This window comes from Oratosquilla oratoria, chromosome 15, assembly GCF_046742065.1.
Source record: "Oratosquilla oratoria isolate Oo_2021 chromosome 15, ASM4674206v1, whole genome shotgun sequence".
Taxonomy (NCBI): domain Eukaryota; kingdom Metazoa; phylum Arthropoda; class Malacostraca; order Stomatopoda; family Squillidae; genus Oratosquilla; species Oratosquilla oratoria.
Window position 1 is genome coordinate 31,239,242 of NC_134791.1, and position 70,330 is coordinate 31,309,571.

Consider the following 70,330-nt stretch of genomic DNA (forward strand, 5'->3'; position numbering starts at 1 on the left):
ATTAGAGAATTTTTTATTCGTTTCCTTTTTTTATAGAAATTTCTTTGCTCTTATGGTGCTCTTCGGTAGACTCTTTCTAGCGGCGTTGGCAGACAGGCCAGGGCTAGTTAGTACCCGGGACTTCGGGGCAACTTTCAGGTGAGACGCTTAACCAAAGCAACTCAGTCTTCGAAGCTTTCGAAGAAAACGGCGCAAATAACTCGTTTTCTTTGCTTCATTTTTCGTAATTTTGACCTTACGACCACTTTGACCTGTGACCCATGGGTGCTCGTTGAGGTCTTTAAGATTGGTGCCTTCTTTCTTGAGACACCTCTTGATAAGGTCTCGGCAGGTCCTTCCGACTTGTTCGGGGAAACATCGCCTTTTGGACTTGGCGCCGAAGGGGAACTTGTGGTAGACCAGGTAATACAGGAATTCTCCAAGTTGTTTAACGGACGCTCTTTCATGGTCCTTTGGAGAGAGTGGGTCTTCTTCTTGGATGAACTTCCCCATGCCGAAGTCCAGAAGCTTGAGTCTCAGACTTCCTGTCTCTGAGTCTCTGAAGACGAGTACGTTCCCCAGCTGGATATCTCCATGGGCCACGCCAGCTGCGTAGCATTCAGAAACAGCTTTCACCAGCTGTCGGAACACAATCCTGGCGTCTTCGCTGTCCAGGTTACCGACCTTGGACGTATAACTCCAGAGGTCGACTGCACCTGGAATAAGCTCCATCACCATGTACAGGGAGCTTCTGTCGAAGAAGTACTCGTCGAGGTGGACGACTTCCTGCACGTGCTGTACCTTTTGCAGCAGTGCTACTTCCAAGGGCACCCTCCTCTCGGGGTCTGCCCAGCGACGTATCAGAGCCTTCGGGACCACTTTGATGGCCACCGTGGCTTTGTCCTCGATCCTTTCGGCGGAGAAGACGTGGCCGAATGCGCCCTGGCCGAGCGAACTCTTGAAGACGAACCGATCAGTCATCGAAGTGCAATGAAAACCTCACGGTCAAAAGACGGAGGCACAAGAGAGAAAGGGAAGCTGTAAACAGACCGACGAGGACATCTGGGAGTTTGGTGACGAGGGTCTTCGTATCTCACCGCTCGCCGATAATAAACCAGCGCTTCTGTCCTTAATGTATGTTTTGCTCGGTAATGATCGTTCATGCATCATTGTTGGCCGTCAAACGGTTGTCTAGAGCACTAATTCTATCTTTTTTAAAGAGTACGAGGCTGATTATTTCAACCAAACCTACCAACGCGTTTACCAAAATATTGTAATTTTATTCGCATCCAACCTAGTTATGGACCAGAAGGTCTCCTGTCAGCATATTCTTCCTTTGTAATCCTTTGTAATCCTTTATAAATGCAGGACAGGGTCAAAGCAGTAGAAATGTAGATTTGGAAAAGGATGCTGAAAATTTCATGGACAGAATTTAAGACAAAAGGATAAATACTGCAGCTAATAGGAACACAGGGAAATATAGAAACTATCAGGAAAAGAGTTACACTTTGTAGGACACGTCATGAGAAAACAACAATTAGAACATACGTGCCAAACAGGAAAAATAGAGGGAGAGAGGGCAAGAGGAAGACCACGCCTTCGAAGTGGCCGAGACATACGGGCAGGAGACTGAGAGCATTCTTCAGACGGCCAGGCTCTGGAACGCCAACATCTCCGCATACATCGGGCCCCAAGAAACGTGTGTTCATGAGGCCCGGATGGCAGCATCCTTCAATTTGCCCATGATCTCTTACGTAAGTGTGCTGTTTCTATTCCATCATAATAGTTTTGTCATTCATGTCAAAATAATTAATATTCTTTTCGTGGTGCGAGAGATATCATCGTTGTTTACGATTCGTACATTGAAAACAAGGAAAAGATTTGTAGAATATTACATTTGGTCAGTATTATCATATGGATGTGAAATTTGGACAATTAGTAAACAAATGTATGTATAATATACAACAACAGCAAATGTACAATGCTACAAGTACACCATTACATGGTATTTACAGTGCCTTTTTTTCTTTTCTTGTCTCTTGTGTAATGTTGAAACTTTCATTTCAATTCGAACCTCACTCTCTCGGTGTTGTATCGCTAATGGGATCAATGATGTGAGGAGTCCACGACAGGAGACGCTGAGTAGCAGCGGCCGAAGCCGTCACCTTTACCCCATTATGCACTTTGGGGACTGTTGGGGCAGGTAACAAGTAGTCACTGCTGAGAATCGGAGAGGAGTGCGGGATTCGAACCCAAAACTAAGGGTAGGATTCGCAGTAATGGATTTAACCTTGACAAATTTAGATTTAAGAAGGAAATAGGCATGTATTGGTTTACTAATAGGGTGGTCAACGAATGGAATAGACTTAGTATCCATGTAGTGAGCGTTGAAATTATCAGATGTTTTAAGAAACTATTAGACAACTTTATGGATGGAGATGACAGGTGGTAATGGACATGGAACTGCCTAGTGTAGGCCTTATGGTCTCTTGTAGTCTCCTTCATTCCTGTGTTCTTATGTTCTTATGAATGCGAGACCAGCACGCTTCCGATGACGCTACCAGCATACAGGGGCTGAAGTGGAATGTTCTAATAAGTATTGTTGATGGACAGTTCGAACCCTCAAGATTCTATTAGAGAATTTTTTATTCGTTTCCTTTTTTTATAGAAATTTCTTTGCTCTTATGGTGCTCTTCGGTAGACTCTTTCTAGCGGCGTTGGCAGACAGGCCAGGGCTAGTTAGTACCCGGGACTTCGGGGCAACTTCCAGGTGAGACGCTTAACCAAAGCAACTCAGTCTTCGAAGCTTTCGAAGAAAACGGCGCAAATAACTCGTTTTCTTTGCTTCATTTTTCGTAATTTTGACCTTACGACCACTTTGACCTGTGACCCATGGGTGCTCGTTGAGGTCTTTAAGATTGGTGCCTTCTTTCTTGAGACACCTCTTGATAAGGTCTCGGCAGGTCCTTCCGACTTGTTCGGGGAAACATCGCCTTTTGGACTTGGCGCCGAAGGGGAACTTGTGGTAGACCAGGTAATACAGGAATTCTCCAAGTTGTTTAACGGACGCTCTTTCATGGTCCTTTGGAGAGAGTGGGTCTTCTTCTTGGATGAACTTCCCCATGCCGAAGTCCAGAAGCTTGAGTCTCAGACTTCCTGTCTCTGAGTCTCTGAAGACGAGTACGTTCCCCAGCTGGATATCTCCATGGGCCACGCCAGCTGCGTAGCATTCAGAAACAGCTTTCACCAGCTGTCGGAACACAATCCTGGCGTCTTCGCTGTCCAGGTTACCGACCTTGGACGTATAACTCCAGAGGTCGACTGCACCTGGAATAAGCTCCATCACCATGTACAGGGAGCTTCTGTCGAAGAAGTACTCGTCGAGGTGGACGACTTCCTGCACGTGCTGTACCTTTTGCAGCAGTGCTACTTCCAAGGGCACCCTCCTCTCGGGGTCTGCCCAGCGACGTACCAGAGCCTTCGGGACCACTTTGATGGCCACCGTGGCTTTGTCCTCGATCCTTTCGGCGGAGAAGACGTGGCCGAATGCGCCCTGGCCGAGCGAACTCTTGAAGACGAACCGATCAGTCATCGAAGTGCAATGAAAACCTCACGGTCAAAAGACGGAGGCACAAGAGAGAAAGGGAAGCTGTAAACAGACCGACGAGGACATCTGGGAGTTTGGTGACGAGGGTCTTCGTATCTCACCGCTCGCCGATAATAAACCAGCGCTTCTGTCCTTAATGTATGTTTTGCTCGGTAATGATCGTTCATGCATCATTGTTGGCCGTCAAGCGGTTGTCTAGAGCACTAATTCTATCTTTTTTAAAGAGTACGAGGCTGATTATTTCAACCAAACCTACCAACGCGTTTACCAAAATATTGTAATTTTATTCGCATCCAACCTAGTTATGGACCAGAAGGTCTCCTGTCAGCATATTCTTCCTTTGTAATCCTTTGTAATCCTTTTATAAATGCAGGACAGGGTCAAAGCAGTAGAAATGTAGATTTGGAAAAGGATGCTGAAAATTTCATGGACAGAATTTAAGACAAATGGATAAATACTGCAGCTAATAGGAACACAGGGAAATATAGAAACTATCAGGAAAAGAGTTACACTTTGTAGGACACGTCATGAGAAAACAACAATTAGAACATACGTGCCAAACAGGAAAAATAGAGGGAGAGAGGGCAAGAGGAAGACCACGCCTTCGAAGTGGCCGAGACATACGGGCAGGAGACTGAGAGCATTCTTCAGACGGCCAGGCTCTGGAACGCCAACATCTCCGCATACATCGGGCCCCAAGAAACGTGTGTTCATGAGGCCCGGATGGCAGCATCCTTCAATTTGCCCATGATCTCTTACGTAAGTGTGCTGTTTCTATTCCATCATAATAGTTTTGTCATTCATGTCAAAATAATTAATATTCTTTTCGTGGTGCGAGAGATATCATCGTTGTTTACGATTCGTACATTGAAAACAAGGAAAAGATTTGTAGAATATTACATTTGGTCAGTATTATCATATGGATGTGAAATTTGGACAATTAGTAAACAAATGTATGTATAATATACAACAACAGCAAATGTACAATGCTACAAGTACACCATTACATGGTATTTACAGTGCCTTTTTTTCTTTTCTTGTCTCTTGTGTAATGTTGAAACTTTCATTTCAATTCGAACCTCACTCTCTCGGTGTTGTATCGCTAATGGGATCAATGATGTGAGGAGTCCACGCCAGGAGACGCTGAGTAGCTGCGGACGAAGCCGTCACCTTTACCCCATTATGCACTTTGGGGACTGTTGGGGCAGGTAACAAGTAGTCACTGCTGAGAATCGGAGAGGAGTGCGGGATTCGAACCCAAAACTAAGGACAGGACTCGCAGTAATGGATCTAAACTTGACAAATTTAGATTTAAGAAGGAAATAGGCAAGAATTGGTTTACTAATAGGGTGGTCAACGAATGGAATAGACTTAGTATCCATGTAGTGAGCGTTGAAATTATCAGATGTTTTAAGAAACTATTAGACAACTTTATGGATGGAGATGACAGGTGGTAATGGACATGGAACTGCCTAGTGTAGGCCTTATGGTCTCTTGTAGTCTCCTTCATTCCTGTGTTCTTATGTTCTTATGAATGCGAGACCAGCACGCTTCCGATGACGCTACCAGCATACAGGGGCTGAAGTGGAATGTTCTAATAAGTATTGTTGATGGACGGTTCGAACCCTCAAGATTCTATTAGAGAATTTTTTATTCATTTCCTTTTTTTATAGAAATTTCTTTGCTCTTATGGTGCTCTTCGGGAGACTCTTTCTAGCGGCGTTGGCAGACAGGCCAGGGCCAGTTAGTACCCGGGACTTCGGGGCAACTTCCAGGTGAGACGCTTAACCAAAGCAACACAATCTTCGAACCTTTCGAAGAAAACGGCGCAAATGACTCGTTTTCTTTGCTTCATTTTTCGTAATTTTGACCTTACGACCACTTTGACCTGTGACCCATGGGTGCTCGTTGAGGTCTTTAAGATTGGTGCCTTCTTTCTTGAGACACCTCTTGATAAGGTCTCGGCAGGTCCTTCCGACTTGTTCGGGGAAACATCGCCTTTTGGACTTGGCGCCGAAGGGGAACTTGTGGTAGACCAGGTAATACAGGAATTCTCCAAGTTGTTTAACGGACGCTCTTTCATGGTCCTTTGGAGAGAGTGGGTCTTCTTCTTGGATGAACTTCCCCATGCCGAAGTCCAGAAGCTTGAGTCTCAGACTTCCTGTCTCTGAGTCTCTGAAGACGAGTACGTTCCCCAGCTGGATATCTCCATGGGCCACGCCAGCTGCGTAGCATTCAGAAACAGCTTTCACCAGCTGTCGGAACACAATCCTGGCGTCTTCACTGTCCAGGTTACCGACCTTGGACGTATAGCTCCATAGGTCGACTGCACCTGGAATAAGCTCCATCACCATGTACAGGGAGCTTCTGTCGAAGAAGTACTCCGTCGAGGTGGACGACTTCCTGCACGTGCTGTACCTTTTGCAGCAGTGCTACTTCCAAGGGCACCCTCCTCTCGGGGTCTGCCCAGCGACGTACCAGAGCCTTCGGGACCACTTTGATGGCCACCGTGGCTTTGTCCTCGATCCTTTCGGCGGAGAAGACGTGGCCGAATGCGCCCTGGCCGAGCGAACTCTTGAAGACGAACCGATCAGTCATCGAAGTGCAATGAAAACCTCACGGTCAAAAGACGGAGGCACAAGAGAGAAAGGGAAGCTGTAAACAGACCGACGAGGACATCTGGGAGTTTGGTGACGAGGGTCTTCGTATCTCACCGCTCGCCGATAATAAACCAGCGCTTCTGTCCTTAATGTATGTTTTGCTCGGTAATGATCGTTCATGCATCATTGTTGGCCGTCAAACGGTTGTCTAGAGCACTAATTCTATCTTTTTTAAAGAGTACGAGGCTGATTATTTTAACCAAACCTACCAACGCGTTTACCAAAATATTGTAATTTTGTTCGCATCCAACCTAGTTATGGACCAGAAGGTCTCCTGTCAGCATATTCTTCCTTTGTAATCCTTTGTAATCCTTTTATAAATGCAGGACAGGGTCAAAGCAGTAGAAATGTAGATTTGGAAAAGGATGCTGAAAATTTCATGGACAGAATTTAAGACAAATGGATAAATACTGCAGCTAATAGGAACACAGGGAAATATAGAAACTATCAGGAAAAGAGTTACACTTTGTAGGACACGTCATGAGAAAACAACAATTAGAACATACGTGCCAAACAGGAAAAATAGAGGGAAAGAGGGCAAGAGGAAGACCACGCCTTCGAAGTGGCCGAGACATACGGGCAGGAGACTGAGAGCATTCTTCAGACGGCCAGGCTCTGGAACGCCAACATCTCCGCATACATCGGGCCCCAAGAAACGTGTGTTCATGAGGCCCGGATGGCAGCATCCTTCAATTTGCCCATGATCTCTTACGTAAGTGTGCTGTTTCTATTCCATCATAATAGTTTTGTCATTCATGTCAAAATAATTAATATTCTTTTCGTGGTGCGAGAGATATCATCGTTGTTTACGATTCGTACATTGAAAACAAGGAAAAGATTTGTAGAATAATACATTTGGTCAGTATTATCATATGGGTGTGAAATTTGGACAATTAGTAAACAAATGTATGTATGATATACAAAAACAAATGTACAATGCTACAAGTACACCATTACATGGTGTTGACAGTGCCTATTTTCTTTTCTTGTCTCTTGTGTAATGTTGAAACTTTCATTTCAATTCGAACCTCACTCTCTCGGTGTTGTATCGCTAATGGGATCAATGATGTGAGGAGTCCACGACAGGAGACGCTGAGTAGCTGCGGCCGAAGCCATCACCTTTACCCCATTATGCACTTTGGGGACTGTTGGGGCAGGTAACAAGTAGTCACTGCTGAGAATCGGAGAGGAGTGCGGGATTCGAACCCAAAACTAAGGGTAGGATTAGCAGTAATGGATTTAACCTTGACAAATTTAGATTTAAGAAGGAAATAGGCATGTATTGGTTTACTAATAGGGTGGTCAACGAATGGAATAGACTTAGTATCCATGTAGTGAGCGTTGAAATTATCAGATGTTTTAAGAAACGATTAGACAACTTTATGGATGGAGATGACAGGTGGTAATGGACATGGAACTGCCTAGTGTAGGCCTTATGGTCTCTTGTAGTCTCCTTCATTCCTGTGTTCTTATGTTCTTATGAATGCGAGACCAGCACGCTTCCGATGACGCTACCAGCATACAGGGGCTGAAGTGGAATGTTCTAATAAGTATTGTTGATGGACAGTTCGAACCCTCAAGATTCTAATAGAGAATGTTTTATTCATTTCCTTTAGAAATTTCTTTGCTCTTATGGTGCTCTTCGGTAGGCCCTTCCTAGCGGCGTTGGCAGACAGGCCAGGGCTAGTTAGTACCCGGGACTTCGGGGCAACTTCCAGGTGAGACGCTTAACCAAAGCAACACAATCTTCGAACCTTTCGAAGAAAACGGCGCATATAACTCGTTTTCTTTGCTTCATTTTTCGTAATTTTGACCTTACGACCACTATGACCTGTGACCCATGGGTGCTCGTTGAGGTCTTTAAGATTGGTGCCTTCTTTCTTGAGACACCTCTTGATAAGGTCTCGGCAGGTCCTTCCGACTTGTTCGGGGAAACATCGCCTTTTGGACTTGGCGCCGAAGGGGAACTTGTGGTAGACCAGGTAATACAGGAATTCTCCAAGTTGTTTAACGGACGCTCTTTCATGGTCCTTTGGAGAGAGTGGGTCTTCTTCTTGGATGAACTTCCCCATGCCGAAGTCCAGAAGCTTGAGTCTCAGACTTCCTGTCTCTGAGTCTCTGAAGACGAGTACGTTCCCCAGCTGGATATCTCCATGGGCCACGCCAGCTGCGTAGCATTCAGAAACAGCTTTCACCAGCTGTCGGAACACAATCCTGGCGTCTTCGCTGTCCAGGTTACCGACCTTGGACGTGTAGTCCCAGAGGTCGACTGCACCTGGAATAAGCTCCATCACCATGTACAGGGAGCTTCTGTCGAAGAAGTACTCGTCGAGCTGGACGACTTCTTGCACGTGCTGTACCTTTTGCAGCAGTGCTACTTCCAAGGGCACCCTCCTCTCGGGGTCTGCCCAGCGACGTATCAGAGCCTTCGGGACCACTTTGATAGCCACCGTGGCTTTGTCCTCGATCCTTTCGGCGGAGAAGACGTGGCCGAATGCGCCCTGGCCGAGCGAACTCTTGAAGACGAACCGATCAGTCATCGAAGTGCAATGAAAACCTCACGGTCAAAAGACGGAGGCACAAGAGAGAAAGGGAAGCTGTAAACAGACCGACGAGGACATCTGGGAGTTTGGTGACGAGGGTCTTCGTATCTCACCGCTCGCCGATAATAAACCAGCGCTTCTGTCCTTAATGTATGTTTTGCTCGGTAATGATCGTTCATGCATCATTGTTGGCCGTCAAACGGTTGTCTAGAGCACTAATTCTATCTTTTTTAAAGAGTACGAGGCTGATTATTTCAACCAAACCTACCAACGCGTTTACCAAAATATTGTAATTTTGTTCGCATCCAACCTAGTTATGGACCAGAAGGTCTCCTGTCAGCATATTCTTCCTTTGTAATCCTTTGTAATCCTTTTATAAATGCAGGACAGGGTCAAAGCAGTAGAAATGTAGATTTGGAAAAGGATGCTGAAAATTTCATGGACAGAATTTAAGACAAATGGATAAATACTGCAGCTAATAGGAACACAGGGAAATATAGAAACTATCAGGAAAAGAGTTACACTTTGTAGGACACGTCATGAGAAAACAACAATTAGAACATACGTGCCAAACAGGAAAAATAGAGGGAAAGAGGGCAAGAGGAAGACCACGCCTTCGAAGTGGCCGAGACCTACGGTCAGGAGACTGAGAGCATTCTTCAGACGGCCAGGCTCTGGAACGCCAACATCTCCGCATACATCGGGCCCCAAGAAACGTGTCTTCATGAGGCCCGGATGGCAGCATCCTTCAATTTGCCCATGATCTCTTACGTAAGTGTGCTGTTTCTATTCCATCATAATAGTTTTGTCATTCATGTCAAAATAATTAATATTCTTTTCGTGGTGCGAGAGATATCATCGTTGTTTACGATTCGTACATTGAAAACAAGGAAAAGATTTGTAGAATATTACATTTGGTCAGTATTATCATATGGATGTGAAATTTGGACAATTAGTAAACAAATGTATGTATAATATACAACAACAGCAAATGTACAATGCTACAAGTACACCATTACATGGTATTTACAGTGCCTTTTTTTCTTTTCTTGTCTCTTGTGTAATGTTGAAACTTTCATTTCAATTCGAACCTCACTCTCTCGGTGTTGTATCGCTAATGGGATCAATGATGTGAGGAGTCCACGACAGGAGACGCTGAGTAGCAGCGGCCGAAGCCGTCACCTTTACCCCATTATGCACTTTGGGGACTGTTGGGGCAGGTAACAAGTAGTCACTGCTGAGAATCGGAGAGGAGTGCGGGATTCGAACCCAAAACTAAGGGTAGGATTCGCAGTAATGGATTTAACCTTGACAAATTTAGATTTAAGAAGGAAATAGGCATGTATTGGTTTACTAATAGGGTGGTCAACGAATGGAATAGACTTAGTATCCATGTAGTGAGCGTTGAAATTATCAGATGTTTTAAGAAACTATTAGACAACTTTATGGATGGAGATGACAGGTGGTAATGGACATGGAACTGCCTAGTGTAGGCCTTATGGTCTCTTGTAGTCTCCTTCATTCCTGTGTTCTTATGTTCTTATGAATGCGAGACCAGCACGCTTCCGATGACGCTACCAGCATACAGGGGCTGAAGTGGAATGTTCTAATAAGTATTGTTGATGGACAGTTCGAACCCTCAAGATTCTATTAGAGAATTTTTTATTCGTTTCCTTTTTTTATAGAAATTTCTTTGTTCTTATGGTGCTCTTTGGTAGACTCTTTCTAGCGGCGTTGGCAGACAGGCCAGGGCTAGTTAGTACCCGGGACTTCGGGGCAACTTCCAGGTGAGACGCTTAACCAAAGCAACTCAGTCTTCGAAGCTTTCGAAGAAAACGGCGCAAATAACTCGTTTTCTTTGCTTCATTTTTCGTAATTTTGACCTTACGACCACTATGACCTGTGACCCATGGGTGCTCGTTGAGGTCTTTAAGATTGGTGCCTTCTTTCTTGAGACACCTCTTGATAAGGTCTCGGCAGGTCCTTCCGACTTGTTCGGGGAAACATCGCCTTTTGGACTTGGCGCCGAAGGGGAACTTGTGGTAGACCAGGTAATACAGGAATTCTCCAAGTTGTTTAACGGACGCTCTTTCATGGTCCTTTGGAGAGAGTGGGTCTTCTTCTTGGATGAACTTCCCCATGCCGAAGTCCAGAAGCTTGAGTCTCAGACTTCCTGTCTCTGAGTCTCTGAAGACGAGTACGTTCCCCAGCTGGATATCTCCATGGGCCACGCCAGCTGCGTAGCATTCAGAAACAGCTTTCACCAGCTGTCTGAACACAATCCTGGCGTCTTCGCTGTCCAGGTTACCGACCTTGGACGTATAACTCCAGAGGTCGACTGCACCTGGAATAAGTTCCATCACCATGTACAGGGAGCTTCTGTCGAAGAAGTACTCGTCGAGGTGGACGACTTCCTGCACGTGCTGTACCTTTTGCAGCAGTGCTACTTCCAAGGGCACCCTCCTCTCGGGGTCTGCCCAGCGACGTACCAGAGCCTTCGGGACCACTTTGATAGCCACCGTGGCTTTGTCCTCGATCCTTTCGGCGGAGAAGACGTTGCCGAATGCGCCCTGGCCGAGCGAACTCTTGAAGACGAACCGATCAGTCATCGAAGTGCAATGAAAACCTCACGGTCAAAAGACAGAGGCACAAGAGAGAAAGGGAAGCTGTAAACAGACCGACGAGGACATCTGGGAGTTTGGTGACGAGGGTCTTCGTATCTCACCGCTCGCCGATAATAAACCAGCGCTTCTGTCCTTAATGTATGTTTTGCTCGGTAATGATCGTTCATGCATCATTGTTGGCCGTCAAACGGTTGTCTAGAGCACTAAATCTATCTTTTTTAAAGAGTACGAGGCTGATTATTTTAACCAAACCTACCAACGCGTTTACCAAAATATTGTAATTTTGTTCGCATCCGACCTAGTTATAGACCAGAAGGTCTCCTGTCAGCATATTCTTCCTTTGTAATCCTTTGTAATCCTTTATAAATGCAGGACAGGGTCAAAGCAGTAGAAATGTAGATTTGGGAAAGGATGCTGAAAATTTCATGGACAGAATTTAAGACAAATGGATAAATACTGCAGCTAATAGGAACACAGGGAAATATAGAAACTATCAGGAAAAGACAGTTACACTTTGTAGGACACGTCATGAGAAAACAACAATTAGAACATACGTGCCAAACAGGAAAAATAGAGGGAAAGAGGGCAAGAGGAAGACCACGCAGAAAATAAAGTAGACGGGCTAAGGACATCTGTAGGAAAAGAAATAACAAATGTCATCTTGTTAAGAGGAGCCAACGTCCAAGCGGATACGGCACCCCGGTGAAGTGACACTGAAAACATCTCATTTTAATGCGGAGGTTGTAGATGTAGTTAAGTTCCTTTGACATGTCGGCAAACTAGTTATTTTTCTATCGTCTGCGCTGCCCAAGTCTTGCATTTAGTGTCCTTAAAGAAACATTATCCCCCATCATCGTCATCGTTGTCGTCGTCATCATCGATATCTTAGTAATAGAATTCTTCTCATTACCGTCGGTCATCGTCATCACCACCAATGACATCAACATCACAGCTATCATCACCGTCTCCATCATCGTCGTCATTACCACCACCTTTACTATCACCATCATAATCATCGATGTCGTCGTCATTACCATATTCACTATCGTTCTCTTTTTCTTCTAGTTTTGCACTCATCCAGCGACTTCGGACAAAACTAAGTTCCCCACCTTCGCACGAACTCGTCCACCGGACACGCAGATCAGTAAATCGGTGGCAGCTGTGCTCAACAAATTCAAATGGAAAAAGGTACGTGGAAGGCACCGTTGTAAGCAAAAGTAGAAGTTGGTACTTGGTAGAAGGATTGGGCTTCTATGTGTGCTGATATGAGATGATCGAGAGGTACTGTGTCTGGACCACATGAACACTTTTTAAATTTTGAAGTTATGATTTTAATTCTTGGAAAAGAAATTAGTTCAGATACTAGATAATCCTAAAAGTCCCCGTTTTCTAAATAGACATAGGGCATAGTTAGCTGAAATCTAAGACTTCGATAAACCATGTTAATCTAGTGATTAATCAGTAATCTCTCTCCCTACAGGTGACTTTCCTGTACAATAGTTCACCCGATGAGGATTTTAGTAGGGTGGCTGAGACAATCCACGAGGTGTTTGAGACCAACAACATCACAATTTTGTTTGCGCGTTCTTGGGCAGCCACATACCACCATGGCTATGCTACAAACCCTTTCGTTTCGCTTCTGCAAGACACCTACACAGATTCTCGAGGTAAGGAAGATAAAAAAATCGGTGTAAACTTGCTCTATGTTCTTTGGTACTTTTTAAAAGTGATATTGGCCTGTGATGATAGTGAAACGAAATATGGTGCTATAGCAATATAATTTGCTTTTGGCAAGAAGCCTAGCTGCGTAGTGATAATAATACTCTCTGCATAAATGAAAATATTCATAACAGTTATTGCGAATAAATGTAATGTATTTTGTCGCCAAAAAACAGCGTTTCTATCATTGGGAACTAGTTCTGCCGCTCTGAAAAGATGGAATTATAGGTAATAGGCAAAGGAAATTGGAAGGGTAACAAAAAGATATGGCGAACTTAGCTGGATCGTTATTATTCACCTAAAAATGCATGTTAAGAAGGTCTCTTCCCCTTTCCTAACTTTACAATAATTTCACTCGAAGTCGAAAGAAAAAGAAAAGAAAAGGGAGGAAAGAACAAGTAGTAGAAAGCCGTGGGTGGCTAGGAATACGCCAAGTATTTTTTCTCTCTCGTTTCTTTTCCTTTCCTTTTTCTTTTCATTTCTATGTTGAGCGCCATAATTTTAAGCATCGAGACTGTATCATGAACAAGCTCTAAATTGAATTATTTATCAAAACTTGTAATGAACCTTGAAAGCCAAGCCATGGAGAGTGTGGAAGAGGGTGGGAAATTGAAACCCGTTCCGATATGCATATGATATTACGAAAATTATTATGCAATGTGAAGATCAACAGCATCTGGGTACTAAGCGTGGCTGGTTATATCCTCTGGTTAGGGTTAAATGACATAGTAAGATTTCGTTATAAAATTTACTCGGATCTTGTTAAGATGTCTGGATATATGTGGTACACTGGCACATAAGACTATGGCTCTCTCAAAACTCATATTATTTATACAACACTGAATGGCTCCCAGTGAACAGATTTACATTTATCAACCACAATTCACTTTAATTCTGAGCCATCGACATCGAGAAAGTCAAGGAGACCAACATGCAGAAATTGAAATGTGGTCTTGATGCCGCAATCGATTAAATCACTATCATTTGCCACGTGCTACACAGGTTCGAGTCCTTGGCTGTACCACATTTCAATTTCTGTATGTTGGCCTCCTCGAGTTACTCAATGCTGATAGCTTAGAATTAAAGTGAATTGTGGTTGATAAATGTAAATCATATTATTTATGTTTGATTTCTCCATTTAATCACATATTTCGTGGATTCAGTGATACATTTTTTTTTTTGTGTGCAAGATTGTTAGTGCCATTAACACTCCATGGGTTTTTTTTTTCAGTTTATGTTGTACTGGGGCATTATTACGAATTTCTTGGACTCATGACAGCAATGGAGGAAAAGGGTCTCTTTGACAAAGGTAAGTGGAACACTTGTCCTTTCTTCTTGTAGTCAACCTTTTTTTAATATGTACATCAGCCTGTAGCCTTGGGTCTCTTTCTTACACTGGACTTATGACCTCTATGAGATAGCGGATCATTCTGAGGAGAAATTGTACTATATGTTGCCAGCTCTCTTTCTTTCTTCATACAGTCAGCCGTTCCCCACAAAGGTGACTAGGCATGGGAGAGGAACAACTCCACCCCTTTCGCTTGCTTCCGTTCCACCCGTCCCTTTCATTCATTCCCGCTTAAACCATGGGAAGATTGCACTACCTCGTTTCTCCCTCACTAATACTGTCAGTTTACCCATAGTGCACCTTGCTCACAACACTGGTCATCGCATTGTTCTCTTCATGTAATTTATCAAGTTGTAATATACATATAAGGATTTACACTCGTGAGTTTCCGTTTCCTTTATCTTCTTTGTTTATCACGTTTGATTTTAAGGACATTTGTTTTGTATCTCCTCTGTCACTCATTCATTCATTTATTTATATATTTTTTTCAAGGTGAGTATTTTGTGGTAGGCGTCTCGCTTCGTCAGTACGACAGAAACTACCCAGGTCGTTACCTGCGTGACCTCCTCAATGAAGCAACCAACGCTACTATTCAAGCAGCCTACCAAAACTTTGTTGGTAAGTGCAGGCCAACAGGCCTCTAAGTGAACGAGTGTATACAGAAACATAGATTTGAAATTAGAGATAGTGTACATATAGTTTAAAATTATCACAGAAAAGTATGGATACCAAAGGTTAGTTTAACAAATTGTTATTGTTATATTGAAGATTATTCGAATCCTGCATTGTTAGAGGGTTTAGTTAGGTAGGACATTTCAGTATGGCATGAGGCCTGAAGGCATTCGACCTAGCATGACTACAGTAAGACACTCCTCAACTTACGAACTAGTTACGCTCCTAACGGCCGCTCGTAACCCGAAATGTTTGTAAGTCGTTATTCAACATCATTTCATAGGAACTCAAATCTACACGCATAATTATAAGTCAATACATGCTTTCTAATCCTAAAACATATTACTAATGATACATAAAACAAAAATCAATTGTATTTACTAATACTTTAATGTTGGATTTTTTTATCTTTGAAACTGATAAAGTTGGCTTGAAGCTTCGTTCTTATGTATGAAAGATCGTAAGACGAATGTTCGTAAGTGAAGGAGTGTCTGTATCCAGTCTAGGATGAGCACAATGTTTCTGTCTGGGCTAATTCTTTTAATGTAGGAGAGCTGATGTGTTTTATTAAAAAAGGAGGTTGCGAGTACTAAAGTCTGGCATTCAAGGGAGAAATGGAGTGTTTATATACTCTTGTGTGTCATTTTTGACAAATGGAAATTAGCTCCACCGCAAGGACTCGAACCTTTGTCTTAGCGACTGCTATCGTCTTTGCTTCATAATAAGCAGTCGCTAAGGCAAAGGTTCGAGCCCTTGCGGTTGAGCTTATTTATATATTCTTCCTCATCTTCTATTCATAGGTGTCGTGCCATCACCTCCTGTTGGATTTGAGGAGTTCACGGCTAAAGTGAATGCGTTTCTCGAGCTTCCGCCTTTCAACCACCCCAATGCTGTGATGCAATTTGGTGGACTGAAGAGAGTAAGTGAGAACACCCTTTCAGTTATGATTACCTTTCAGAGCAAAATAAACCACAAGGCTACAAAGTAAATACACGTGTAACTCATATTCATAAATGATGACATATGAAAGTGTACCCTTTAGGTAAATATTTCTATCAGCAGCTCGGGAGGCCATCTTTTCAAAAGTACAACGTGACACAAATGAATTAAGGCTTAGGATTACTGTCACCATTTCAGTGTCACAAGTACCTGGTCCCGTGTCCTCTGCAACATTCAAATGTTGCTGTGTTCTATCCCATGCCATCTGACTGTCTTGAACACATGATCAGATATCAAAGGATTACAAAGGAGGAGCATGCCGACAGGAAACCTTTTGGTCCATAACTAGGTTGGATGCAAAAAAAATATATATAAATAAATAAATAAATTAATTAATTGATTAATTAATTGATCAAATAAGTAAATAAATAAATAGGTAAAGCTAAGTAATAAACAAACATGTAAATAGTAAATAATAATTAATTGACAGATGAATGATAATAAATGATGATCAAGGAAATTATAATAAACAGACAATAACAAACAAGTAAACAAATATAAAATAAATGGTAGGCATTACAGCATCTTAGGTGTTTAACCAAACGAATCTTAAAGCTTCGAACTGATCTATATTGCACTGCCTCTGCAGGAAGTTTATTCCATTCATTAACTACACGTTTAGCGAAGTTGTTTCTATCCAATTCCAAATTAAATATATTTCCTGACAGTTTGAGACCATTATTTCTTGTCGGATTTTCATTCATTGTGAAAATTGTCACTTTTGATGTTGTCAATTCCCTTTAGAATCTTAACCCATTCAACTCCGATGACAAGATGTCTTGTCATTTGGTCAAATAAAACAAAAAATCATAAAACACCAAAATGTTTGATCAAACACCAGAAAAATATGACGTCCGTCCTCGCTTCGCTGCGAGCGAAGCGAGGATTGACGTCATATTTTTCTGGTGTTTGATCAAACATTTTTGTGTTTTATGATTTTTTGTTTTATTTGACCAAATGACAAGACATCTTGTCATCGGAGTTGAATGGGTTAAAGACCTGTATCAAGTCATCTCTGAGTCTACGCTTTTTTAGGGAAAGCAGATTTATATGTTTTAGTCGATTTTCATATGATTTATTTTTGATATTTGGAATCAGTTTTGTGGCTCGCAGTTGCACTTTTTCCAATCCCACATTTATGATGTTCTAATCAAGCAGTACATATATTTCTGTTACAGATACGTGCTGAAGCTGCCTATCTATATGATGCCGTTCACTTGTATGCACGCACTCTGAATGCCACACTACAGGAAGGCAAAGACCCTCAAGACGGCAGGGCGATCATCAGAAGGATCCTAGGCACCAGCTACAAAAGTGCCATGGGGTGAGTGGCGCTTAGGTCTTGTGCTAGATTGTATAGTCTAATTCATGAGTATCTTCAGGTTATTTTATTAGGAATTTAAGTTACATAGAATTTGTATTCAAATTTCATGGCTCAATTTAATGTTACATTGAAGGTATTTATTTTTGCTATAGGACAGTTTAGTATCAGGTTTAGGACAAGAATCAGTTGAGTTTTCTAATAGTTTGCCAGATATAAGGATAATCACGTGAATTGTTGGGTGCAAGGTGACTAAAAAAGAAGATTTTTTTTTGTGTCGTACACCATGATTACGCGTGTGGATAGAGTAAATAAAAGTCAAGGTTACGTGGTATTTGGTATTATTAAGTTACACTCAACCAACACAAGCAGCTTACTCCCTCTCACTCGGTCAATGCAAGTCAGCATTTGTTTGGAAAAGGGTAAGGATAATTAAGAAGGGTTCCAGGTGGTAGTGGTCCAACAATATCAATGTGGACTGACTGGAAACGGTCGGTAAGAGTAGAGATAGGTGAAACGGTGTGGCAAGTAGTCTTGGCTTGTTGACATGGAAGACATTCTTTGACAAAGTTCTATACATGTTTGTCAATGCAAGGCCAGAAATAGCATTGTTTTACCAATTTAGATGTGGAGTGAACTCCAGGATGGGAAAGGTTATGCAAGAAAGAGATTGCGTTACTCCGTAAGGATAACGGGACGAAAGGTCGTAGTTTTAGTCGAGGTGTCACACCAAAGGGCAAAGTGAACTCGGATAGTCGAGTGATACGGCGCATGTCGGTCGCGATAGACAATCGGTTACAATATTGTTGTAACCGCGAATGTACTCAGCTGAGGACATGTACTCCGAAATAACAGAGTTGTCGTTGTTGTCTGTCAGTTTTAGCAAGAAAGTTCAAGTGAAAAGCTGCAACCAAAGGTGTGTGGTCAAAGTATGGCCATCAATGAGTGACTTGAAATATAAAACGGCTAGATAAGCAGCCAACAGTTCTCGGTCGTAGAGTAAGCATGTTGTGTGTCCTAGAGTTTCTTTGAGTAAAAACCCAGGGGCATTAGCTCGCCATCTATGACCTGATCGAGGACGGCGCCAACGGCTAGTTTTGAAGTGTCCGTCATGAGTTGATATATTATCTGTTCGTGTGGGTGAAGCTAGAGTAGCTCACTAGGCGGCTTAATCCCTTTTGAGCTAAGCTCATAACCAAGAAAAGTAAGTTAGACAAAATAGAAAGGACAGTTTGAGTATCAGTGATATTCCTCAAGTCTCACTAGCAACCAAGATGTCGTCTAGGTAAGTAAAGGTATTGTTTACATTGGCAAGAATGGTATATATGAAGCACTGAAAGGTAGAACCTGCATTCTTAAGACCATATGGCATATGTAGAAAATCAGAGCCAAAATGATGTGCATACCGCAGTTTTAGGTATATCCTGTTCAGCGACAGGAATCTGCAGATATCCCCGTTATAAGTCAGTCTCTGAAAAAATAGTCTTATCCTTAAGTGACATGGTGAGAGAGCGCAGTTACGTTATTTAGATCTCGATAATCTCCGCAAAGTCTCCATGAATGTGATTCTTTCTTTGGAACCAAACGAAGTGGGGCTGCCCAAGGTGAATTAGAACGACAAATAATTCCAGCATTAGGCAATAATTGAAACTCATCCTTAGCAGCCTTGAGCTTTTCACCTGTCAATGGTCTTGCCTTAGATGAAATTGGGGCGGAGTCGCCCGTATTTATACGATGGTGTATAGTTCCTTCCAAATGTTTAGCATTGGTTAATTGCAATGGTGCGGTGAGTATGGGGAATTCTGAAAGAAGAGCAATAATTCTTGAATAATTTTCCCCATAATGCACCGCGTGTGAAAAGACAGGAATATCTGAAGTCTTAAAAGGAGTGGTGCATCCGGTGGATGGATCAACTAGATACTGGTTCTTACAATCTATCACCAGTGATTTAGCAATTAAAAAAATATGTTCCAAGGATGGGGCGTAGGCCTACATCAGCTACTACAAAGGACCATGGAAAAGAACGTCTTATACGTCGAATTCCAAGTTCCACGTCTACTTCACCATACGTGCGTATGCGTGTTCCTGAAGCATTCGTAAGAGGAACTGCTGTCGGTCTAAGATAAGGAGATAATTCTGAGTTATAGGGTAAGAGTGAGATTTGAGAACCAGTATCTATGACAAATTCATATCTCTGGCAACCTATTGAGGTAGTTATTACAAGTGGTAGTCTGACGGCAGGGACCTCACATGGGGCAGGGACCTCACATGGGGGCGGCACATTTAGGGGGGCGGCAATTCTAATCTGGACATGCCGTCCACAAGGCTGACAAAATAATTATAATAAAAAAAGGTCAAAGGAGCCTGAATATTTTACCGTAATATACGAATTTTGCGTTAGAGTCAACAGAATATGAAATATTTTTCCCTTATCCTTTGTGCAACAGGGACATTAAATACAATTTTCAAAATCCGTTTAATGATTTCGCAAGCCAATAGCTAACACAGGCTGTAAGGGATGGTGGAGATAGGAAGTGGTGATGGGGAAGGCGGGGGCGTCGCTGAGAACTTTCCCCGGGGCGGCACTTTGCCCCGGGGGCGGCACTTTACCGCGGGGGGCGGCACTTTGCCCCCCGGGGGGGGTACTTTGGCCCGGGGGACGGCACTTTGGCCCGGGGGCGGGACTTTGCCCACGGGTGGCACTTTGCCCCGGGGGACGGCACTTTGCCCCAGAGGCGGCACTTTGCCCCGGGGGGCGGCACTTTGCCCCGGGGCGGCACTTAGGCATGTAAGAGCTCTGTCTGACGGTTGCAAAGGATACTTCTATGGACTGCCCATCTAGTTTCCCGACGTACTAGACCTAGGAGCAGGGGACGAGAATTAGGACGGGAATCAGGCAAAATGTTACTGGAAATGGAAGAAAGCATACACCAATGTTTACATGATTTAGCTCTACTACCATAATATATATGATACCTACAGATATGTTGCTATTGACCCTCATATATCGGTCTTACTCCAATAGGAATGTCAGTAGAAACTGAGCTTTTTGGGCTACTATGAAACATTGCACTGTTATGAGAGGGTGAACACGACACTTTGTCACTAACCACTGACACTAGAGCACTACGGTTGCCGGAACCGTAAGCCTGCAGTGTTTTCGGCGACACGGGCTAATTCGTCCAGGGTTCCTTCATGTGTTACGAGAGGTCGAATGTCACTGGGAACTGCTTTCAGAAACTTGAATTCCAAGAATTCGTCGTCCACTTTCAGCTGTTGTCCAATCTTCCTGAGCTCTCGAAGGAATATCGTAGGTTTCTCGTGCATTATATGGTTTTGATGCACGAGGGCATCAAACAGTTCCGGTTGGGTCATAGTCGGCGGAGTTGACGACGTCATCACTGAGCTGGTTGAGCACTCGAACGGTTAGCTTGCTATGACGTGATAAAACTTGGTGGAGGACGTGGTGATGTTCGCCAAAATTAATTGGGAATCCAGTAGAAGAAACCAGTGTGCTCGGGTTGTTTCGTCAAATTGCCGGGGGTCGGACGGCGACTGCTGCCGCTACCGAAAGTGTTGACGTTGCTGATTTGGGCTTCGATGCTGCTACTGCGGCTGTTGTTTGCGTCGCGCCTGGCGTGACGAATGACTGGCGTAATAGCGTCGTTCTGCGACATAGTTTCCGCAGATAGGATGCTGGTTGGTTTGGATGAAGGATGAGGTTGAAGGATGTGTAGAAAGTGAGCTTCTTTATACGTCGTCGATACAGTACCCGTTAGATACGGCACACGAAGTATTGAAAGCGTCACTGGAATACCACGCTTGCGAAACACAACAGTCACTTTGAATTAATTATCCACTCGTTTCTCTTATCCACATAAAATGGTCACTTTAGGCGGTCACCAGTTATGGTGTCGTGTAACATGCCTATGCATGCGGATAGAGTAAATAAAAGTCGAGGTTACGTGGTATTTGATATTAAGTTACAACCAACGCAACCAGGTTACTCCTTCGCACTGACCCTTGGTCGTAGCCTGCAACGTCTCTGCCTGGGCATGTAGAGTTACCACGTCTAACCTATCTTCGTAGGACATGCTTATATAGTATATACAGAACTACATTATGAACATGGATGCATATAGGGCATCTACATTCTAAGATGTTACAGAAAAAGGTAGAGCTGGATACGGATAAAATATATGCCACATCATAATTATATGATGTGGCATCGACGTATTGGCGTATGTTGTTTGCTGTGCCAGAGAATGCGCGTAGCTACATACGCAGTTATAAATTACGCATTACGTTACATTACATTATATTACATCATATTACAACCGCTACATTTTAATAAATTTCTAGTAGCCTTTATCTTGCTACCCAAATGTTTGCTTTATTTTATATTAGTTTCACGTCTTTATTATTATTTTTGCGGATATATTTTTTCTTTTCCTTTGGGACCAATAACGGGTACCTGCAGGTGATGATCTCGCAAGACCAGGGAGTACCATCTCCCTGGTGCCTGTCTTCAAAACCTGTCTACATCCTCACCTGTACTTCCCCCTACTTTTCACAGAAAGAGCTGACAATTAATGGCTGCCCCTCTCCTACTGCTGTATGGCAGTGACAACGTCCCACACTAATACAAGACAGACAACATTTCATTGTTTCTTCCCAGAAAGATCTTTGGCTCTATAGAAATCCCATAGCCGTTGCCACCTACTGTGGACTGTGCCTTCCCAGTCAGTGCCACAGCAACAATAATATTCTCTTCCTTGTGTTATTCTGTTGAATACATTTTGTACCCCATCAGTTTTGGAACCTTATACAATTACTGTGCAGTCATACTGTATGTGTATTTTAAGGATGTGCATACTTCACGAGTTGAACATCTTGCTGAACAGGTATATGGTATATGTGGATGAGCGAGGAGATGCAGAGGGCAACTACACTTTGATCGCCCGTGGGTGTGCCAACCATACATCCTCTGGCAAGTTCGGACTCTATCCGGTCGGAGGATTTCGCTACAATGAACACTTCATGGGAGTTCCGGTAAGAACAGGTAGTGAATGAAAAATATGAGTGGTGGGGCAAGGAATAAGTTACGTGTGCAAAATGAAGAAGGCATTAGATTAATATTTATCTGTTTATCTATCTATATACTGAGAGCTTTTTCCCCCCTTACAAGGGAGGTAACTAAGTCAGAGGCACATACCTATTCCCACCCATTTTACTCCCACCCCTCTCGGGAATCTCACTCCTCATGGATGACGGGTCATCCCTGCATCCCTGCGCCCCAAAACAAACAAATAAATAAATAAATAAATAAATAAATAAGTAAATAAATAAATAAATTGATAGATAGATAAATAGAATGAAAAAATAGTACTTGAATTTGTCCTCTTATGTTTTTTTCCCAGGTCCTACATTTGACTCGCACTATTGAATGGAAAACAGGAAGCCCTCCTGTTGATGAACCTCCATGTGGATACAGGGGCGAGATGTGCCAAAGTATGTACTAAGAAGCTGCTCAAAACCATTGTTCTATTGGAAACCATATAGTGTACATGTTTACTTTTTCTTTCCTCAAATCAAAACAAGGACCAATGATGGGTAGCTACAAGTGGCGGCCTAGCGTTACCGATGTCAGAGCATAAATCTACATCCTCTCTTCAAAACCCATCAACACCCTCTTCTCCATCTCTCTCTCTACAATCACGGGGTCCTGTCTTTTAGCCTTCATTGTTCAAACTTTAACTTAAATTTGTTTGTGTATATTATGGAATTATTTCCTCTTATAGGCTGTTCCGCAAGTTGACTCATCTTTATTTCTTGGCAGCTGAAACCGGTGAGATTGTTGGCGGAGTCACAGGTGGAGTTGTTCTCGTCCTTCTCTTTGTGTCACTTATTGTATATAGGTAAGTATTTACTCAAGCATATGTACAATCACAAGCAAAATTTTTCACCCACCAGTTTTTCAGGATACAAAATTAAAATTCTTTGTCTGACATTTTTTTTTATTTATTTAAGAAAATTACTTAACTGTACGCTAAATACATAGGAAAATATATTGCATACTCGACCAAAAAATTTTTATCGACATTGTGAGAACTATAGCATGGGTCAAAATATTTGATTGTGACTGCACATAGTCATTATCTACAGGAAAAAACTATACTGTCTCTTTATCATCAACTGTCAAAATTGCCTTTGAATTAATTTATGTTTGTGATTCGAATGATTTGTGATTTTTTCCATCTAGTATAATTTCCCACATTTGGCTCTAGTCGTAAATCCTGTCTAGATCTTCTTGTAGTAACTTACAGTCTTCATTTTCATGATCTTTGCATTATCTGCAAACAGATTTGCGTAAATTCTTGTTCCATTCATCACGTCATTTATAAAAATCAATGAAGGTTACCTACTTGTGATGATCCTGCAAGACAAGGTTAAGAAAAATATATCAACACCCATACAGAAATGTATAAACCAAAGATTCAGATAAGGAGAAGTGATGATCAGAAACTGTTTCACTTCTACTGGTGCAAGCCGGTGATATAGAAACAATCACACACGAATGCAACACAGACAACAGCCCAACATTTCTTCTCAGTCTGTGAGATGGCCCAAAGACTTGCCAGCCACTGTGTAGCTGTCTTTCGTGTACTGAACCGGTCAGTACATGTAATTCCTTTATGGATTTATTACAGAAACTGGCGTTACGAGCAAGAGTTAGACAACTTACTGTGGAAGATTGACTATAAAGATATTCAGATAAACGAGTTTACACCTGCTGTCAGCAACGGTAACAACAAGATTGCCAGGGTAAGGATGAAAACAGCCACATTCTCTTTCTTTTATCATGTCTTATTCAATTTCCTTCCTCTCTCAGAGTGGTTGATTATGCATACTACAATGTCAGTCTATTTTTGCCTATAAATGTATTTATATGTTTGTGTCTCTATCCACCTATCTGTCTAATCTGCCTCCAATTTGTCCGTCTCCAGGTATGTGCTCTCACTCTCTCTCTCTCTCTCTCTCTCTCTCTCTCTCTCTCTCTCTCTCTCTCTCTGTTCTTGCATACATGGGTCCTGTGACATTACAATTAAGTGAACACAATTAGGTAAACAGGCAAGCACACACACACACAATTTAATTATCCATTTGTATTTTTGAACCTATAATTACATTTGCCCTTTCACCCGCATTATGTACATCTCTGTTGTCTTATGTCTTCGTCTAGGGACTGTACCACACAGTGCGCACAAGTCAAGTGTCCCTTTGTTCGAATCCCGATACGGATTTTCGATACTCCGCAGTCTACACCCAAGTCGGCCTCTACAAGGGTCGAATCTATGCAATCAAAAGAGTTTGTAAAAAGTCAGTTGAAATCACTAGGAAGATGAAGAAGGAACTAAAGACGGTACGAACTTTTTTTCTGTATACTGGTACACCAAAATATTTCGTTATTCCTTTTGTGTTTTTCTAGAGGTTTCAATTCCATTCATAATATCTTATTTTTGAGTGATTAGAACGATCAAAGCAAGAGAGAAATGTCATGTGGAGGGAATAGAAATGAGGTGATCGAGGGCTACGTATGGTTACAGAATATAACAAAATAAGGAATGATAGGATTCATGAAGGGATTATGGTACAGATTAGATTGGGAGATAGAGAAAGTAGAGTATGGTCGTATTTTGAGATAGGGTGAGAGGAAATATCCTTGAAGGATGCATAAATTGGTGGTGCCAGCAGTGAGAGGAAAAGGAAGAAGAGAAAAAGATGGTTGGATGAGTAAATAAAACCATAAAAAGCCATGGCCATGATGTCGATCAAATGAAAATGTGTGCGACAGAGTTGGAAGAATGTGTGGGTTAAGACCTGAACTATGGTGGATGTAAAATGCTGATGAATTTGCTGATCTTAAACACTATTTTCGTTCTTTTCTCATTTCTTTATTTTACGGTATTTTAAAATGAAATTTAAGTATTATATTCCTTAAAACCTTACCTTTCCAATGGTATCAAACGTTTGAAAAGTCCCATGTTGAGGTGGATGTTTTTGATGAAATATACGAGGCCGTTTTTGCGCATTTTAAACGGCCATTTTGGATTTTGCTGATATTTTTTCCCAAAGTATTTTTTAATATAATCTCTTTAGTTTTTGAGATTTTGTTGTGAATTTTTAGCATATTACCTTATCTTTCCAAAGGTATCAAAAGTTTTTAAAAAATCCCACATTTAGTTGGTTATTTTTTATCATATATACGAAGCCGTTTTTAGCGCACTTAAAACGGCCATTTCGAATTTTGCTGATCTTTTTTCCCAAAGTATTTCTAATACCATCTCTTTAGTTTTTTATAGATTTTTTTGTGAGATTTTAGTATGTTATTCTTTATAACCTTAATTTTCCAGTAGTATGATTTTGTTTTCTTCTTAATTCTACATTTAATTGGTTATTTTTGGTTGTGTTTATTTTCGTGAATACAACTCATGGGAGATCAAAGGTTGGTGGTGTTTATTTCGGTGAACACAACTCATTGAGATCAAAGGTTGGTAGTGAACACAACTCACTGAGATCAAAGGTTGGTAGTGTTATTTCGGTGAACACAACTTACTGAGATGTGGGATTTAAAAAAAAATTGATATCTTTGGAAAGATAAGATTATAAAGAATAATATGCTAAAATTTCACAACAAAATCTTAAAAAACTATAGAAATGATATTAAAAATACTTTAGGAAAAAAGATAAGCAAAATCCTAAATGGCCGTTTAAAATGCGCAAAAACGGCTTCGAATATTTCATCAAAAGCACCAACCTCAACATGGGACTTTTTCAAAACATTTGATATTGAAAAGGTAAGGTTTCAAGGAACAATTTACTAAAATTTCATTTTAAAATAATGAGAAAAGAATGAAAATAGTGTTTGAGATCAGCAAATTCATCAGCAGAATCATCAGTATTTTACGCCCACCCCCTGAACTATGAGTTGGGTGCACCGGGGGAAGAACAGATAGTATTTATGGAAATATTATAAAGTTCCATCTTTGCACTGATTAATCAGGCAGGAGTGAAATGGATGCATGTGATAGAAGCCAATGGGAGAGGCCAGAGGGATCCTTCCTCTACCGTGCCTGACCACCTCACCACTTTGATGTATCTCTTGCAGATGCGCGACTTGAGACACGACAACCTTGTCAGCTTCATAGGCGCATGCGTGGACCCTCCCCACATCTGTTTAATTACCGAGTATTGTGCACGTGGGTCTCTGAAGGTGATGTACAAACTTAACTAGTGTTATAGTTATGTAAATGTGTATCAGCATCTGTTACCTTTTCTTTCCAGATACTATTTTGCCATCCATTTTTACCCTTTCTTTTTCCTCTTTTTTTCCAATTTGTAAACACCTGGACGTATGTAGTGCGTGCATGCATATGTGTGGTGACAATTATTTTACTTACATTGATTTTGTAATCCTTTAAAATGAGGTTGCTCTGTTATTTGTTCTTCCAGGACATTTTGGAGAATGAAGATGTGAAATTAGATAATATGTTCATTGCATCACTTGTGGGCGACATTGTGCAGGTAAGTGAACTTAATTACTATATTCTCAGTACTTTCACCTTTCCATTACTTTCTGATGATGATGGTGATGATATATATGCATACATACACATAGACCAAAAGGCATTTCCCCATTTATAAGTGGGGTAGTTGAGCTAAAGTATACACCTATCATGCACCCATCCAAAAACCCATTTGTTGTCTCTACCATCTTAGCACTTCTCAGATGAAGGTTCAGTCCTGTCCCTTGTCACATTGCTCGGGTCAGAGGCAATGCACCAAGACACAGCACATCCACAGTAGGGCACGACAGCTGAAATTGGTTTATCTCCACCGATTCTTTACAGGTATATGGAAAACCAACCCCTTCATCCACTTGAGAAATTTACAGAGCAGATTAAAAACATCCATTTGGGCTGCATCATTTCCTCACCTATTTTCAAATCTTTCTCCATCCACTCATGATTTTGCATTCTCTCTTCCATGCTCAACAGACATTTTTCTTATATCCAATACCTCCTTCACCCCATCTATCCACCTCATTCTTGGTATTCCCCTGAAGTTCCCTCCCTCCACTTCTGCTTTCCACGCTCATTTTGCTAGCTCTTCTTTGTTCATTTTTTCAATACATTCAAATCACTTCATCATTCTTTGATCAACCCTATCTTCCAGCTCTTAGCTCTTTCCACCCCTGCTCTCATCTGCACCTCCATCCTCCACCACATTTCTAAAAACTCCATCACAAAAATATTCAGCCTTCCTTTCTGTCGTATTCAAATTACAAGTCTCTGTTCCATAGAGTGCCATGGGCACAATCACTCCCTTATGCAGTTTTCACTTTGTATTCAGTTCCAGAAACATACCCACAATCTCATTGAATAGTCAGGTCCTTCTTCTTGTGCAAAGAAGGAAATTTTTTTAATATAAAGATAAATTTAACATATAATTCACATGGACATCCTTTGCTTTACAGGGAATGATGTTCCTCCACGACTCCCCAATAAAATCTCATGGCAATCTGAAAAGTTCAAACTGCTTGGTAGACTCGCGATGGGTCCTCAAGATTGCTGACTTTGGACTGGGAGAACTCAAAGGTGGTGATGACATGACCCCAGTTAACTGCATTGATCTTCAGGAAAGGTGTATGGGTAGGTGAGCAAATCACTCTATTCAGTTATACAGTTTAATTTTGACTGTCATAGTCATGGATACTGTTTGAATCAACACTGGGTACCTGCGATTGGTGGTTCTGAGAAATGGACACCAGAGAGAAGTATCTTCCTACTATCCATCTTCAAAACTTGTCAACATCCTCACTTCTCTCAGGAGGTACAGCCCCAAGGGGATAACATTCTATTCCCAGACTGAGCCCAGGACCTTTCTCCATATCTCAACTATATTTCCTCCACCAGTTTACTTAACCCCTTGAGTACCGGATGTGTGTTTTGTGACACCTGCGTGTCACGGCTGAGTGCACCTGCCAGGAACCGAGCGTGCTCCCCGTGACACGCACGTGTCACAGTTATAAGCTGTGTGTATTGAGGGCTCTCAAGGCCTCAGTTTCTGGGTTATTTCTACCCACGTGGTGGCAAGTGTCTGTGTTTACAAACATAAGGCTCCAGCCATTCGTAGGACGGTTTGAAACGTTTGTTTACATAAGGTTGACGGGTCGGTAATGAAGGGGTTAAGGAGATCTGACTTACAAGTTGGTAATATAAAACCCGGCAGTGGGTAGGAGGCCAAGATGACCCTTCACCCACAAGTAGCTAAGATGAGAGAGTAACAAGTGCAGTGGATAGGAGTGGAATGGTTTGAAGTAGGGCCATGCATTTGACCTCACCACCTCCCTTATAAAGGGGAAGAAGCCCTTGGTATATAGATAAATAGAATATAAAAACAATCCCAACAAAATATAGAGAACTCAAATATTTCTTTCTAGGGAGATCCTTGGTAGGTCTGAGGACCATTGCCAGCTACAGTGTTGTTGTAGGTTTTCAATCAGTGAGACCCAAGGCAATTATCATTATTATGTTGTACAAATCTTAGCATAAGTACCCAATTCAGTGTCTGTCTCTATTTTTCTGCCTGATATACTTTCTGTGATATCCTTTTATCATTCTATAAACACTCAAGTGGTATTCAAGTTGTTAATTTCCATTCCTTTCCACTTTTCCTTGCAGTATTTTCACCTTTGTCTACCTTGGGTAGACCTGTAGAGTTTTCATTTTGTTCCAACCAAATTGTAATACACCAAGGCCTTTTAATCTAACACTTACCAACTGCCGTTTGTGTAGACATTTGGGCCCAGAACATAAACCCACTTCAGGAATTTGCCCATTACATAAAACATCACCAATTCCCGAAGTGGGTTTATGTCTTGTGCCTAAACATCCCCTCAAGTGGTGGTTGACGAGTGTTGGATTAAGAGACACAGGTGTATATATATTGGTTTCCATAACTCTATATTTCAATGAAAAACAAACTTTATGTTCCATTTTGTCCAAACATTATTCCATTCTAATTTTTGTTCACTCAGATCTGCTCTACCGTGCTCCAGAACTTCTTCGATGTAGCCAAGCACCACCCAACGGTACACAGAGGGGAGATATCTATTCCTTTGCCATCATCCTTTATGAAGTTCACAGCCGTCAAGGACCTTATGGCCTCATTGACATGTCGCCCTCAGACATTTTGAAGAAGGTCATGACGGGCCCAGAGGAGGGAGGTCAACCCTTTAGGTGTGTAGCCATATTTCTGGCAGTGCAAATATAAAAGAAAGTTATTAGTTCTGACAGACTGAAAGCAGCTCCAAAGACGACAACTAAGCAATTGCCTTTAGGCCGGCTATGCTATTTAGGGATATTGAAACATTCATCCATGTGTAGTCCAGAGATTTAGCAGTCTGTGCCTCACCTTTGTCTGGAGGTATAGCCCGAAGTGACTGGCACTTAGTCTCTCGATTAAACCCAAGATCTATATCATGTCTAATTACCTTTTCTTCATTTTTTCACATAAAAGAGCTGATGGTTGACAACTGCTCACCACCTTTTTCTTCTACCAGCCAGTGACATGAAACAGATCCACATTAATACAACACAAAAGATAATCTAATGTTTCTTCCTAGAGAAATCTATGGGAGAGACTTATGCCCATTGCTGTCTTCTGTGGTGCTATGGATTTGCAGTCATTGGAACTCGAAATAGCAACTAATATTATGCTATTACCATTATAACTGTTAAAGTGCTTTATAATCTTCTGTATCCACATTGCAAAGGCTATTGTATGACAATCACTCAACTTCTTTTTCAACTACCAGGCCTCTGGTGGACATGCTTGAACACTGTTTTGATTGTGTAAAGATTGTTCTGAGAGAGTGTTGGGCTGAAGTTCCAGAGGACCGGCCTGAGTTCAGAGTTATAAGGTTACGCCTTCGGTCCATGAGAAGAGGAATGTAAGTACTAAAAGAGACCTTAATACCTCAAAGATGAATTATAGATCTTAGGCTTGTCACTCTTCACTAGTACATCATGATCCATCAAGTAGTAACAGTTTTAATCCTGGAATATGAAATATCGTTTTCCAGTATACACGAAGGACTAACAAAATGAATTGTAACATGTAATCATGCACAGACATACGTATAGTGATTATACATACATACATATACCAAGGCTTTTTTCCCCCTTACAAGGGAGGTAGCCAAAAAGGAAAAGGCATAAAATCATTACCATCCATTCCATCCCTGAATACACTCCACACCCCTCCACCCTCCCTCTTCTCTTAGCACCTCCTGGATAACGGGTCATCCCTGGACCTTGTCCACTGCCCTGGGTCAGAAGCAGTGTCGCAAGACACAGCACATCCACAGCAAGGCCGCTTCATTAAATTGGCGACCCCCCCCCCTCTCCGTCCTCCCATGCATAAAAGGAGAAGACGGGGAGAAATCCCTTCAGGCTGCATCAAATTTTGCTCACACATACTACCTCACCCCCCATCCCCCCACCCATTCCACCTCATGCATCACAACATCATCCATATACAACCATTCTCCATTCACCCCTGTCTTCTGTCCTCTCCCGTCCTTCCCCAAAGCCCCCTTCACCCCCATCCATCCACCTCATCCGAGGACGTCCCCTCATGTTCACTCCCTCCACATCTGCCTTCCATACCTCTTTTAATAGTCTTTCTTCACTCATTCTTTCCATGTGTCCAAACCATCCTAATACTCTTTCATCAACCCTATCTTCCAACTCCCTTTCCACCCCCATTCTTCTCCTCACCTCTTCATTTCTCACTCTATCTAGCCTAGTAACCACCATCATACTTCTCAGACACCTCATCTCAAACACATTCAAACTCCTTCTCTCTTCCTCTCTTATGTTCCATGTTTCTGCCCCATACAGTGCTGTTGGCACAATCACTCCTCATTACACTCTTCAACCCACCAAGGCATTTACTCGCTTCTCTCAATCTACATTCTACCTCCACCTTTTCCTGCCACATTTGCACCCAAGTATCTAAAACTATCCACTTCCTCCAGTCACTCTCCCTTAATGCTCACTTCCAGTCTACTGCCACTTTCACCCCTTGTACATATCATCACCTTACTTTTACCCACATTTATCTTTAGCTTTCTTCTATCACATACTCTCCCAAACTCTGTCACCAACTTCCTCAGTCCCTCCTCCGATCCTGCCACAAGCGCAGTGTCGTCCGCAAACAACAGCTGGCTCGCCTCCCACTTTTCTCCATTTTCTTTAACCATCTCCAATCCCTGACCCACTACCCTTGCATTTACCTCTCACACTACCCCATCCATGTATAAGTTGAACAGCCAGGGCGACATAACGCATCCTTGACGAAGTCCCACCTTTACCTCGAACCACTCACTCTCTCCATTTCTAATCCTAACACAAGCTCTACTACTCTCATAAAAACTCTTGACAGCTCCTAGAAGCTTTCCTCCTATCCCGTATATCTGCATAACCTCCTACAGTGCCTATCTGTCTACCCTATCGTAAGCCTTTTCCAGATCCATAAAAGCCCAAAAAATATCCTTCCCCTTTCCTATAGCTTTCTCAGATATTTGTCTTACCTGAAAGATCTGATCTACACAACCTCTACCCGTCCTAAATCCACACTGTTCCTCACCAATTACTCCCTCTGTTCCTCTCCTAATCCTCTCAATCAAGATCCTCCCATAAGCCTTCCCAACTACACTTAACAAGCTAATCCCTCTGAAACTACTACATTCACACTTGTCCCCTTTTCCCTTGTAAAGTGGAACTATACAGGCACTCCTCCAGTTCTCCGGCACTCTACCCTCTCTCCAGCAAACATTAAATAACCTCACCAGCCAGTCCACCATCACTGTACCTCCTTTTTTTAGACATTCTGCATGGCATCCATCCAGACCAGGTGCCTTACCTGCTTTCATCATCTTAACAACTGCCTTCACCTCATCCTTCCTTATTTCTCCTCCATTTTCCTCACTCATCACTCTCATTTTCTTAGCATTTCTCACTGCAACTATCTTTCCCTCCCTATCCTCCTTCACATTTAGCAACTCCCTAAAATATTCTGCCCATCTTCCCCTTACTGCCTTCTCTTCCATTATCATCTCTCCATCTGCACCTTTTACCTTTTCTTCTCAACTTGATTCGCCTCCTCTTCCTCTCTTAATTTCTTTACAAAACATCTTTTTTATTACTTTCAAGATTTTCTGTCATACTCTTACCCCACTTCACATCTGCTCTCCTCTTTGCCTCCTTTACCTTTTGCTTTACTTCTTTTCTTTTCTTTGTACCTCTCAAAGGTATCCGTCTGGGGTATTGGCTGCTTGTTATTGTGGCAAAGTAGCATGCAGTTGATACTTTAGGGTCTATATGGGGTGCCCCTACAGACCAGAGCCACACATCATTTTGTCTATGATAGAGGAAAACTCTTCATAGAGAAATTATGACACTTTTATACTACAACTGTCCCTCCGTTATGCTGTCCCCCAACCCCTTGCTGCTGTCCTGTACCATTTCTCTGAGTATTCATTTTCTGCTGTGGGGGAATTCCCTGTGGTGGGGGAAAAGAATACTGCCACCAAATATTTCCACTTGGATCGTAAGAGGCGAGAAGAAAGGGACGGGGAGTGGGACTAGGCATCCTTCTCCTTGTAGCCCCACAGGGGACATTCCTAAATGAAAAAGTAAAGGCAGAGGGTCTGGGAGTTTTCTGACCAGCACCCTAAGGTTTGGGTCTTTTAATGTGCGTGGATGTGGTACAGATGAGAGTAAAAGGGAAGAGATAGGTAGTATGTTTGTGAGAAGAAAGATGGATGTGTTGGCTTTGAGTGAAACTAAGTTGAAAGGGAAGGGTGAGTGTAAGTTTGGGAGTGTAAGTGGGAGGTTATCAGGAGTGAAGAGAGGGCGAGGGAGGGAAGGGGTGGCTATTCTAGTAAATGAAGAGATAGGTAAACGTGTAGTGGAGTGGAAGGAGGTTTCCTCAAGGATAATGTGGATGAAGGTGAAACTGGGAAAGGAGATGTGGGTCTTTGTAAGTGCATATGGGCCTGGCAGTGAGAAGAGTGTAGAAGAAAGGGAGGCATTTTGGATAGATTTAAATGAGTGCATAGAGGATTTAGGGAGAAATGTCAATGTAATAGTACTGGGAGACCTTAATGCTAGGGTAGGAAATGGTCCAATTGATGGAGTGGTTGGGAAATGTGGAGTTCCAGGAAAGAATTGTAGTGGAGAGTTGATGGTGGAAATGTGTCTAGAAAGAGAGTTGATGATAGCAAATACAATGTTTCAGAAGAAAGTCAAGCATAAGTACACATGGGAGAGGGTGGTGGATGGGTGGTAGACAGAGCGTTGATGGATTATGTAGTGGTAAATAGGACTATGATAGGAAGAGTTAAGGATGTACATGTGCTAAGGGGAGAGGGTGGGGGAATATCAGATCATTTTTTGGTGGAAGGTAAGTTGAGAGTGGAGGATAGATGGAGAAAGAGGAAAGGGACAAAAGGTAGGGAAGTGCTTAGAGTGACCTCTTTAAATGAAAAGGAAAAGGAGGAGGAGTACAAGAAGAAGCTGAAGGAGGAGTGGGAGGGAGTGAAGGATAGAGTAGAGCTAGGTGTGGAGGAGGAATGGGGATGGTTGAAGGAGGGAGTCAAAGTGTACAAGGATGGTGTGTGGAACAAGAAGGACAGGAGGAAATAGAAGGAAGGGTAGTGAATAGTGGGATGAGGAAACAAAGAAGGTTGTAGAAGAGAAGAAGCGAGCTTTCACAGATTGGTTACAAAATAGGACAAGGGAGTCATAGTGATTTTAAGTGCACATATATATAAAGCACACCACACACAGAGCTGCACACTTGTACATTACAATAGACTACATCAAATTGTATAGGATAACCATACTGAAAAAGACTAAGACCCATAATAAGGCCAGATCCATTAAATAAATTCATAATGAAAAACAAGTGAATAGGTGGGCAAATAAATTTATTAGGTTTTTAATTTGATGTTATTGTTTTGCATAGGAAGTCCAACATCTTCGACAATATGTTGGCTATGATGGAGAAGTATGCCAACAATCTAGAGGTTTTAGTTGAGGAGAGAACTGATCAACTAATGGAAGAAAAGAAGAAGACAGGTAAACAAACTTGAATTGTTCATGCTTGACAAAAAACCTGTTTAATTTTTTTTTATTCTCACTTAGAGGCCATATTTTTTCATTCAGTTTTGGGTAGTCTATACTTGCTCACAGACCAAAGGCTTTACTTCATTATAATTATTTTTGTATGTTCATTTATGGGCAAGATGATCAAAATCTGTTTTTGGGTGTGTTCGTTCACGGACTGGAGAAGTCCTTCAGTTTTGCCTATTCTTATTCACAGGCTTATCTTGACCTGTGCGTTTAGCCTATAAACTTTAGTTGTTGTTGTTGTTGTCGTTCCCTAGACTGTCTGTCCGAGCAGTCCCGTCTCCCCAAGGAAGGCCACAGCCGAAACTGGGTTTTCCCACAAATCCTTTATAGAGTGTATAAACTTTAGTAGGGACAGTAGCTTCAAAGGCAGTTTTTTCTTTTATGTACAGCATCAAGTTGACACTGTTCGTTATCTTATATTTTAAGTGTTGGTTAGTCAAGGATGGGACTATGTGAAGGCAGAGTGTTCTTTGATTTTTTGTGTTGTGTCTGAGAGTTTTTATATTGTGAGGTCTTTATAGTTTCCTTGGGAGTCTTTTTTTAAGCTACTGTCTCACTTGCCATTGTTTACACCAGAATGGCTTTTATTTTCCCTGGCTTGACATATGTGCCGCTGGTCACACCACTCGTCAAGTCCGCTAGTGGAATCATAACAACACAAGCCGCTATGGAAGAAGCACTGGAATATTGAGAGATGGTAGAGGTATTGATGTTTATTACTCAAACTAGTGTAGTGTTATTGTTATTTGAGGGAGTACATGAAATATAATGTGATTGTTGCTAAGACTTGTTTAATTGGTCATTCCAATGAGGCAAGAATGTCCTGTTCATAGAAGCAACAGTGATGTTTTAAAACCCCGATTACGTTCATATTAACCACTTGAATATGAAGACGCATACGTAGGCATTATGAGGCCCGAGTGAGGATGAGGATGCCAGCGTCAGCTTCCTGATTAGATTTATTTTGTAGTTATAACTGAGTGACCCTCTTATTCTGTGAACAGGCTTGATCATTTTGTCAGTGATTACAAACACTCTGAGTGAAAGAGAATGAGTATAACAGCTGTAACTTTATTTTTTATGATGCGCGTATCGTGATGCCTCATCATACATCAGGCAGCTAATGTGCGCGCGAATATTTGACTCGTATTGAAGAGGTTAACAAAGCTATGATTGCCTTTAGGTGGTTTGTTGGGTGTCATTCCTGGTGCTTTTGGTTTGTCATACGTTTAGCATTTCAGATCAGATGATTGGGTAGGAGTTTGTTGCTGGCAGTAGGGTGGATGCATTGGAGAGGGTTGATACCACTTCTCGAGTCACCTTGTTTGCTCGTTTGTTGCCAAGGATGCTCATATGAGATGGTACCTTGCAGAAGGATACAGATTTAAAGCAGGTGGAGATCTGAATGATCCATGAATGTATTTTGTGGACAAGTTGGTGGAGAGAATTGAGTATGGAAAATGATTGTGGGGCACCTTTTGAGTTCAAGATGATTACATAGGATGAGGAGGGGGAAATTGTGGGTAATATATAGGGCAGCAAGCATGACAGAGTTCACCAGTGAAGGCTGAGGATATGAGGAGGGGGTAAAATTTCAGATTTGTATCTGTTGGGGATACTGCTGCATAGCCCATTCTATGGCCAGGGTGGGAACCATTGGTGTATGTATTGATAGTTACTAAGTAGGTGGGAGATTCCTGTCGTATGACTTTAGTTGGCATTTTTATTATTATTATCATACCTAACCAAGGCAGTGTTGCATTGAAGGAACTAGATTCTAAAATTCATCAGTTCAGCTCCTTTGCCATCGTGTGCCTAGTTGGTCCACACACGTACTAGATTAGGTGACTGTGCTCCCTCTTTTCATTAGACATCTCAAAGACCATTTGTTAACTTTTAGTTTTGTCTCTGCATTATTCTTCTTTCTCTCATACCAACAGTGCATTGGTGGCATAATCAGAAGCATACTGGTCTTGCATTTGCTTAATTGTGGGTTCGTATCCCATACTTTTCTCTGATTCCTGGTAGTGACTCTTACCTGCCCTGACAATCCATGTATACAGGGGAAAGGTGATGGTGTTAGTCATAGCTACCTCCTGGCATAGGTTCCTTGCCTTTCTTCTCCTACCAACACTTAAATTTCTCTTGCCATTTGCAGAGGCCCTGTTATATGAAATGCTTCCTCGCTATGTAGCAGAGCAACTGAAGGTTGGTAATAAAGTGGAAGCTGAGAACTTCGATAGTGTTACCATCTACTTCAGTGACATTGTGGGATTCACTGAAATGTCAGCTGAATCTACACCATTACAGGTAGGTTTTGAAGGAAGTCAAAGATGATTTTGTGCATTGGACAAGGGCATTCACATGTAACAGTGTTTGTAATCTGAGATGAATCATTCTGTATTGTCATTGAAGCAAGATCAGATAATACTTCAAAGTGAGTTATATTTGGAATACTTTGTGAGACCAATGACAGGTACCTATTTCTTGGACAGTGGGAGAATCATCCCTCTGCCACTTATCTTTAAATAAAATTGTTAGCCTCACCTCTTTGTAAAAGTACAACCAAGGGGCCTGATACTTGGTCTCCAGATGAGGCCCAAGATTTTTCTATAAATGTTCTTATGAAAAGAAGCGACACCAATGACTGATCCCCTTCTTTTCCTCCTACCAGTCAGTGACATAGAATCAGACCTACACTGATACACCACAGACATTTCAACATTCTTTCCCAGAAGGATCTAAAGGAGGGCCCAGGGATTATTGGTTGCTACTTTGGAACTGAGTGTTTCTTGTTAGTAAAACTTCAAGGCCACAATTATCACAACCTTAAGCGTTCTTCATATGCTGATCAAAATAATGACTGACCAGTGAATTGAAAAACTATAAACTAATTGCAGTAGTAATACATACATACATATACCAAGGCTTTTTCCCCCTTACAAGGGAGGTAGCCAAAAGGGAAAAGGTATCAAATCATTCCCACCCACTCCATCCCTGAATACACTCCACACCCCTCCACCCTCCCTCTCATCTTAGCACCTCCTGGATGACGGGTCATCCCTGCACCTTGTCCACTGCCCTGGGTCAGAAGCAGTGTCACAAGACACAGCACATCCACAGCAAGGCCCCTTCATTAAATCGGCGACCCCCCCTCTCTGTCCCCCCATGCATAAAGGAGAAGACGGGGAGAAATCCCTTCGGGCTGCGTCAAAATTTGCTCACACATACTACCTCACCCCCCATTCCACCTCATGCATCACAACATCATCCATATACAACCATTCTCCATTCACCCCTGTCGTCTGTCCTCTCCCGTCCTTCCTCAACAGACATTCCCCTCTTCCCCAAAGCCCCCTTCACCCCATCCATCCACCTCATCCTAGGATGTCCCTTCATGTTCACTCCCTCCACATCTGCCTTCCATACCTCTTTTACTAGTCTTTCTTCACTCATTCTTTCCATGTGTCCAAACCATCCCAATACTCTTTCATCAACCCTATCTCCCAACTTCCTTTCCACCCCTGTTCTCCTCCTCACCTCCTCATTTCTCAGTAGTAATAAGAGAAGAATTGGCAAAGAATTTATCAATTTTTCATTATAACTTTCATATCATTCTTGCAGCGATCTCTTCACAAATTTCAAGACAAATAATTTATTCTTCAGGTTGTTGACTTCCTCAATGACCTGTACACATGCTTCGACTCTATCATTGGCAACTATGATGTATATAAAGTCGAGACCATAGGTGATGCATACATGGTGGTGAGTTGACTTATATAAGTTTTGTGGTGTAAAGCAATTTCCTTGCACATGCAATAAAAGATACACATCTTTTTACAATATATAATGACCTGAGTACAAGTATCTTGTGTATGCTACTCTGACCACAAGTCATAGATGTTCCACATAAGAACATAAATATGTTATTTTCAGACACATTTTACCAAACACCTCTCTTGAATTTCATATTAATGTATTATACATATATCATTTGTATGTAAAAATGCACTTACATTTGACACACTGATATAAAATTATATGTACTATGTCCATCCTTTATAATTCACTTATAGCTGAAAAAGTCTCCTTTGTGCATGTATGTCATATAAAGCACAGTTTTATCATTTATGATATGCAAAATTTAGGTAAAATCTGCCCAGAACATAGAATTACTTTAAATTTCAGTTGTGACAGATGTGGGATAAAGTTTAGTAAGGAATCCAATTACACAACCTATCACTGTCTTTATCCTTAGGCTAATATTTGTGCCTTTGACCCTTTCTTGTTGCTCTGTAGGTGAGTGGGCTGCCAATCAGGAGTCTGGATCACCATGCTGGGGAGATCGCATCTATGTCTCTGCATCTGCTGGAGGCCATTCGAAAGTTCAAGATACGACATCGCCCAAATGACACACTGAAGCTCCGCATTGGAATTCATTCAGGTATTTGCTAGGTTTAATTGAGAGATCTTGGACCTAGTCCAGAGACAGAGTGTCAACCACCTCCCTTATATTCAAAGGTCACCCTGTAGAAGAGAATGAATTGGCATTGGTTGAGGGGGACATAACAGCGTCGATTGAATGAAGGGAGAGAAGAAGTGAGAAAAGTGCAGTGGAAGAAATATAGAAAATAATTAGCTATGGTAGGATTGTAGGATTAGATAGATGTCATTAATGAGAGTAGCTAGAAGTGACTTTGTCTTTGAGTTCTGTGATGACAAAGAGAAGAACAAAGAACAGTGCTAAGGTAGATAAACTGCACACCTCATTACACAAGCCTACGTGGAAGAGGTTGGCAGTTGACATAACCTACTATCGATGGGACGTGTACCTATTGATGGTTGAATGTGGCCCAGGATAATTCGCCATCTGGCCGGAACTGAAAACAGAGGTGGTAGAGGAAATTGCACAGGTGATGAATGAGATGTTTCTGAAAAGGGGTCTAGTGGATGAAGTCCTGATGGATAATAGCACCACGTTTTGATTCCAAGCACTGAAAGAAATGCTGGAGAAGTGGAGCACGAGATGTTTCTTTAGGGATGCTTCCTGGCTGATCGGGAATGGAATAGTAGAATGACACCTTCTCACTATCAAATCCATCACCAAAAGGGAACTAATACCACCCATGGAGGCAGTTTCTGGTATAATACATCCCCTAGGTCAAGCCAAGACAAAGACTCAGTTCCAATGCACCACAAACTTGATATGCTTCTACTCAAGACTAATAGACATAGTGCAAGAAAGAAACGGATGGGCTGATTGTGCATTCCTAGACTTGCAAAAAGCATTTGACAAAGTACCACACAGAAAACTACTAAAAAAAACTGGAACACATAGGAGGAATACGAGGGAACCAACTAAAATGGATGGAGGACTTCCTGACTGGAAGAAAGATGAGAGTAGTACTCGGAAGAATATTCAGATTGGAAAGAGGTGATCAGTGGAGTACCGCAAGGATCTGTACTGGCTCCAATAATGTTTGCTATCTATATGAATGATATGGACGAGGGCGTGAACTGTTACATGAGCTTCTTTGCTGATGACGCCAAACTGTTAAGGAAAGTAGAAACTGATAAGGACTGTGAAGCACTGCAAGAAGATCTGAATAGGGTATGGAACTGGAGTCAGAAATGGGAAGTGGATTTTAATACTAAGAAGTGTAGCATAATGGAGTTTGGAAAAAGCAAAAACAGAATATCAAGAAAATACACAATTGGAACCAAGGAAGTAAAGAAAGTAGGATCCGAAAAAGACTTGGGAGTTATTATCACAAACGACTTGTCCTATTATACACAGATTAACAAAATTGTCGGGGAGACTTACAACTTGCTAAGATCAATAAAAGTGGCTTTTGCTTACCTGGACGAAGACATGATAAAAAAAATATTGGTTACATTGATAAGGCCTAGACTAGAGTATGCGGCGACATTGTGGTCCCCCACTACCAAAAAGAACATAAAGAAAATAGAAAGAATCCAAAGAGCAGCTACAAAAATGGCACCTGCACTTGCAAACCAATCATACAAGGAGAGATTGGCTAAACTGGAGCTACCGACACTGGAGCAAAGAAGAGAGAGAGGAGACCTACTGACCATCTACAGAATCATGAAAGGCACAGAGATACTTGATAGAGAAGAATTACTAAACTGGGACAAGAGAAACACAAGAGGACATGGAAGGAAATTAAGAAAACATAGCTATAGAAGAGAACTGAAGAAAAACAGTTTTCCACTTAGAGTTTTAGACACTTGGAACAAACTGGATAATGAGATAGTAAGCGCAAAAACCATTCACGAGTTTAAAAGCAAACTAGACACAGAGAGATACAATGGCGGGACAACACGAGCATAGCTCCCCTTCCCGCAAAATACAACTAGGTAAATACAGTGAGCCATATTCAAATATGAATGGCAACATCCCAGGGTAGCACCAGTGCAACCAGCCAATGCTAAAGAAGGTGTCGCCTCAGTACAGGTGGGGGAGGAAGTATGGGTGAAGCCAAGGGATAATAAGTGCACCTCACAGTGGACGAGAGGTGCCATAATGAAGATAAACTCGAGGATCAACATTCCTGTCAAGGGAGTGCCACAACATATCCTGGATCTTCGTGTAGTGGATGGTGGGGAAAACAATGAAGAGAGATACAACACTGCAGTGGATGGGGGGGGGGGCAGCACCTCAACAACTGCAGCGTAATAGATGGCCTCTGGGATGGCTGAAGGAATACAAAGTAGGAAGAAGAGGAGATGGAAAAAATAAAGAATAGGTTGATCTCGAGATCAAGGGGGGAGTATGAATGTGGTGCAAGTATGGTGTGCAGTTGGCACCCTGGCACAGGGTCAAAGGTGAACAAGGAGAGAGAAGGGAAAAAGTGAGAAAGGACAGTAGAAGAAATATAGAGAATAATTAGCTAAGGTAAGATTGTATGATTAGATAGGCATTATTAGTGAGAAAGAAGCTAGAAGTCACTTCATCACTGGGTCCTGCAACAATGAAGAGAAGAATGAAGAAAAGTGCTATGGTAAGTGAACTGCACCTCATTACACAGTCTCTGCTCCCTACAAAACCACTGGCACAATCATTCCTTCATGCAACTTTCTCTCTGTATTTATCCCCAAATGCCTATTTCTCATAAAAAAAATTCACTCCACTCAGACATTTACAAACATTCTTTACACTATAATTCACCTCCACATCCACTCCACCATTTGCTACCATATGAAATCCTCGATAATTAAAAAACTTCGCTTCCTCAACCATCTCATCATTCACACTCTAATTTAACCTGCCATCATTATCACTTTACTTTTATCCACATTCATCTCTCACATACCCTTTCAAATCCAGTCACCAGTTGTTTCAATCTTTCTTCAGAATCCTCCACAAACACAGTATCTTCCATGAATAACAATTGGTTCACTTCCCATGTCTTACCATTCTCACATATCCATTGCAAACCTATGGCTAACACTTTTGTTCAATTCCTTTACCACATCAACCATACACACATTACATAACCATGGCAACATCACACAACACTGATGTAGATCCATATACACCCCAAACTTCAACTATTACCAACCCTATCATGAAAACTTTTGACTGCTTTCACCAAATTTCCCCCAATTCTATGCATTTGTAACATGCTCCACAGAATTTCTCCATCAACCTTATCATATGCCTTTTCCAAATACATGAAAAAAATCCTTACCTTTTGCTAGATATTTCTCACATACTGTCTTAATCAAAATCTTGATCTGTGCACCCTCTTCTCCAATCATTCCTTCTGTTCTTCTCCTTGTCCTTTCAGTTAGCACATAATCATACACCTTAATGACCACACTCAACAGACTGATCCCTCTAAACCAACTACATTCATATTTATAGCCCTTCTCCTTGTATAGTGATAACAATATTGATTTAATATATTATGATTGCAATTCTGAGTCATTTGGTTAGTTATAATTAAAAATTCAGGTTTATTTTTTATTTATTTATTATTATTTTTTTTTTTCAAGAGTTGATTGATCTATGAACTTCCTGTCCCCTTTGCATTTTTTCTTTTTCTTCTTTGTTCTTTTTATGATAAGTTTTATATTGTTTTCAATTCTGATACAGGGCCAGTGTGTGCAGGAGTGGTGGGACTTAAGATGCCCCGATACTGCCTCTTTGGAGACACTGTCAACACAGCATCAAGGATTGAATCCACCGGACATTGTGAGTTACTGAAAAGAATTAGACTTAGGAAGAGTAACAAAAGCAATGAGAGGAGAAAGAAGAATTTGGGAAATGAGGAGAATAGGGCAAGTGGGTGCTGAAGGGATAGAGATGATGGTGAATTTAACAAGAAATACAGGAGAGACAGGATAAGGAGCAAAAAATTAAATGAAAAAGAAGGGAGCAGCCAAAGAGTATGCAAATCAGCAACATGGAAGAAGTAAGAATAAATGCTGAGAATATGCAAGAAACTGAGATGAATATAGAGAACTGCTTCAAGGTATTGGCAAAAGATACTATAAATGTAAAATGGGGAGATATGAAAAATGCATTATTGAAAGCAGTTAAGTAAATGCTTGAAAAGAAAATTCAACCCCAAAAACTGTTGATTTGATACAAAATAGGATAGAGCAACCATAGTAAGAAGAAAGGACTAGGTAATTTTAATTGCTGCCTTGAGTTTCAGTTAGTGACGAACCTAAAGCCCCACAATGGCTGACAAGAGTCCTCAGACCCTCTCAAAGACCTCTCTGGGACAAACCTTGACTGTTGTCTGTGTTGTATTAGAGTGGGGTTGTTTCCATGTCACTGGCTAAGAATGGTAGGGAAAAGGGAGGAGTCATTGGTTACCAGCTCTCCATTTGTGAAAAAGTGTAAGAAATACAGTTGAAACTGATAGAGATCTTGGATCTAGTCTGGAGACTGAATCTTAGCACTTCAGAACTGCACTTCTTGATGTAGGTGAAGACGTTGACAGGTTTTGAAAATGGGTAGCATCACTGTCCATCTTGCAGGACCACTTCATGTCTTTGGTCCATAGAATCAATAATATAAAGGATTACGAAGGCGGAGCATGCCGACAGGAGACCTTTTGGTCCATATCTAGATCGGATGCGAAAAAAATCATAATAATAATAAAATAATAAATAAAAACTATAATAATGTAAATAAATAAAATAGATAAATGCATAGGTATAGTTAAATAATAAACAAACAGGTAAATAGTAAATAATAATAAATTGACATATAACTAATACTAAATGAAAATCAAACAGACAATTGATAACAAAACAAAAACAAATAATATAAAACAAATTATAATCATTACAGCATCTTGCTTAGGTGTTTATATAAATGATTCTTAAAGCTTTGAACTGAACTACATTGCACTACCTGTGCAGGAAGTTTATTCCATTCATTAACTACAAGGTTGGCAAAGTTGTTTCTACCTATTTCCAAATTGAATCTATTTCCGGACAGTTTGAGACCATTGTTTCTTGTCTGATTCTCATTCAATGTGAAAATTTTGTCACTTTTGATGTTGTCAATTCCCTTTAGAATTTTAAAGGCCTGTATCAAGTCACCTCTGAGTCTACGCTTCTTTAGGGAAAACAGATTAATATGTTTTAGTTGATTTTTGTATGATTTATTTTTGATATTTGGAATCAGTTTTGTGGCTCACCGTTGTACTTTTTCCAGTCTGTCAATGTCTTTAATGAGATTCGGTGACCATATGGAAACAGCATATTCCAAATGTGGACGAACTAACAACTTATATAGCTTGTTAATGAGTGATGGACTTTTGAAATCAAAAGATCACGCAATCAGTCCTAGAATCTTATTTGCTTTCTCAGAAGCTGAAATACACTGCTTGGATGATTTGAATCATTACTGATAATTATGCCGAGATCTTTTTCATTATAGATCATTGTCTTCCATTTCAAATTTCAGCACTGAGGATTCACTGCTCAAATACATGCCGTGTACTTCTTATCAGAATTGGAGGCTACATTCTTGAGGAACGTGGAGTCATCAAAGTCAAGGGAAAGGGAAATATGACAACATATTGGCTTATAGGTAAGTTCATGGCTTCTTATAAGTAAGCATAGTTGCAAATGTCAAGTCACAGTTTTGTTACTGGGTTAATTTTTCTTGTTATTGTCTCTTGGGACTATGTTAAGACAGTCAGCAGAGGGCTGTCTCCATATTCTTTATACATTGTCAAAATAATCATATCACAGATGGTTCAGCACATTTTTACCCCCAAAAAATGATGTATGGAAAATAATACTATCAAATAGTCAATTAATCTGTTGTCATAGATCTCTATTGCAGTAGCTTTGTAGTCCCCAGGAAACTGGCAACAGCCACCAGTTCAGCCCATATGTCACACAGTGAAGAAATTTTGTGCTGCTGTCTGAAAAAGTGAGTGCAAGACAGTAAATGGCTTGTTGAAAAGGGTAAGAAATTATAGATTAAGGCAGATATGAACATGGTCATATACATGCTTTGATGCTGAATTAATGTAAATATCGTACATGTTCTATTACAGGAGAGGAGCCAGGAAGAAGACACCGCAAAAGATCATTTGATCAAAGCCTGAAGAAGGAAGAGATCTTAACCACATCAACAGTGGCACCTTCAATTAATTTCAGTTTAAATGAAATATCCCGAAGAAATGATGTGGTTAGAAGTTCAATAAGAAGGAATCGAAGTCCTCAGTCAAGAATACTAAGTCCAGGATCACCCAAGAAACTTCGCTTTTCTGCATCCATGGATATGACATCGATGGTAAAGAGTGTCACACAGTGTTCTAAAAGAGATTGCATAGTCTCATCAGCCAGTGTTTGTTTAGATGACTTAAACCTTGGAAATTATTCAAGAGCCCCCAAAAGAAACTCTTGTCCATGCATTAAGGATGCATCCAGAATAACAAGACAAAGAAGACCTGGACTTGTGTTAGAAGAATGCCTACCAAACAATAATGATGGCAGTGAATCTGCCATAATCATGAACACCGAGGGAAAGCAGAGACATCTTGAAAACAGTAGTCCTCTTCTCAGCTACTCTGAGATGTCTTCCTCAAATGTTGATTTAGAGCTCTATAGAGAAAAGGGTCAGTTTGTATGCACAGACACATCATCAAATGAAGTCACCTCAAAGCCTGTTAGCTTCACCAACACAAAGAGAAATGGAAGTATACATGTTTCAGCCATGGTAACAGAAGCACCATTGAACATATCCACCTATTCACCACCTACCTCTACCTCACTGGTATGGTCCCAAGCTACTTCACTTTTAGGATCAAGGACACCAACTATGACAGCTCCCAGCCCTCATGTGACCCATCAGCCTTTAAAATTTGTTCATTCTGACCCACAAAATCAGCATCAGCCACTGCAACATTCCTCTCATATTCACCAGGATAAGAAGCAGCAGCAGCAACAGTATCAATATCAGTTCCAGATTTCAGCATCCGATTCCAATTCTTCCTTCAATAATCATACAAACAAAGAGACAGTTTCCATAGAATGGCTTAGTCATCGAGACCAAAAATCTTCATTATTAAATCATTTTCCATTAAAGTCACATGCCTCAGTTCGAAGTTTGCCTTCTCGTTCAGTTTTCACAAAAGTTGTTTCTAGTTTACTTCCACCTTCATCAACTGTATCAGATCAGCCTGTCCTTCCAGAAAGGCCAGACAGGTTTCTTATATCCTTAAGAGAAAATAGTGAGCTTAATACTTCAAAAACAGTCACTTCAGAAATGCCCACTGGCTTAAAGTCAACTAACCCACTAAAAGCTGCTGAGGGCCTTTCATATCATTTACCGGTTGCCACAAGGAACCACTTTTATAAAAGTGAATGCAAACATTACCAGATTACTAAGAGAAAACCCAATTTTGAATATAGAAATGATAAATACTGCTGTGATGATACTAGTGACATTTATGTTCATGAAAATTGTGTTGGATGTACTAGTGACAGTGAGGAATCGTCTCCTTTGTTATCACCAACAGTTAATTATGATGTAGTCAGTGAACACGACAAGTGTGACAGAGAAACACCAGTGTGATGAAAATTAGAATTAATGAATACTGAACACTTGACAAAATTTGGTGTTTTCATGATTACCCTTCCAACAATCTAATTCTTCAAACTTATATGTAATATGCTATTCACCAAAGGTAAACTAAGTTTGAAAGAGGCAAATGCTGTGCATATATAGCATACTCTTTCAAGAAAGTTTAATCTGGCTTCTTTTCTGACTATCTTTTTGTATGCTATAAGTTGCACCGTTATATTACTATAGGTGTGACATTCATCATGAGGTGCTTGCATTATAGTGTCTACTAGTGGTATATAAAGTAATATACAGCACTTTCTTCACAATGTGTTGTACTAACTTTTTTAAGTTGTAAAATTAACTTATGACATACTGTATATGTTTGCATTATGGATTGTATTTTGCTTTATAAAGAATTAGTATAACAAAACCCACAAAATTATCAAGTTTAGACTGATGTTGGTCTACTGTTATGACATGCTGACGTTTGCTTCAAAGAACTATGTGGACCTAAGTTCACTCCATAAGTCACTGTTGCTAACATTTGCCATGGTGTTTTAGCATCATCTTTGTATTTTCTAGCATAACCTCCTGAAGTAGAACAGGAATACAAGTAATTTTATATGTACAGTATGAATCATTGGGGTACTTTATGATAAAAGTCTAAATAAATGTACAATATTGGACTAGTAACACAAAACAGAATATTTCTACAAGACTTCTGAACAAGAAAAACCTTATGAAATTAGAATTTAAATATGCAAATATATATATGATAAACATTTAGAGAAATTACATGGTACTACATCACCATAGCTTAGTCTTAGAGGACAGCACATCATTCGTTTCAGCTTGATTTTGTATGATGCATCAGTCTAGGAGTTGAATTGAGAACCCTTTGTCAGGGTAACACTGGAGTCTTTCCACTGTATTTCTATCATGCTTAAATACTTGAACCAGTAGTGAAAGCATGGATAACAATAAAGAACAGTTTAGATAAAAGGCAATAATAATATCCTTAAACATCACAATAAACATGTACTTTATTTCTTTACATCACTACAACAAATTTTGTTCCATGTTCTGTTATATAATTTATAAATAAAGTCAGTAACTGCAATATCTCTAAGCTAATAAATAAAATATATACGTGCATTGGTCTTTCTCATGGTATACAGAAAGCTGAAGTCCACACTATTTTTTTTTTTAACTAACATGAAGAAAAGTATAAAGTAGTACAATAATGTAATGTCAGTGCCATCATTAATTTTTTTTGTTATAGTCTATATTTGACAATTTAATTTAGCAGAACTGAAGGAAGTGTATACCTGTCAGAAGGAAGCTTGTAATAGAGAGATGGGTGGAACACCCCTAAGAGCATAACTGCCAGTTAACCATCCAAAAATCAAACTCATGTCCTCACCTAGTACCTGGTCCCTGGAATAAGCTCAAGTTCACTCACACTATCCTAATTCACAATTATTTTCCTGCCTGTCTTTTTTTCACAAGGAGAGAAGTGTCCAATACCTGCTCCACAGATTCTTTTGCAAGCCAGTGATTAATCAATTTGTTGCCCCTGATCTTTCTAGTGGAGACCCACAGCTCCCAGTTAAATGACAACAGCCATTAGATAAGCCCACATGTCACACAAGGATGATATATTGTAGTCTGAATAAGACTAGAGCAGGGCAATGTAGGATGTGTCCTGTATATTCCATGGGGTGATTGCATCTGGGGTAATATGCTTCTGTGGCTGGCCTATTATGTGTTGGTATGGTTTCAAAGCTAAATGATGACCTGAATGCAGTCATGCTAGTGTGATTCTTCATTGTTGTAGGATGGATTTCTCTGTAGGGCTATTGTGAGGGAGTCTGAAGTAAAGAGTTTAGTGGTTTGCCATGTAATGCTTGTTTTGTGATCCGAGTGCGTGTTTTTGTGTTACATAGTGCAAGTGGAAGGTTAAAGATTATTCCAGTGAGTATTTCATTATATTCAGTTGGTTGTGCTTGAGTTATGTACATACATATACCAAGGCTTTTTCCCCCTTACAAGGGAGGTAGCCAAAAAGGAAAAGGCATAAAATCATTCGTACCCATTCCATCCCTGAATACACTCCACACCCCTCCACCCTCCCTCTTATCTTAGCACCTCCCGGTGATGAGTTATGTGATGAGCTGAATTAGTGGGGTTGAGGGCTTTTACATAGAACTGTGTGCCTACCATTTTCATTGTTCTTCTATGGAATAGATTTTGGTTTGTGTGTGTACATGTTCTATTAGGGTGGTTTTAGTTTATCCTATTACCATTCTTAATACTTTGTTATGTATAGTATGTGGGGAACCCTGCTGGTGAGACAGTCAAGTGTGGTTCCTATAAACTGGTTGTAGGCTGTTGACCAAAACCAGTGTTTACCAATAACCTTGTTACATTTATTTTCTTGGTGATTTTCATTGTAACATCCTTGATGTGTGTGGTGGACATGTATATATCAAAAGTGAGGATCAGTATTTAAAGGCTCTTGTCCAATGGAATGAATTGGCCATTCAATTTTACTGTTAGAGGTTTGATTTATGATTATCCAGCATGATCATTTCTAAGGGAAGACCTTCATTCTATTGTGTCTTAGCCAGTTCTAATTCGTCCAAGTTTGTTTGAATGTTCTTAGCAGCTGTTCTATAGTAGCTCTATTATTCTTATGGACTGGTGTTCACTACTATTTCTGTCTTTGTGCACAACGTTACACCACTGTCACACATTATCTTTTATGCTGGTTTAGAATGTCAAGGACATTTAAAGTTTACTGAAAAGGCCTGCTTTTTGAAGGAAGTGGAGAAACGATACAGGTATTGGTGTTTTTCCACCCATGATTTGATGTAGAGTATGCCATTAGCAGTTACTGAGTCTATCAAAAGAAACATGAGGATGAAGCCTTTATTAGCAAGACATTTTGCTTGTAAGAGCTTTATCAAGTACACATATTCTTATAAGTTTTGTGTTCCATGACTATGTAGTTAATAAAACTCAATGAGTGAAATGTATAAAGACCAAGTCCTAACATGGTATTTTTTTTTATTGGTGCAGAATCATTGTTGTTTGAGTATTAAAAATCCCAGAGCAGCTGGCTTTTGTTAAGTGTTGTGTAAACTGGATATTCTAGTAGTATGTGTGATATTGTGAGGAGAACTTCACCTTGGTAATTGGAAGGGTCATTTCACATCATCAAGTGGCCATGTGTGAGGCTGGAGTTTCTTGTTCTTCAGCATAATAGAGCTGTTTCAAAACACTTGTGCTGATGTGGTGACAGCCATGGATGAATATGAGTTTTGATTGTTTTTATATGATCTATTGGATGTTGTTCTCAACATCTTTGCCACATGTTTAGCATTGCTGATTGAAGGACTGTTGCTGGCAGTGAATGGAGATATTGAAAGGATTGGATGTCACTTTCCAAGCCACCTGGTCAGCTTCTTTATTGCTGGTATCCCTACAAAAGCTGGCACCCAGTTGCTGTGCTGGGTTATTATTTTAAGATTATCTGCATTGGTGAGATCTTTGGTTTAACACAAACAAAGCCAAGTTCCTACATATGTCACAAATGCTCTAGCCTAATTACATATGCACACACATCCATACATCAATATTGTGAGAAGACCTAAAATTCAGCTGGAGTTGACAGAGAGAGATTTTAGGCCCAGTCTATAGAAGGAGTGTCAGTCCACCTGATGGAGGTGAAGAGGTTGGGGTCAACAAGTCTTGAAAATAGGTAGCTCCACTGTTCATCCTGCAGGACCACCACAAGCATGGAAACATACTCCCGATAAAACTAATGGCATACAAAATTAGCACACTGCTTCAAAACAATCCTATGCAAACACAAAAGTATACTCCCACCTTTTATACACTACGAACACAACACATAGGTGGCCCATCACAATTACATAAAAGCAGTTCCTTAAACAATTCAAAAGAAACCAAACAATCACTAAGGCACACTAGAATAACATTAGCCACCTACAGACAGGTCACCACCCAACCTAAACAATACAGAATCAGCTTGGTAACAGACATCACATGCCCCAGATGCAACTATCACACAGAAGATGCACATCTTACCTTACACTGCCCAACATTTGTTAACTTACAATATAAAAACTCTTTCCAGAGTAACCTATGGACCAATCCAGTGGCCATGGTCAAATTTCTTGGGGGTCACAGGTATGCAAGAGAAATTTAAGGCTACAGACCACATGATTAATGGTTTGATGAATCAAAGACTCCCTTCAGATCAGGCTTTGCCCTGTGACTAAGTAAAATCAACAGGCACTAGCCAGAACAAATCAATGAAGTGCGAGACAAAATTTAAAAGGACTACTGAACAAGTTGAATTTGAAATTACCTCCAGTGTTATATTTGTACTTGCTTTTCTAAAAACTATATACTACCTCACCATGCATACATTCATTTTACTGTTACCTACAAGAAAGGTCTAAAGGCAGTTTACAATATAAAATTGAACATATGCATTTATGAAAAAAATAATAGATCTGTATTCAGGAAGACATCAACACTCAAGTTTCACAATATTGGTTCAGATCTATATGACTATTTTACATAAACCTTTGAAAATTGCCATTTAGGTCATTCATAATAATATTCACTTTTGTTTCTTACATAATCATCACATAATATCATTAGGAACTGCTTGGTTGAGTATATAATTTTACTCAAAACCCCTCATCATTTACAAGTAATACATTTGAAATAAAAATACTTTATATAGAAATATCATATCACATTAAAACAATTACCTATTTACATGGCCTCCTATTACACAACTACTATGAATATCTACTTCTTAAGGTATACTACTATCATTTCTTACACAGCAATGTGAAGGGGGTACATTCCAGTTATATTTGTATGAGTTGCGAACTTTGAATTGCTCCTTACAAATGAAACCACTAGTTTTCAGAGAGATATGCTTCTCTCTCATGTGTAGTGTGCTTTGTTTGTGAGTAACAAGGTAGTCATTATGACAGCCCCTTGACTTATACTCAGTGTCAAACCGAGCATCATGAACTCTGTGCAGGTCCAAGGGAGCAAGCCATGTACCAAGAGAAACATCTTCACTGTTGTATAACTTGAGGTACTTGGCATTTGTTGCAACAAAAGCAACTAAATCTGATGACAAAACATAACCACCTCCAAGAGCATATGGCAAATAGTGATCACACAATATCCATTCTCTTTCTTTCCATGGTCCTGTCTTTTTGGGAGTAGCCCTTCCATCAAAGAAACCCCAATAAAATCTCTGCTTGTATGGAATATTCATGAGCTCTTTATATACCTGAGAAATTTGGACAAAAGTGTCATCATCACACTTAAGTAAAAACCTGAACTTTATATGATAATGCACAAACACAAGTGAAGCAAGTAGTTTTTTAGTTAATGCCTGGTATGAATCAATAATGCTGTTTATCATTAGCAGATCTTTGAACCTCTTCTGTTCAGATTGGATTGTTGTATTCAAACCATCTGTCAAACTTGCCGAGCCAATCACAAACAATGGCATCACATCATCTTCCATTTCACTCATCCATGTCTGTCTGATGACATTCCTCTGTTCTACATTCCCTGGTGCAGTCAAGACAAGAATGACAAGAAACACATTATCCTGTTTCTTAATTACTTCCTTTCCCCATATTCCTAACCAAGCACTGCTGTCCTCTACTTCATTCTGTTTCATTTTTTCAGCACAATGCTGAACATTACATTTTGTGGGGTCCACAGAAATTAGGGTGAAGAGACTTCCTGCAATGAAGGCTGCCAAACAAATAAGAGATACAGTCAAGTTGCGGAGGAATAGGCGAATCAGGGGCAGGCCCCTAAAACTACGACGAATGTTCATGCCATAGATTCTGAACCTGAAAAAAAGTAATAAATCAAAATAATTGCATCAAGTTTACACCCATAAGTTACAAAAAATAAATAAATACATACATATACCAAGGCTTTTTCCCCCTTACAAGGGAGGTAGCCAAAAAGGGAAAGGCATAAAATCATTTCCACCCATTCCATCCCTGAATACACTCCACACCCCTCCACCCTCCCTCTTATCTGAGCACCTGGATGACGGGTCATCCCTGCACCTTGTCCACTGCCCTGGGTCAGAGGCAGTGTCGCAAGACACAGCACATCCACAGCAAGGCCGCTTCATTAAATCTGCTAACCCCCCCCTCTCCGTCCCCCCCCACTGCATAAAAGGAGAGGACAGGGAGAAATCCCTTTGGGCTGCGTCAAATTTTGCTCACACACACTACCCCACCCCCCTCCCCTTGCCCCCCCGCCCATTCCACCTCATGCAATCACATCATCCATATACAACCATTCTCCATTCACCCCTGTCTTCTGTCCTCTCCCGTCCTTCCTCAACAGACATTCCCCTCTTCCCCAAAGCCCCCTTCACCCCATCCATCCACCTCATCCTAGGACGTCCCCTCATGTTCACTCCCTCCACATCTGCCTTCCATACCTCTTTTACTAGTCTTTCTTCACTCATTCTTTCCATGTGTCCAAACCATCCTAATATTCTTTCATCAACCCTATCTCCCAGCTCCTTTTCCACCCCTGTTCTCCTCCTCATTTCTCACTCTATCTAGCCTAGTAACCCCCATCATACTTCTCAGACACCTCATCTCAAACACATTCAAACTCCTCTCTTCTTCTCTTATGTTCCATGTTTCTGCCCCATACAGTGCTGTTGGCACAATCACTCCTTCATACAGTCTCCTCTTAGCATCCATTCCCAAATGTCTATTCCTCATTACACTCTTTAATCCACCAAGGCATTTACTCGCTTCTCTCAATCTACATTCTACCTCCACCTTCACTCCACCTTTTCCTGCCACATTTGCACCCAAGTATCTAAAACTATCCACTTCCTCCAGTCACTCTCCCTTAATGCTCACTTCCAGTCTACTGCCACTTTCACCCCTTGTACATCTCATCACCTTACTTTTACCCACATTTATCTTTAGCTTTCTTCTATCACATACTCTCCCAAACTCTGCCACCAACTTCCTCAATCCCTCCTCCGATCCTGCCACAAGTCCAGTGTCGTCCGCAAACAACAGCTGGCTCACCTCCCACTTTTCTCCATTTTCTTTAACCATCTCCAATCCCTGACCCACTACCCTTGCATTTACCTCTCGCACCACCCCATCCATGTATTAGTTGAACAGCCAGGGCGACATAACGCATACTTGACGAAGTCCCACCTTTACCTCGAACCACTCACTCTCTCCATTTCCAATCCTGACACAAGCTCTACTACTCTCATAAAAACTCTTGACATCTCCTAGAAGCTTTCCTCCTATCCCGTATATCTGCATAACCTCCCACAGTGCCTTTCTGTCTACCCTATCATAAGCCTTTTCCAGATCCATAAAAGCCCAAAAAACATTCTTCCCCTTTCCTATAGCTTTCTCACATATCTGTCTTACCACAAAGATCTGATCTACACAACCTCTACCTGTCCTAAATCCACTGTTCCTCACCAATTACTCCTTCTGTTCCTCTCCTAATCCTCTCAATCAAGATCCTCCCATAAGCCTTCCCAACTACACTTAACAAGCTAATCCCTCTGAAACTACTACATTCACACTTGTCCCCTTTTCCCTTGTAAAGAGGAACTATACAGGCAGTCCTCCGGCACTCTACCCTCTCTCCAGCAAACATTAAATAACCTCACCAACCAGTCCACCATCACTGTACCTCCCTTTTTCAGACATTCTGCATGGCATCCATCCAGACCAGGTGCCTTACCTGCTTTCATCATCTTAACAACTGCCTTCACCTCATCCTTCCTTATTTCTCCTCCATTCTCCTCACTTATCACTCTTATTTTCTTCGCATTTCCCACTGCAGCTATCTTTCCCTCCCTATCCTCCTTCACATTTAGCAACTCCCTAAAATATTCTGCCCATCTTCCCCTTACTGCCTTCTCTTCCATTATCATCTCTCCACCTGCACCTTTTACCTTTTCTTCTCTACTTGATTCGCCTCCTCTTCCTCTCTTAATTTCTTTCCAAAACATCTTTTTATTACTTTCAAAATTTTCTGTCACACTCTTACCCCATTTCACATCTGCTCTCCTCTTTGCCTCCTTTACCTTTTGCTTTACTTCTTCTTTTCTTTGTACCTCTCATATGACTCCCTTGTCCTATTTTGTAACCAATCTGTGAAAGCTCGCTTCTTCTCTTCTACAACCTTCTTTGTTTCCTCATCCCACCATTCACTACCCTTTCTTCTATTTCTCCCTGTCCTTCTTGTTCCACACACCATCCTTGCACACTTTATGACTCCCTCCTTGAACCATCCCCATTCCTCCTCCACACCCAGCTCCACTCTATCCTTTACTCCCTCCCACTCCTCCTTCAGCTTCTTTTTGTACTCCTTCTCCTTTCCCTTTTCATTCAAAGAGTTCACTCTAAGAACCTCCCTACCTTTTGTCCCTTTCCTCTTTCTCCATCTATCCTCCACTCTCAACTTACCTTCCACCAAAAAATTATCTGATATTCCCCCACCCTCTCCCCTTAGCACATGTACATCCTTAACTCTTCCTATCATAATCCTATTTACCATTACATAATCCATTAGCATTCTATCTACCACCCTTCCCTCCACCACCCTCTCCCATGTGTACTTATGCTTGACTTTCTTCCGAAACACTGTGTTTGCTATCATCAACTTTCTTTCTAGACACATTTCCACCATCAACTCTCCACTACGATTCTTTCCTGGAACTCCACATTTCCCAACCACTCCATCGATTGGACCATTTCCTACCCTAGCATTAAGGTCTCCCGGTACTATTACATTTACATTTCTTCCTAAATCCTCTATGCTTGTTATTGTGGCAAAGTAGCATGCAGCTGATACTTTAGGGTCTATATGGGGTGCCCCTACGGACCAGAGCCACACATCATTTTGTTTATGATAGAGGAAAACTTTGTTCATAGAGAAATTATGACACTTATACTACGACTGTCCCTCCGTTATGCTGTCCACCAACCCCTTGTTGCTGTCCTGTACCATTTCTCTGAGTATTCTTTTTCTGTGGTGGGGGAATTCCCTGTGGTGGGGGAAAAGAATACTGCCACCAAGTATTCCCACTTGGATCGTAAGAGGTGAGAAGAAAGGGACGGGGAGTGGGACTAGGCATCCTTCTCCTTGTAGCCCCACAGGGGACATTCCTAAACAAAAAAGAGTAGGCATAAGAGGGTCTGGGAGTTTTCGGACCAGCACCCTAAGGTTTGGGTCTTTTAATGTGCGTGGATGTGGTACAGATGAGAGTAAAAGGGAAGAGATAGGTAGTATGTTTGTGAGAAGAAAGATGGATGTGTTGGCTTTGAGTGAAACTAAGTTGAAAGGAAAGGGTGAGTGTAAGTGGGAGGTTATCAGGAGTGAAGAGAGGGAAGGGGTGGCTATTCTAGTAAGTGAAGAGATAGGTAAACGGGTAGTGGAGTGGAAGGAGGTTTCCTCAAGGATAATGTGGATGAAGGTGAAACTAGGAAAGGAGATGTGGGTCTTTGTAAGTGCATATGGGCCTGGCAGTGAGAAGAGTGTAGAAGAAAGGGAGGCCTTTTGGATAGATTTAAATGAGTGCATAGAGGATTTAAGAAGAAATGTAATAAATAAATAAATAAATAAAAATGTAAAAATAATAGAACCACCAATGAGACCCTGCACATGGTGATCCTACAAGATGGGCACCTTCAAATCCCATTAATACTCTCAACTGTTACCATTTTTCCTACAAAATCACTCTTCAGTGAAAACACATAAGAAAAATTAATCATTTTGCCCCGAGTTGATGTCTTTTCAAATGAGCTGAATTTTGTCAGCTACTCTGAATTATCTATGCCTGACTCCCAGAGAGATCTAAGAATCCTTGTTGAAAATTTTTTAAAGTTCCATGACCATACAACACTAGATGTAATCAAAACAGCTAGGCTGCCCAACAACCTTCTCAAATCTACTCTGCCAATCAAAATACTTTATACTTATCTACAAAACTCGTATCAGACCCCTGTTAGAGTTTGGGTCCAGTAGTCTAGAACATGGGATATTTGAGTGATACGAGACTCCTGGAGTCTGCTCATTGCCAATGGACCAAGTAAACAGGTGGCCTCTGACCTTATTTATGTTGACCGCTTGTAGTCCCTCAAATTCTACAAGGTAGGCTGCTAAGAGCTGACCTCATTAGATGTTGGATAATCTTCAATAAATAATCCATCATCTCCCCTGCTGACCTCTTCATTACTTCTCTAGCCATTCATACTAGGGAGCCACAGGTACAAAATTTTTAAACCACATTCATCCAGGGACTGTAGACATTTTTATATGTAAAATATATCAACCACACTATAGAAAGGTGTGTTGCATCTGTATGACTGTTAGTAATTTTTACAAACTTCAAAATGTGGGATTTCCAACTTTAAGGCCAAGTGTCAGATTGTCAAAGTCTTGTGTATTCAAGACATTTTAAAAACCTGGTATTTACTTTTCTGTATGCAAGATTTTAATTTTCAAAACAATAAAATTCATAAATCCACTCTTTTCCCAGCAATAACTAGCATTTCTATCTTTGAGGACAAATCACACCAGATGTGGAGTCATGGAGGGTAGAGGAACCTGAGGCACAGTGGCAGTGCTGGGGGGGGATTTAGCCCCCCCAAAAAAGTGGCCAGCCCCCCCAAACTGAAATGAGCAAATTGAACATTTAAAACACTCATTGAAATAATTTTATTAAGTGGAATTTTTAATTGCCAGGGCTAAAGATTTGTCAGCCATCAGTGCTAGCTCTACCATTAACCCCCTCCCCTTCTGTAATGAGGATAATATATGTGTATTATCATATTACTATTAGCCCCCCCAAAAATTTGCTCAGCCCTCCTTAGCCTCCCCAACTAAAAATTCCTGGCGCCGCCGCTGCTGAGGCAAGTAGCAGAATGAAGGGATAGCAGAAGTTTAGTGATCAGTATTCTTTTTTGAGTGAATTTAGTCTCCAATTACAAAAGAATGCTCAGTGACTTGGTCTGTGGAGATGTCACTAAAATATCAAAAGCATAAAATATGCAGTAAATAGCCCAAACAGAGCCACAAATAGTGAACCCGCATGTTGAGAAATACTAAGTGCTCCTTACCTTGCGCAAGGTAAAGTGTACCTTGTACCCCTCAACCTAGGGCTACTCAGGCGTGGATACAAGGGGGGGGGGCCAGGGCCCCCCCATAACACCCCGAGTATGGTACACTCATCTCGAGTTTGATTCTCCTTGGATAAACACTTTTTAGTGCGAATTTATGATTTGAATTATATTTGTGATTTTACATACAATTATGAGCAAAACAGACTTAGGTTTCTGGACCAATCTCCAAGCCAACAGCATTATTCTTGGGGTTAAAATATCGGTTATCACTTATCGGTTCCCCCCCCCCCCAAATAACATTCCTGGATCCGTGCCTGGGGCTACTATATTCTTGCCAAGTTATTTCTGCTATTAATGTTCTTCACACTCTGAATGCCTCCATTCTGTCCTTCACGAATTTTTTATGAAAGAAATTCTTGTATTTAAGAAAGGAAAATAACAAAAATACTACCTTTACTCATTACCACACTTAGATCCACTTCTTCAGCAACAACCCAATGAGGTATTAAATGCACACATTTTATGTAGTCAATACATTTTAGAATTTTAGAGATACTCCTACAGACCACATTTGCACTGTATTTCTTTTTATAGAGGTTACTTTGCACTATTTTCTTTGTATACATAGGTACGAGGCTTTTCATTTTTTAATGAGCTATCTTTACTATGAAATTCATTCCTATAAATATATTGCTGCAAGCAAATAAAATCAGACTTTTTTATGGCAGAAAACTTGATTTGATACAAAGGCAATGGTGAAGGTGCCCAATGGGCTCCAGAATAGTGGGTATGTTGGTGATACTTGTTATTACTCATATGGTAGATATATGCCTTGCAATATTATTTTAGTTGTGCACACCTATGCAATATAGCATTAGAAAAATAAATATTAATTTTGTAAATTATAATACATGAACATAGTGTGCAATTTTCTTGGCTGAAATAAATAACAAAAAACATTGCTACAAGCAAATCTACTGACGAACAAAGCCACTAGGATATGATACGAACACCCTGTTGACATCTGTCCAGGCCAGACGATGGCTTTCATGTTGTGGATTGGGTGTTCTCCAACTCCAGATGATGTTAATGAGTGCTGTTACAAAGACAATAGGGCTTTCTTGGACTTTATGAGAGAACATGGGGTTCTGCCATCGTCTGTTAATTGCTCAAGGTACAATAATAATCAGGCCATCGGCATCCATGATGACAACAATGACCCTCATTATCTTTAGAATTTGGAGTACCAAATTACTAAATATAGGTTATGTAGGTTAGTTAGGTTAAGTAGGTTGGGTTAGGTTAAGTTAGAATAGAAGAATTGATCATCCATTCATTTCTTCACCCTCGGCATCTATCAAAACAAAGATGGCGTATCATTCAACCTCCATGACTTCATTCATTACCGGGTAGTAAATCAGTTTTAACAACTTTTTTGTTATAGATTTCCTCCATGAAAATCACATATTACATTATAATTTACAAAATCAATAATCAATTTTCTATTGCTATATCGCATAGGTGTGAACAACTAAATAATCTATTGCCTAATCTCCATTTTAAACTTCTACTGCAAATACCAACATGTACTGTAATAGTTTTCTAACTTAACTGTTTTCCCAAATTTGCTTGGACTGAGTCTTCCTTCTTTTTTGTCACAAAAGGACTAGTTTCTAAGAAAATTCGAAAATCAATTATGCATTAATTAGCATGGACAGGGATGAGGGAGCACATCATCTTTCTGGATAGAGCCACCACACTTCCAAATTCCTTGTCATCCTGGTAAACAAATTACTATTGTACTATCCTCATCAACTCTCTCCTACCTGTACGAGTCCAGCTCTTGAGTCTTGAGCATATTATTTTCCCCAGGGATAGAATTACTGTTCTTGGTACCAAAATATATTCTTCAGTATTACAGTAACACTGTGACTTTCTACCCGACAATCACCCATTTCATATATATTACATATATATACACATACATATATTGGATATAATTATTATGCCCCATATAAAGAACCTGACATATCATATTTCTAAACATAAACATTAGCTTTCATTTACCAGTTAGTTATAAACCAAAGCTGACAGTGAGTTTGTTAAAATCCCATTTAAACCTAACCCTTGAATATTATTTTTTTCATTTGCCAACATTTGCAAATTTAATAGGTTTCACTTTTAACACCTGCATAATCAGAGAAGTAATCGAACAAAGGTCAAGATCTATAGTTATGAAAAAATGCATTATTTCTGTAAAAACAACTTGTCAATATTATCGGTTAATTGGTTACACCCAAGTCAATTGTAAAAATATGAAAGTCTGAGGTAGCAGTCGGTGTTCAATTTCATCTATATAATCCGTTGTAGTTTATTCTTTTACAATGATGTACAGTCATATATTGCATAGGATATGAAAGCCGTAATACAACCATATACTCACCACTCGAATTCTCAAAAGTAGAATAGTGTTTGGGTTTGCGCGTATCCAGTGTTTTCAATCGAATGAGCGAGTTTAAGCAAGGAAAAAAATACCTAGCAACATTTGTATGAATACGATGATATGAAAGAATAAGGATGACGCCATGCATATTATAGATTTTTTCATAGTTCTCCCTTATTACCAGTGGTATAGCCAGGGGAGTACAGGGGGTACACCCCCCATAATACCTCGAGGTTAGAACGTTTTCTTTTTCCAAACTTAACTTAACCTTTGACATATTGCCAAAAATCACAATGGCACGTAGCATCCATGAACAACCACATCAATATATCGCACCGTATGTGCAGTTAAAAAGTATCCGATGCATTCAAATTCGAGGAAGGAACTTCTTTTTTTCCCGTAGCACTAGATCTTCATTAATATTTTTATATAAATACAACAAAATACGAAAGAACTTATAATGCATTTCAATGAATCCACAGGTAAAACGTGGTTTATTCTGGACTGGATTTATTTGTTAAAAAAATTCACTTTATGAATGTTTCTTCGTATGATATAGTGTAGTCATTGTGGACTGGATTTATTTGTAAAAAATTCACTTTACGAATGTTTCTTCGAAAACGTTTTGTATGAAAATGTAATGAACTAAGTTTTCTTATACAAGGTATGATATAGTGTAGTCATTCTCAACGGGGGCGATATCGTTCCCCCTGGGGACGATTTTTGAGCTCAGGGGGGGCGAAAAACGTCACAGGTATTCCTTTTAGCTGACAAATTCTAAGGCTGATATAAAATATATAGCAGCGAAGCACCAGCCGGGCCCAAGGATCTCACTAAAACACAACGTGAGTAAAACAAATATTTTAAAATAGTTGTTTATCATTGTTGCAATAGTTTAATTATTTTTTTTCCAATTAAGGGGGCGATCCTTTTTTTCAATTAAAAAGGGGGCGATATGGCTAAAAAGGTTGAGAAACCCTGATATAGTGCGTTGATCAGTAGATTACTCACCTGGTTGGCTACCCCGTTCTAGACCAGCATATTGCTCGAGAGAGATAAGCTTTGGGTATACAGGGATAGCCCACATCTAGCTGGCACGCCAGCCCTTGTTCAATATACATCAGAACAGAAAAGTACAGGGTAAAAGGCTGAGTTGTGTGCCATGTGCACAGAAAGTAGACAGCTAGGAACGAATATCTGGGTAATGATTAATCAACATATTCAAAGAGTGTTTGGCCCAACTGTATGTGAAGGTGTTTTTTGAAAGATGTAATTGAGTCACAGCTAACAGCATCATCAGACAGGGAGTTCCAGAGGTCAATACATCTGACACTAAAAAATCTGCGTCTGCACTCTAGAGATGTATGGGGTTTGGTTATCTTAAATCTGTGACCCCTGGTGTGTGTTATTGGAGATAAGGAAAAAAGATCTTGGGGTGAAATAGCAGACTGCTTGTGAATTTTTTTCCAACATTTTATGAGATCAACCCTGATTAATCTGCCACGGACTGAATAAAGATCTAAAGTTAGCAGACGGTCTGCATAGCTAAGCTCTGCCATTCCAATTACTGTATTTGTTTAATCCACCTGCGTGGCATAGATTCCAGGAGCGTAAGGTCACCTAGGTATCCAGTGTTCTATACAGTGGATCCAAACTCCAACAGTGGTCTGATGTGGGATTTAAACAGGGTGATCATGAAGTCCTTATCATGACAATGTTGATTTTAGTAAATTATTTGCTAGACCTGCTGCCTTCTTTACAGTTTTTGATATATGAGTATGGAATTTCAAGTTACAATCAACTGATACCCAAGTCTTTATGTGCAGTCACAATAGAGAGGGTGGTGGTGTCATTATATAATGATGTTGGGGACCTGGGTTGATGTCTGTTGAGCCTCTTTGGCAACTTAGTACAGCACACTTGTCCAGGTTGAAGCGTAGGCCCCAGGAGTCAGCAACTCTGTATACTGTACCTATGTCCCTCTGGCAGATTCCTATGTCTTCGGCTGAAGGGGACCTGGAGTCTCTTCGTAGCTTAAGGTAGATCTTCATATCATCCCTGAAGAACTTGCAGTTTGAGTGGATATAAGTTGGCAGGGAGTTAATGTACACTAAGAACAAGAGGGGGCCCAAGACTGAGCCTTGGGGGATCCCACTGAGGACATCTCTGGAGGAGCTGGTAAATCCTGAAACTGAGACTTGCATTCTGCGACCAAGTAAAAAATCTATGATCCATGACAGCAATGGACCGTGTACTCCCAATAGTCTCAGTTTGTCTATGAGTATAGAGTGGTTAACTACGTCGAAGGCTTTACTAAAATCGAAGAGCGCAACATCAACTATATATCCAGCATCCAGCCATACAGTGACATCATTATATAGAAGTAGTAGTTGGTCATCGACTGTTCTGCCTTGACGTAATCCGTATTGGTCATTTGAAAGAATACCATTAGAGTCCAGAAAATTGTACAGTGCTTCAGAGATAAATCTTTCCAGTGGTTTACAGCAGACAGATGTGAGACTGATAGGTCTGTAGTTAAGTGGAGTATAGCGGGAGCCCTTCTTGAAAATCGGTATGATGGTGGAATTTTTCCAGTCCATTGGTAGTTTTCCTATGGTGAGAGACTTTTGAAATAGTAGGAGCAATGGAAGAGCGATAGCGGGACAGGATCTAAGAAGAGTGGGATGTATACTGTCTGGTCCCATGCTGGAGTCAGGGTCGAGTGCCTTGAGCCTATTCTGAATTTGCTCCAGATTTAAGGAAATTCTGTCCATAGTCCCATTGAAGATTTAATGCGGAGAAGGATTGTTGCAGGCTTGTCTAGAGTATACAGAGCTGAAGTGAGAGGCGAAAGTGTTGGCCATCAGGGTACAGTCACTAGTTAACTCACCACAGTCCATCCTCAAAGGGCCAACCGAGGGTGTCCCAACTTTCTTGCTCCGAATATACTGGTGAAATAGCTTAGGAGATTGTTTCAGTTGCTGAATCAGTGACTTTTCATGGTTAATTTGCTTGGTGATAAAAAAAATTGCGGAATCGGGTGTTAATGCTGTCATAGTGCGCCAGGGCTTGTATGGCTTGTTCGGACTGTCTGCCATAGGAGCTTCTTGCAGTTTTGTAGGTTTCCCATGCTTTTTTACGAAGAGTTTTGAGGTTCTTAGGCGGACGTGTCTTGATAGGGGGTGGGGTATTTGGTGATAAAGGCACATATCGCTCAATCAGAGGTCTAATGATGGACAGGAATCTTTTGTACATGCTATCAATTGACAAATTTTGAAATTCAAAGTCCCAGTCAGTTTCATACAGATGGTCATTTATATGGTTGTATTTCCCTCGATGCCAAGATCGCTTAGAGGGGGGAGAGTTTTCTGTTGTTACACCAAACTGGAAATAATAACGAAGTAATACAGGGCAATGTCCGCAGTTGGGGAAAGGGCTCCTAACATCAATTTCGCCCACTCTGTCACTTTCTGATGTGAGAACTAGGTCTATAGTGTTGCCAGACATTACATAAGTGGGGGCTGTTACCCACTGGTGGAGACCTAATGATATAAAACAGTCCATAAAGGACTGGTGGAGGGGGGGGTACTTAGCATTAAACACTTTCTTAGATTGCCATTGGAAGAGAGGCAGGTTGAAGTCGCCTAGAATTAGTATTTCTTTGCCAGGACAGAAATCGAGGAGGAAGTCTAAGATACCCGTGTTGGCAATGGAGGTGTTGGATGGAGGGCGGTAGATTACTAAAATATAAAGATTGAAAGTTAGAAGATGAGTTGCACAGACGTTTTCACAGCCTGAGTTAATACTAATATGACTAAGGTGACTCTTCTTATATACACAAACGCCGTGTTTTCTTGTGTGGCTAGTGGAGTCGGTTCGAGTTAGGCTAAAATTACTTATGTTTACAAAGGAATCACAAATATCAGGCAACAGCCAGGTTTCGCATACACCAAAAACATCTGTCATTTTCACAAAGAAAAGCAGAGATCATAGGTAATTTGTTGAGTAGACTATTTACATTGCAAAAACCGATATTCAGATTAGTGAACTGTGCTTTTGCCGAGAAAGACTGCGGGGCTATTGGTTTAAAGGTGCCTGGGGAGTGGGGGCGACCTGTGCATTACTAGGGGTTGATTGGGCTGCAGCAGAGTCAGTGCCGACATGATGACCAGCAGGCCTCCCCGACAACCCATCAACTTGTGATGAGCGTTGGCGTGACCGCCTCTCCCGCAGTTCCTTACTTTGGTTGTAAGTGAGATCCCTATTGATGTATATGTGGCTATACTGTGAGCTGCGCAAACTTTTCGCTTTATCTAGCAGGTTTTTCCTTATCTGGTCATCAGTTATCTTGGCACGGTATAGCTTTTTGTCCCTGCTTATACAAGTGACATCAGATAAAACTACTGGTGATCCCAAGATGTGTCTCAACACAGGGTCGAGTGCAGAGTTCACAAGTTCTGTACTCTGTGCATCAATGCCTCTTATTATAATTGAAGACTTTCTCCTATTCCTCTCCTCGATTTCCCTTGCTTCTTCTCGAATAAGTATTCTCAAATTATCTACATTTGTGAAATTTAATGCAGCTTGGGATTCCGGGTTTGGACGAAAATGGGTGGTCTGTTCCCCCTGCACACTGTAGCTGGAGTCGAGCCTAACAGAGAGGTTCTGGACCGTTTCACAAAGTTTTTTTACTGTTTGAAATAGCTGTTTAAATGCAGAGTTAGACACACCACCTCCAGGTTTCCCAGAGTTACTTCTACACTCCGTACAAATAAAAGCAACACCTTGGCCGTTGTATTCGACAATACTGTTGAATATATGGTCAGGGAGGCCAAGGCACATGGAAGAGGGGTGGAACCAGGTCTCACAACGGTCGCAACCTATTGCATCCATTCCTATAGGTGTATTGCACGTCCCACAGTGATCATTTGAGATAGAAGAGTTAGTAGTAATAGCTGAGGCTGACTGACTAGGAATAGGAGGGGGAGGGTCGAGAGTTGTGTCATTGTTTACATCCTGTTGGGGAGCCATGTTGGGTCGTGATGGACCCATAGCACCTGCCCCACCCCTATTTACACCCGAAGCCCTACCTCTCCCTCGAGCCATAGCTACTAGAATCAAACAATAGGTGGCCAAACCAGTTTTGGGAGAAGTTGGAGTTGATTGGACAGCAGGAACACTTCAAATTTTCTCAAAATACAGGAGCAGCAACACTGCGCACTTCTTTCCTCAATGGCTTTGAACTATGACATTTAGATTAATATTTATTCATTTCAGTATAAAACCATTTTACATGCAGTTAAATTAATCAACAAATATACATACATACACATACCAAAGGCTTTTTTTCCCCTTACAGGAGAGGTAGTCCTCCCCCCCACCAAAAAAAAAAAGGCATAGAAACCACTCCCACCCATTCCATCGCCTACATACTCCACTCCCCTCTACCCTCTTCCCTCCCTCTAATATTTGCACCTCCTGGATGATGGGTCATCCCTGCATCTTGTCCACTGCCCTGTGTCAGAAGCAGTGTCGCAAGACAGAACACATCCACAGCAAGGCCGCTTCATCAATTCGGCGCCCCTCCCCCTCCGTCCTCTTATGCAGAAAAGGAGAAGGCGGGGAGAAATCCCTTTGGGCTGCGTCAATTTATTTGTCATACATACTCCCTCACCCCCCATCCCCACCCACTCACCCTCATGCATCACAAGCATCATCCACATACAACCATTCTCCATTCACCCATATCTTCTGTCTTCTCCCGTCCTTCCTCCACAGACATTCCCTTCTTTCCCAATGCCCCTTTTACAACATCCATCTATCTCATCCTAGGTCGCCCCCTCATGTTCACTCCTTCCACCTCTGCCTTCCAAACCTCTTTTACTAATTTTTCTTCACTCATTCTTTCCATATGTCCAAACCACCCCAATACTCTTTCATCAATCCTATCTCCCAACTCCCTTTCCACCCCTGTTCTCCTCCTCACCTCCTCATTTCTCACTCACTCTAGCCTAGTAATCCCTATCATACTTCTCAGGCATTTCATCTTGAACACATTCAAACTCCTTCTCTCTTCCTCTCATATGTTCCATGTTTCTGCCCCATACAGTGCTGTTGGCACAATCACTCCTTCATACAATCTCCTCTTAGCATCCATTCCCAAATGTCTATTTCTCTTTACATTTTTTAAATCCCCGAGGCATTTACTCGCTTCTCTCAATCTACATTCTACCTCCACCTCTACTCCTCCCTTTCCTGCCACATTCGCACTTAAGTATCTAAAACTATCCATTTCCTCCAGTCTATCTCCCTTAATATTTACTTCCAGTCTGCTGCCACTTTCTCCCCTTGTACATCTCATCACCTTACTTTTACCCACATTTATCTTCAACTTCCTTCTCTCGCACACCTTCTCAAACTCTGTCACTAACCTCCTCAATCCCTCTTCTGATCCTGCTACAAAGGTAGTGTCGTCAACAAACAACAACTGGCTTATCTCCCACTTTTCTCCATTTTTTAACCATCTCCAATCCTTGACCCACTATTCTTGCATTTACCTCTCGCACCACCCTATCCATGTATAAATTGAACGGCCAGGGTGACATAACACATCCCTGACGAAGTCCCACCTTTACCTCAAACCATTCACTTTCTCCATTTCTAATCCGAACACAAGCTCTACAACTCTCGTAAAAAAAAAACTTGATTGCTCCTAACAGCTTTCCTCCTATCCCATATATTTGCAATACTTCCCACAGTGCCTTCCTGTCTACCCTGTCATAAACCGTTTCCAGATCCATAAAAGCCCAAAATACATCCTTATCTTTTCCTATAGCTTTCTCACATATCTATCTTACTACAAAAATATGATCTACACAACCTCTGCATGTCCTAAACCCACACTATTCTTCTCCAATTACTCCCTCTGTTCCTCTCCTAATCCGTTCAATCATGACTCTCCTATAAGCCTTTCCAACTACACTTAACAAGCTGATCCCTCTGAAACTACTACACTCACACTTGTCCCGTTTTCCCTTGTAAAGTGGAACTATACAGGCACTCCTCCAGTCCTCAGGCACGCTGCCCTCTCTAAAACAAACATTAAATAACCTCACCAGCCAGTCCACCATCACTGTATCTCCTTTTTTTTAGACATTCTGCATGACATCCATCCAGACCAGGTGCCTTACCTGCTCTCATCATCTTAATAGCTGCTTTCACTTCATCCTTCCTTATTTCTCCTCTATTTTCCTCACTCATCTCCGTCATTTTCTATTTTCTTAGCGCTTCCCACTGCAACTACCTTTCCCTCCCTATCCTCCTTCACATTTAGCAAATCCCTAAAATATTCTGCCCACCTTCCTCTCACTGCCTTCTCTTCCATTATTATCTCTCCATCTGCACCTTTTACCTTTTCTTCTCTACTTAATTCGCCTCCTTTTCCTCTCTTAATTCCTTTCCAAAACATCTTTTTATTACTTTCAAAAATTTCTGTCATACTCTTACCCCATTTCACAACAGCTCTCCTTATAATGCATTTCAACAGGTCCATAGGTAAAACGTGGTTTATTTTTAACTGGAGGGAGAGCTTTTGCTATTGTTGATGGATTTACTTTTTAAACATTTCAATTTACGAATGTGTCTGCAAGAACGCTTTGTATAAAAATGTAATGAACTAAGTTTTATTATACAAGGTATGATAGTATGACCCGTCATCCAGGAGGTGCTAAGATAAGAGGGAGGGTGGAGGGGTGTGGAGTGTATTCAGGGATGGAATGGGTGGGAATGATTTTATGCCTTTTCCTTTTTGGCTACCTCCCTTGTAAAGGGGAAAAAGCCTTGGTATATGTATGTATGTATGTATGATAGTACGTTGTTCAGTAGATTACCAGTATAGCTTTGAAGTATGACATTTAGATTAATATTTATTCATTTCAGTATAAAACCATTTTACATGCAGTTCAAGCCAATAACAAAAACGAATTAATCAATAAACATAAAGAATATAAACTGAGTCACAGGTAAGAATAGGATAATACACTAGGGGAAACTCAAAAAAAGCCCAATAAGGGGCTTATTTTCACTGAAGTCCTTTAGGAAAGAAGATAATGAAAATATACAAAAATGTATATAAGAAAAATGATGTAATACATGTAGTAGTTTTAAACAAATATTAACTAAAACGAAAAACAACAAAAGTTGACTGGACAATAATAAGTATAAATATAATTACTATGACTGCAAGGCAAGTAACCTTCCACAAGAAATTTCACAAAGATACTGGCGTATAATTTTGAATTGTTTGGGTTGATGCACCAAGCTTGTTCCATAAAATTGAAGCTGTGAACTTTGCGAGATTGACTGCACCTATTGGTACTTACATGCATGCCTCTAAGACTTATCTCAGTTTTAGCAAATTTCTTAGTATATTTACTTTAACCAATTATATCTAAAATGTTTTTATCAATTTTGTTTTAACTATTATTGCTTTACTTAGCACTTGTGATTATGGATTTAATCAAATTAAAGGGTGCTAGGCCCCCCATAGCCCCAACGGTGGCTACAAACCTGCACGCAAATCATGCCCATAATTTTTACAGGTTTTCTGGCGGCTAAAACATATGTTAGGCTATCATTGCGTTGGGGTAAAAATGTGAACGTGCGGGAAAGTGTGTAGGGGGCTACAGCCACTCAGTCGATAATTACTCCCTTTCCCAGAGTCTTCCTTGTCCACATTACCTACAATACTGGTTGAAACTACAAGCCACCGCATTTCACACATTTATAGAATTATTCTCTTGCCAGCAGCATCACAAGCTCGTTCTCTTATTCATTTTTTGTGTGCACGATAGAAAACGATAAAATTAAATGGGTGACTATAGTAACGAATGACCGACAATTCCTTACGCAAATAGGAAAGTTGTTATTTTATACAATCACAATGAACAAATATTTGTCCAACATTTATTTTTTTTTACTTTAGAAATTTAGGATTAACGATTGTATTTCCTATTATCTAGAAAAAGGAAAGTGTGAGTATTCAGTTCACAAATGAATGAACTGTGAACTCCCAGGTCACTCAGGCGTACTATTCAAGTTCACACAGGAGACGAAAAAGCAGTCCAAGGTTAAAAAGTGGTGTGACGTCAAGTAAGACACCTGTGAATCATGCTGCCAGATAAGCTGGATACTGAAACAGAGAACTACAGCTTTCTTGAGGATGGATAAAGGGAATCTTTAAGGAAACCGATGGTTATCTGAGGATTGAAGTCATTCGCATTGAGATAACTTATCTCAATGCGAATGACCTCAAGCCTGCTTACCAAGTCCTGAAGAAACTCCACTCCAGAATATCATCCGAACAGCTGGTTGGCAACTGGTGTTAGACATGGGTGGTTGTAGACTTCTCGCGACTGAATACCTTGAACAGCAGTTATAAACTGGTGGCCATCCGAGCTTTCCTTGGCTAGTGCTCGGGTGATGCTTGTTGATCCACCGAGAGGTGAAACACTGCCCTCTTTGATTGAGAGTGAGTCGAAAGGTGGATAGGCTACCGGCATCTGCAACGTTAGCGAGAAGTTATTGTAGTGCTGTATGTAGTGCTGTCTGCCGTTTGGTCGTCCGGTACCATTCTCACTGAATAGAAAAAAATGGGTTGGTCATACCTTTCTGTAAGGGGAAAGGAGAATAACGTGACTGCAACAATCACCGCGGTATTATATTGTTTAATGTACCGGGTAAGGTGCTCGCTTCTATCTGTAAGTTTCAGAAGTAACAGTTTGGGTTCACGACTAATCGGATCCTGGCGCTTCGAGTTATTGCAAAGTATCGACGTGATTTTCAGCAGAGAGTTCTTGCAGACAATGTTGATCTCAAG

General features: G+C 40.9%; 3 protein-coding genes across 4 annotated transcripts; 1 reads left to right on the forward strand and 2 right to left on the reverse strand.

Annotated features, from left to right (window-relative positions):
- Positions 1–7,973: 7,973 nt before the first annotated feature.
- LOC143033107 (serine/threonine-protein kinase pim-3-like) lies at positions 7,974–8,786 on the reverse strand. The gene has a single exon (XM_076198308.1). It carries the CDS (start codon positions 8,784–8,786, stop codon positions 7,974–7,976), a length of 813 nt encoding a protein of 270 aa, XP_076054423.1.
- A 621-nt stretch (positions 8,787–9,407) lies between these two features.
- LOC143033385 (guanylate cyclase 32E-like) lies at positions 9,408–50,363 on the forward strand. Its single transcript, XM_076198736.1, has 24 exons — positions 9,408–9,560; positions 12,479–12,601; positions 12,894–13,080; positions 14,364–14,441; positions 14,973–15,098; positions 15,953–16,071; positions 17,330–17,475; positions 22,377–22,524; positions 22,893–22,983; positions 23,312–23,390; positions 24,183–24,297; positions 24,716–24,895; positions 26,642–26,746; positions 26,986–27,057; positions 28,010–28,184; positions 29,573–29,774; positions 30,353–30,487; positions 34,570–34,682; positions 36,895–37,046; positions 38,403–38,501; positions 39,036–39,180; positions 42,856–42,954; positions 44,686–44,811; positions 45,287–50,363. The coding sequence occupies exons 1-24, from the start codon at positions 9,525–9,527 to the stop codon at positions 46,807–46,809; spliced, it is 4,374 nt and encodes a 1,457-aa protein (XP_076054851.1). The 5' UTR covers positions 9,408–9,524; the 3' UTR covers positions 46,810–50,363.
- On the reverse strand, positions 47,826–60,562 carry LOC143033386 (beta-1,3-galactosyltransferase 6-like). Of its 2 annotated transcripts, none has more exons than XM_076198737.1 (2): positions 60,454–60,562; positions 47,826–52,724 (listed from the first exon to the last, which is right to left on the reverse strand). In XM_076198737.1, exon 2 carries the CDS (start codon positions 52,706–52,708, stop codon positions 51,656–51,658), a length of 1,053 nt encoding a protein of 350 aa, XP_076054852.1. In that variant the 5' UTR covers positions 52,709–52,724; positions 60,454–60,562; the 3' UTR covers positions 47,826–51,655. The 2 variants fall into 2 exon arrangements, with proteins under 2 accessions (XP_076054852.1, XP_076054853.1); XM_076198738.1 differs by lacking the exon at positions 60,454–60,562 and adding an exon at positions 56,998–57,117.
- Positions 60,563–70,330: the final 9,768 nt, after the last annotated feature.

Bases quoted from the DNA above. Each gene is read 5' to 3' on its own strand.
- LOC143033107 (XM_076198308.1), bottom strand. From the start codon at position 8,786: ATGACTGATCGGTTCGTCTTCAAGAGTTCGCTCGGCCAGGGCGCATTC.
- LOC143033385 (XM_076198736.1), top strand. From the start codon at position 9,525: ATGGCAGCATCCTTCAATTTGCCCATGATCTCTTAC. The intron at 30,488-34,569 runs GTAAGTACTAAA...TGTTTTGCATAG, and splicing joins CGGTCCATGAGAAGAGGAAT to GAAGTCCAACATCTTCGACA. The intron at 38,502-39,035 runs GTGAGTTGACTT...GTTGCTCTGTAG, and splicing joins TAGGTGATGCATACATGGTG to GTGAGTGGGCTGCCAATCAG.
- LOC143033386 (XM_076198737.1), bottom strand. From the start codon at position 52,708: ATGAACATTCGTCGTAGTTTTAGGGGCCTGCCCCTGATTCGCCTATTC.